This window comes from Rhea americana, unplaced genomic scaffold, assembly GCF_003343005.1.
Source record: "Rhea americana isolate MKP2758 unplaced genomic scaffold, rheAme1 scaffold_1, whole genome shotgun sequence".
In the NCBI taxonomy this organism is placed as follows: Eukaryota; Metazoa; Chordata; class Aves; order Rheiformes; family Rheidae; genus Rhea; species Rhea americana.
Window position 1 is genome coordinate 18,445,477 of NW_028185038.1, and position 60,948 is coordinate 18,506,424.

At 38.7% G+C, this 60,948-nt stretch overlaps 1 protein-coding gene across 1 annotated transcript; it reads left to right on the forward strand.

Annotated features, from left to right (window-relative positions):
• The first annotated feature begins 2,921 nt into the window (after positions 1 to 2,921).
• Positions 2,922 to 56,379, forward strand: LRGUK (leucine rich repeats and guanylate kinase domain containing). The gene is made up of 20 exons (XM_085299766.1): positions 2,922 to 3,225; positions 4,393 to 4,500; positions 5,168 to 5,249; positions 6,304 to 6,404; positions 7,170 to 7,251; positions 10,273 to 10,397; positions 13,836 to 13,979; positions 16,863 to 16,943; positions 18,077 to 18,163; positions 20,097 to 20,203; positions 24,422 to 24,541; positions 27,816 to 27,912; positions 29,057 to 29,170; positions 33,590 to 33,791; positions 34,879 to 34,986; positions 38,449 to 38,606; positions 41,285 to 41,373; positions 48,492 to 48,626; positions 54,971 to 55,143; positions 55,565 to 56,379. The coding sequence occupies exons 1-20, from the start codon at positions 2,977 to 2,979 to the stop codon at positions 55,714 to 55,716; spliced, it is 2,514 nt and encodes an 837-aa protein (XP_085155892.1). The 5' UTR covers positions 2,922 to 2,976; the 3' UTR covers positions 55,717 to 56,379.
• The last annotated feature ends 4,569 nt before the right edge of the window (positions 56,380 to 60,948 follow it).

A 60,948-nucleotide genomic window follows, 5' to 3' on the forward strand; every position in this document is an offset into this window, starting at 1 on the left:
AGGAATGATAGTATTTGAAATACTCCTTTCCTGGTTTAAAATACAGCAGATGCAGTCAAGTTTCTGTGTCATCAGCCTCCTTAGACTCCATTGGCCAATTCCATCCATATGTGGCAAAAGGAGATTTCAAAGACATTAAGTACCTCAAAATCTGAGAAAAATCTCAAAGCTGGACAGAGGAGTCACTGCCTGTTCGTATCTTCACCAAGGGAAGGTCTATAGAATGACCTCAGCTCTTACTGGACATCAGACAGGCTACAAGGCACAGAAAGCCTAAAGTATTCAGAAAAGTAGTAATCAGCTTTCACATGTGCAAAATCAAGAAATGCACAAGACAAAGTCACAGGAAAGACTGTATTTAGGATTTTTTTTTTCCAGGTTCATGATTTTCAGATTAGTCTCATGAGTTCAGAAAGCAGGATCTACGATTTTTGAGAATCTAGTACTGGTAAGATAATAAGGAGTAATCTATGAGTGTGGTGGGCTGGAGGCACCATCAAAGAAAATATCTGGCAAGGGCACCATGTTTGTATTCTGCATAGCCTGCCCTTTTCATTTAAAAGGGAAAGTGCCAATGCCAGACTGAAAAGCTCCTACATGTGAGGGAAGCAGTCATGTCTTGTGGCTCCAGGCAGTCTGGAGCGGGAGGCAGAGTATGAAATCTCCCATGCCAGTTGAAAGAGACAGTGGGACTGTCCTGTTTCATTGCTGAATGCAGTGGTGTTTTACCCACATGAAGCTACTTCTGAGCTGTTTGAGCAGTATCAGGCACTGCACACCAGCCAATATTTCAGGCTGGTAATGAATGTTGGCGATGCTTGCATGGGCTCAGATTTAACTGCCTGCATTTTGGCCCTTGAGGCTGATGGTGCTTCTCTGCTTATGGAACGGGGATGGTAGCAGGCTGCAGGGCAGCCTGGCTGGTCAGGTGGGGTTCAGCCCTCCTGTGCCATTTGCAGCCCAATCTGTGACTCTTGACACCCTAGGGCTGCAGTGGGGACAGGCAGTAGTCATATCTTGGTGTACTGTGCTGTCACACTGCCAGGAGGGCACATGCTGTCTAGAAGGCACATCCTGCGGTCACAGGGACTCCCAGTGCAGGAGGGAAGTGGGTGCTGATCATCCTATAGTCAGGGAGGGCAGGGTTCATGTCAAAAAGTGACTTTTCCCCTCACCATATGGGGGCTGATGACCCTGTAGGTTCCCTGTCTGTGGAAAGGAAGATCTGCAAATACGCAGTACAAAATATTGTGTTTGGGAGTAAGGGAATATTCTAGGCTTCATGTAAGCTAGAAAGATAAGGCAGCCCAACAGAGAGCAAGTAATAGCTGTCTTCAAGAAGTTCCTGCTTAGCTTTGTAGCTCTGGTGATTCAAAAGTTGTTCTACCAGGTCAGAACAAATCCAAAAGCCTCCCCAAACCATACAGACTTCCAGATAGGATCCATCCATTCTCCCCTTTCAGGGATTTCCATCCTTTTCAAAGATCTCAAGGCCTTGCCTTTGCTGCTGTTCCCTGACTGTAGTTCCTAGAAATGCACCATTTGGAGGACAGTCTTCCTAGGGCAGCCCCTGCACCCACAGGGCTCAGAGAAGAGGCACAGCGTGCTTAGTGGAAAAGGAGTAAATCTCATTAAGGCTTTTAACATTTACAGTCCGGGAGATAATGAAGGAAGGTAATTTGGGGTAGCTTTATTGCAGTTATTATAATGTTTCCCTGGAGCACAGAGATAAAAGTCAGTGAATGGTGTGTCCATAAAGAGTTTTTATATCTTCCTTTTTTTAAAAAAAAAAAAAAAGAAAGAAAAAAAAAAAAGAAAAAGTCCGTAGGTTGGGTTTGGAAGCTGGGGTCAGGCTCTGTATTAGTAGACATCCTAACAGATCTTCTCTTCTCCCCTCCTTTTCCTTATAGCTGTACTTTCTCGTTTAACTCTGTTTTGTGATACAAGCACACTTGGTAGACCATGGACTGGGAACTGGGGAGATATAAAATGAGGGAAAATAAATAGCTTCTTGGTTTTTGTTTTTTTTTTCTTTTTTTTACACTGCACATAATGAATTTGGGGAACTTACTGCCACAGGGCATGACCAGACCCAAGAGGTTACTGTGCCCAACTCAACTAATCACAAGAGCACACTTGCACAGAACTCTAATATCTTTAGTGTTTTTGCTTAATATTTCCGTTAAGAGGGGCTTTAGCATCTGTAAGACGTTTTGTGGTCCCAAATGTTTGGTGTCTGCCATATTTTATTTCTATTAGGGATTTTTTTTATGTCTTCTTTTGAAATATGGTGTGGCAACTTTTCTATTTTCTCCAACGGAAATGTTTAAAAAATTGGTCATTTTAAAAGTGCATTTTTTTCCATTAGGAAACATGCTACTTCTACTTTTCGAACAGCCCCAAACCATCACCCTTGCAGGTGGCTGAGCCTCCCAGTATGAATGACCAAAAAGTCACTAGTCCTCTCTTCAGCTTCCCAGAGAAAAACACCGATAACCAGAACCGGCCAGTGACCAAAACAGCCCACTGGGAGCCATGGGCCTCGGGGACAAGAGTTCAGCCATGCCACGAGCTTCCTGCATGGCCCTTGTTTTGGTGCCTTTGAGCAAAGCCTGCAACTTTGCACAAAGCCCGTTTTGCCTTAGGTGTTTGTGGATGGATCACTGTGCCCTGCAGGTTATTCGTTTGCTGGTACTGACTTTGTGTCCTGACCCGGACCAGAGAAATGGTGTCGTCGTCCTCCTCAGAGAAGGACTACAACTCCCAGCATGCTCTGCGCTCCCCCTGCCAAGAGGCTGCCTACGGGGAACTACAACTCCCAGCCTGCACTGCTCCGCAAGCCGCTTTCCTATTGGCTGGCTGTGCCGGATGGCGCGAACCTTTTTCCCCACCTTCTGGTTCTCTCCCGTCTCCGCGGCAACGGGAGCGCAAACAAAATGGCGGCGGCCTGGCCTGAGGGGTGACAGGATCTGGGCGATGCCCCCGCCGCGTCCTCGCTCCTTGTCACAGCCCATGGCTGGGAGTGAGGAGAAGGGGGAAGAGGGCGGACCCGTGGAGCTGCCTCCCCCTCCTCATGCGCCCCTGCAGCACCATTCCCGGGAGGTCACCCCTGGGGGGCCTGGGGACAAGGCCGGCCTCCAGCAGCTGCAGCTCAAGCTGCGTCGCCAAGAGGACAAGGAGGAGGACGAGGAGGATGAGGAAGACGAGGAAGAGGAGCCTGTGGAGGTTCAGTTCAGTGCCCCTCATTTATTTGGGGAGGGGAATATTCATAGGGGAAAGGAGCTTTCCCCCTTCAGGGCTCAGTATGGTCATGGAGGGCAGAAGGAAGAGGTGATGGGGGTGCAAGCCAGTGATTTGTCATTTCCATCCAAAGGAGGAACAAAGCTTAGGCCGGTTTAGTCTCTGTTTCTCTTCACCTCCCTTTTCAGCCTTTTTTTTAGAGTCCCTTCCAACTCTTTGGTAGCCAGGATGGTTCCAGATTGCCTCTCTCTCTCTCCTTGGTATGCCAAGCATGGGGATATGCTGGCATCTGAATTGCCAAATTAAACCTCTTTGCCATGCCCTACCCTGAGACCCAGTAAGTCCCTGAGTACAAGTGAATATGTTCTGCCTGCTCTGCTGGGCTCTAAAGTGCCCAGTGCCACAGCAATATTGCTTAATATTTTTATCTAGTGGAAATGTATCTGTAGTCCTTCATTAGCTGTAATATGTAGGTGCTATGATTTGGATGATTACATTTGAAAAATTATTTATCTTGGTCCCTAGATTAGAGATCGTTGTGTGACTTCTTCCAGCTCATAGGAATTTCACAAGCCATTGGTTTATTTTCTCATTAAACCTACGCACTGGTTCATTAGTACCATCTGTCAACTACCCTCTTTGGCAAAGATTTTTCTCTAAAGAGCAGCGCTAGCTGCTCATGCTAAAAAAAATTTAAAGGGCTACTAGTAACATGGATATGTGGGGGACAGCGCTGGAGATACGTTAGTGCTGATTTGCTGAGATGTTAACATCCCTAATCAGGGGAGGGTTGTGGCTCAGCATCTCTTAAAACAAGTGATTTTTAAACATATCTGTAAACCACAAGGTTAAAAAAAAAAAGCAAGCAAAGAAAACTGTTGAAAAAATTGACCTCAGCCTTTTAGGAACCTTTCTAAATGTTTAGAACTAGTACAAGACATGTTCCTATTTATCTGTTCTGAGGACTGTATTCGTCATTTTTCCTGTAGTGCAGTGCCTTAGCAGGGTGATGGAGCACTGAAAGGAGCATTTGATTGATGTCTTTTATTAAACTCTGTTCTGAGTTGCCTCCCGAGCATCCCCAGATTCTGCAGAGTGTGGAATTTGATTTCCTTAATCCAGCCTTCTCCCCTCCTTTTTGGTATTTTATAGGGTCAGTTTGATGGAGTGTTGGATGAAGACACTGTGGCTGAGGGCCTCCACAATCTGGGGCGCTCGGCCCCTGGTATTGACTACGTTTATCTTAATCTGACGCTTCCAGTAAGTATAAGCAAAGAACATCATTGTAAAATGCTCCTCTGCTCATTTCCTCTTTTTGACTGCAAATAGCTGATCAGGCAAAAATTTTTCAGGAGGCAGATTCTGTCTCTACCTGTCAATGCCATTGCTTGTATATGGGACCTTTGACAAGACACAGCATGACTTCTACTGACAGCTGCTATATCAGTACTTTTTTTTTCCACTTCTTATTGGCAACAGCAATAAGATTTTTCCTTACACAGTCATCAGCTGTGAAAAGGAGTCTTCCTCAGTGAGTTGGAGCAAAAAGAGAGGAACATGCTAAATCTCTGAGAATGCAGCATTCAGCATCTATTGAGCAGAAAGTTAAAATGGTCTAGTCTATTAAAGATGAATTCCTGCAGGCCCCTTTTGTATGCAGTCTTGTTTTATGGCATTTTCCCTAGCTGTGGCTCGCTCTCATGGCTGCATTTTAAAGTTTGCTTTTGACATTTTCTTCATTTGTGACTGGTCTGCAGGTCTGACATCTCTCTCTGTTTGTCATCCTGTTCTGGAGCATTAAGTGCCAGCATCCAGCTAGAGAGAGCTTCAGGCACCTCTTCAAAGTCTCCTGCTACTGTGCTCTCCTGGGAGAGCAGGGTGAGGTTATACAGCTAGTTATTGAAGTCCCTCTGTTTTATTTTTCCAGGGTCATAACTTAAGTGACATTAACATTCTCTCCAGATACATTTACCTACAGAAGTTGGAACTTTCATATAATAAAATTAATGGTATGTAGTAAATACACTAGTAAATTCTTGGGTTGTGAAATCATTTAAGATGAGAAATGCGGTGTACCATGTAGCTTTAATATCAGAAAGCCTGGTCTACATCTTAATGGCCCAAGTACTCCAGCTCTACAGACTGAGGCAATGGCTAGATCTTCTTGAGAATGATGTGTGGACTGTTCATACATCTGCACCAGCATATGCTATTCAGTGGGAATGTGAAGATTATTGTCCAGTTTATTATCCAAAAAGTAAAATGCAAACAAGCATGTTAGTACAAGGTTAATTGAGATTTTAACACATGCATATGTCAGAATGTTTAAAGTTATGCCTAGTACAGTTTCGCTAGTCTTATGCTTTCATTTGGCAAGGCTTCCCAAACATGACAAAATATAAGAAATCGTGTCCTGAATTTAGAATGGTCATAAATGGAGACTGAGGTAAAACCCATTTTTTTCCATTCCTTCTCTCTTTCTTTCATACCCCCCAATTCATTTTTTAATCTAACATCATAAAGAATGAGTGGCAACCTGTTGCATTATTTCTTTCAAGTTTTTCATTTCACTTGAAGTGCTGGAGTCATATGATAGCAAAACTATTGTTAAGGCAGTACTTCCCTCTGCTCATTTTGCTAACAGCTTGTGATGACTATGTCTGAACAGAGCAGGGACTTTACCATAGCAACTAATCATTTCATCTTCTGTAGTATCCTAAATCTTTTTCTCCAATAATTAATAAATTAGGATAGAGGTATTCTCTCTATCATTTTAGAGGTAGATAAAATATCAAATTACATTTTGGCTTATGGACCAATCAGTTTATATAATAAGGATTTAAAGTATAATTCAGATGATCACTCCTAGAGTTTTAGAAACCCTCTTTTATTCTACTAGAATGTGTTAATATATCTGACTTCAGCATTTTAAACATTGCTTGCTGACTGTGTGATCCAAATTGATTCTTGATTGCTAGTGGACATTATCATATTTTCACACAATAATATTTGCATTTACCTATGTATTTTTATGCTATGTTTCGCATTTTGCTTTGTTATTAGATCTTTCTTGTATCAGTCACATGCCTTACTTACTGGAACTCAATGCCTCCAACAATGAATTGACTACATATTTTGTTTTTAAGCCACCTAAAAATCTCAAGGTAAGTTGCAGAAAATGCTTTTTGTTAGATTTAAATTCAAGATGATTTTCTAAATAAAGTTTAGATTTTGTATTTGGACATATGCAAAAGCCAAATTTTATACTTCCCTTATTCTTTTTTCTTACTTTATTTGATATTTTAATAGTTCTTCGGAATGTTTGGATAGCTTACATTGCACATTTATGTCTTTTTATTTTCTTTCTCATTCTGAACCCCAGCATGCTCTGGGAAGGTATATTGTACAGCTGGCTGTTCTAGCTAGAGGTAAGTTTAGCCAAGATTTTTATCCCTGCTGCCAAATTAATCAAACCTTTCCTAGAATCTGTTCCCACCTTTCAAACTGACTGATGCCAATTACTGTTGGAAAGTGTGTATTTAAAATGTAGCTGTATGCTATTCTTCCCTTTGCTATTATTTCATGTAACCCACTTTGGGTTATAAAAAGTAGGAGGTTGTTTTGAAATACTGCCTGAATATATTTCTCTGTCTTTTTCATCAATTTTTTTAATGTATGTATGTATAATCGATAGGAATTGCCAGGAAAGTGTTGTTGGAAGAAGGTACAGCTTTGGAAGTCCCCAAAATTTGAATTACGTGTTTCATAAAAAAGAGCCTTTCTGTTTGTCTCGCCCAGTATTAGTATTAATGATCTTCTTACTTCTTCCACACCCTTGATCAGAAGTTTAATGTTGCAGCTATTTAGTTTCAGAAAGCAACTGTAAGTGAAAAAGACAGAAAGTAACTTTGTCTTTTTTTTCTTTTCAGGAAGTAGATTTTTCATGCAATCAGATTCCTAAAATGCAAGATTTATCAGCATATCAGTCACTTACTAAACTCTTACTGGACTGTATCCTTTCTGGAAACCTGAATGGGAGAAAAGTTGCTTGTTTACTTTTTGAAGAACTGTTTGTTTCACATAGGTACCTATTTTCTTTGTATTTTTCCTTTATGTCGAGTTTTTATGTAAAAAGAGCATCAAACCATTATAACTCTGCTGGTGAAACTGATGTTAATTTACTAAAGCATGCATGATGTTAAAGGTATTTGTGTATATATGTAAGGTGTTAGCCTGCCAGAGAAACACACCACCATCACCACCACCACTTTGCAACCTGTAAAACTAAAAAAGTGACATGTCACACTGTCTTCACATGCCAGAGGTAATAAACAAATGTAGACCTCTTCATAACCCATACCATTGGGTTGTGAAGTGTGTTTTGAGTTTAACTCTTGGCAGCCAGGTGTAGTATTTTTATAAGTTATATACCTTTTAAGATAAATTCAACAATAATCAGAAGAAAAATGCCAGCTTTTTTATATAAAAAAGTTTAGTAGGAAATCAACTTGGAACAGTAAGCTTCTTTAAATGGAAAAGTTGCATGTTGTTTAATCTTAGACATAGCTGGTTGCTGAGGTCCTACAGAAGATCTGTGGAGAGCAAAGACATTAAATGACAGTGAAGAGAATCTTTAACGGAGAGAAGACTTCCTGGAGTGTGCCATTGTGTGCACACACACACAGAGGGAAGTTGGTGCTGTCACTATGGTACCGTGTTTTGTGGGTTAGAAACATTGTTCTGGTAGAAATCAGATTAGGAGTGGAATTGCAAATTTTTTCTGTTACTCTTAGTCTCCCTGAAGTTTCCTTTGTGCTTTTTTGAAAGGTCTTCTGTAATTTCATGTCAACGTGCTGCCTTACTTACAGTCACTTCCTGAAGGCTTAGTTGCCTTTTCTCTTTGCCTCAGAAATTACACCTTGACTTTATGCTCTGCAAAAGGAGAGGACAGCAGGCAGTTGCAGTTTTTTCTGTCTCTTGTCGTCGGAGTAGCCCATTAACAAAGGATATTAATACAATGTCTTTTTTTATGTAGGAACAGATAGTGCTTTTGCAGGGCATCTAGGTTACATTATTCACACATTCTCCAAAGTGTACAGGTGATACTATTCTTGTCAGAAAATTGTGATACGGCTCTAGCCCTTTGCAAGTCTAATTTTCCATTGCAAAGCAAAAACCGTATGACAAAATGAAAAGGAAGAGAGATCAGGGGTTTGGATTGTGGATGATTATCAGTATTTTTCATTTGGTTTGAACGCAGCAGCATGCTGTCTTCAATTTCTTCGTTTGCACTGATTCCAGCAGGATGGGGAGAACAACTGTTTCATGCATACAGTGGCAATGGGGCCCTCTGAAATTGAGGAAATTGAGTGCAGAATTTGGAAGTGCAGAATTTAGAACAGCAAAGTGGCACTGTTCCTAACCTGTGTGAAGCACTCCTCACAGGAGACATGGCAGTCAAAACAAGCTGTTCTTTGTAATTGTAAATGAAAGAACTATTTTAAATATCATGCAATGGTGGAAATATTTGGCATGTATTTTCTCAGTGACAGTAACTAAGTATTTCTTGCCATATTTAAGTGAATTATGATGCAGATGGAAGTGTCACTGTAAGTTTTTCTGACAGGTGCAGACACAAATATACCTGACAGAACTATAAATTAATTTACAGGGAGGAAACTGCCCAAAGGAGATAGGGAGACAGCTTGAGCAATAATATCTGACAAAGCATTATAGTGGCCCATTAAGACACTAAAATTGATTGTATTACTTCTTAGTGCTGAGCATATGATTTGCTGCATCATATTGATGCTTACAGCTAAAACATCTTGGACTCAGAACAGGCTGGTGCTTGTGTTTACTGGCAGCAATTGATTTTTTTTTTCTCTCATTCATTTTGACCCAAATTCTTTGTTCACCAAAGTTTTTCCTCTCAGTGGGAAGAGGAACAGGCCTATTTTTGAATGCAGATCAATGAGTATCTGTCAAATACAAGTGCCTGTGGATGGTTTTGGCTTCTTTTCTGAATGTCTGAGACAGCCTAGTGTGAGGTCCTTTGAAGAGACGTATCTGTGCTAACCAGTTTTTTTATCTTCCTCTCCTTACCCATTTAGGCCTGTGAGTGTAAAGCTTAGTAATAGCGTGCAATTAAGTCCTCATGGAGGAATGCAGTCTGGCAAAAACAGTTATTAAAGATGATTATATTTGCCCTGGCTAAGTATTTGGTTTGGGTTTGCAATAACATTCAGACTGAGGAAAAAATAACCTGATAATTTGTCCACTGCCTAGTAAGACTAGAAATTTTAGTGTAAACTCAGTTGTCCCAGTTTGCAGGTGGAGTTCATTCTGTCAAGTCAATTAAAATGAAAGAATCTTTTCTTCTGTAATTGTCTAAATGCATTTCTCTGTGTCCTGCATGTTGTACATAAAGGTGTTCTGTCTGGGATTTTTCTTCCAAATGTGCCCTACTGAGACAACTTAGACATTATTTTCTTCATTAGCCTGTATTCTACACCTTACCTACCATGATTAGTGCCCAGCTAAATTTGAAGACATGGCCCATATGTTATAGCCTGCACACGCGCATCTGATGAGAAGACCGAAGAATAACAGTGCAGCTTTGCAAGATACTGGCAGAAGTAGTTTCTTCTCCAAATTCGTGTTCCTTCATTTTCACTGCTTTCTCAGTTTGCCATCTGCCCAGTTATCCCAGCATCACTATTGTGCTGAACCACATCACAAAATTAATCTGGGTTAAAAAGTCCTCCAAAAAGAAGAGGAGAATATTTCTAGCTGAATCAATTGAGTGACTAATTGTCCTGCAGCCCCCCAAAAAATTTTGGCAGTACAAAAAAAGAGGCAATATGCTTCAGAAGTGGGGTGGGTATGAGCAGCTGGAATTTTAAGCTCCTTAGCATAAACATTTTATGTCCAGTTCTCTGTACTGCAGCTCCATTGGCTAATTTAGCTACTAATTATTGCTAAGATTTTTATACTTGGTTATTTTCCTTAACTGCAAAAACCTCTGTATAGTTAATAACATAGAGGAGATAAGAGGACTAGAGAAGTGTCATAGTCTGATTCATCTTAGTTTGTCACACAACAGACTCACTGCAATCAGTGGCCTTGAAAACTTACCTATCAAAATTCTGAATTTGGTAAGAAAGAATTAATTGCTATTGTTTTCCTGTCTATCTTTTATCAGTATGTTAGTGCCTTAATAAATGCATAGATAATTGCATGACAAGTTTTCAAAATGTATTTAATAGTGAACACAAAGAAATTTTTATTAATGCAAAATCATAGAATGAAACCAGTTAGAGGGGTGCTCTAGAGGTCGTCTGGTCTAGGGCCAAGTAGAGAAAGTTGCATGGGGCCTTGCACAGTTGAATTTGAATTTCTCCGAAGGTATTTTGTATTTGCTGTAGATAGACTTTTGCTGTGCAAGAAGTTACATTATCTATGCTGTGCAGTTCCTATTGTACAGTACAGAGAGTAAAGATTAATAAAAATTCTTCAGAAAGTTGTATTCGTGGTTGCGGTGAGCAAGGATACAAGAAGGAGAAGTGAAGACTGAGTAGCCTGCATTCATTTTAGAGTTTAGGCAAATTTCATGTATTATTAAAGGATCTGTAATGAGATTGGAAGCTTCACATTGCTAGCTTTCATAGAATCATAGAGTTGGTAAGGTTGGAAGGGACCTCTGGAGATCATCTAGTCCAACCGTCAAATGAGTGACCCGTACAGGGAATGAACCCGCAACCTTGGCATTTCTACATTTCTAGATTTTTGGTGATATTTATCTCCTCTAGTTTCAGATGTCTACAGTGTAGACAACTGCATCTGAGCTAGATGTTCTCTGCTACCTCAGAAGTCAGTGGAGAGAAATGGACACTTACAGCACTGCATTATTCTGATCTAGCTGTAGATATCTGTATTAACACAAGATGCATCAGGCCTTTGAAGTCTCTGCTGACTATGAAGACAGCATAATAGGCAGATAACTAGGCCAAATATGGACCTCTACCTTGTTGATGCTTGTGCTTGGTTGGATGTGTCATGCTCTTTGACAAGGCTTGGGAAGTCATTTACCTAAGTGTTCCACAGTTCTATGCTTGTAAAATGTCCTTAATAATACCTACTTTTTTTTTTTAATCATTTTGACATACCCAATGGGAAGTGCTATGAGTATAGCAGTTGCTGCTTTTAGGAACACAGGGAAAAATATTTTTAATGCAACTGAATTGCTATAAAAATACAATGATTTATTTCTTAATAGGATTTACTTTATAATAATCATTTCTAAAGTATTTAATTGGCTTTTAAAAGCATAGAATATGAAAACACAGCATAGAAATGCACTCATATTTGCTACGAGTTAAGAACATATATGAATATTTTAGGTAGAGCAAATCCCTTACTCAGGAATGGAAGTGTTCTCTTCAAATCCTTTAAAATTTTTGAAGATTTTTTTCTGTGCTGTAGTAATAGATATAGAAAAGAATATGTAAGGTCTATACCCATCAAAGCCTGGTTGTCCCATGGAGGTCTTGCTGCTTGCCTTCAGTATTCAGGAAAAAGTAATTATGTCAAGTGGACAATAGTATGTTTTGAGTAATATATTCAAATAATGTTCATTAATGTATATTAATATATTGGTATTTCAGTTATATGGTGCCGTCAGTGAACTTAGGTTATGCCTTTACTGGCAATAAAGCTGAATTCTGTCTCATTTTTAGTAGATAAGATTAACCCAGATTGGCAAAATCATTTATAAAAATTCTGAAATAACTATAAGTGTGTGAAGATGTAAGTTGACAGGTCTATATACTTTATTTGAGAACTAGAGTAAGTAGCTTGACCATTCTGTGCCTTGATTTCCTCATCTGTTAAAAGGCCTAATAATTCTGTTAGAATTCGTTATCTGTTTTGTAAAATGCTTTGGAGTTGTGTTAACAGCTAAGACTTAATAATATAAACATGAGCCTCAGTTTTGATTCTTACATGCTGATACGATTATTTATACAACCATTTATTCTTTTTAATTAGCTAAGTAGATAGTCATGTGGAAATAATGTAAACAGATTTTAGTGTAGTGTCTTTTTTCGCTAATTAGAATAAGATACAGTTTCTCTTTTTTATGGGAGCAATTGTACCCCTGCTCTTCACATTGATTCAACTTTCTTTTCCATTCTCTTGAGATTTTTTAGATTGAAAGAATGTAAGATCTGAAGAAAGGCTTCAGAAACTGTAAATACTGCCTAGCTATATATATATATATATATATGTATAAAAGCTTCTATTCTGCTCATGTTTGCAAAAAAATAGCAAGCACATCTCTAATGAACTGGACTCTTAGGAATTTTATGCTTTACAAAAGAGGATCTCCATACAAATCCCTTTTGTTCACAGAATTTTGTGTGCACCTATTGCATACTGTTTTGCAACTAGAGCTCTAAGCCGTACCTTACTAAACGGAACAAAAAACAGGAAGAGAAGAGAGAAACTCCATGCTATTAATAACCCTAATTAAACATTTAAAAGTCAGGAAAAATGTCAAGGACAGACAACTGGATTAAATTCGAGTCAGCTGCTTTATTTATTTCAATAGTTCCTAAATATTTATTAATAGAATATGAGGCTTCTAAGCTTTCAGCACAAGGTGATGCTGATGGAAAAATATAACTTGCAAGGTTATATGGAGGGAACCATGTTGAGAGGCCATCTGGGTATGTGTTGTCACTGGGACAAAGATTAGTACAAAATCTAGCATGTTATACCTATTTGGAGTTCATAGCAGGAATGAGTATATGATTTGTGAGGCTCTGAGAAAATAAGCCATCTGCCGTCCAGTTAGAAATGCAGGTCTTCTATCTTGTACCTTGTTTGGAAAAAATGTAAAACAATGATAGTTCACAGATTTCCAAAACCTGGGATATTTTCTTGTCTAAATGAACTTAAAGGAGGGTTTTTTGGAACATTTCTGTGCATACTATAGCTGGCAGTTTATAAAATCCACCTTCTTTGAGTATGCATTGAGATGAACTGATACTGTCTAGAGATACTTTTATAGACTGCTTACAGACCCAAGAAGACTGTAGTGTATTGTTCTACCTTCAAATTTCCGTAATTGATTCCGTAATCATGTGTAAATATAACTTTATCATTACAATGTGAATTTATTTGCATATGTGTATGTGTGTATATATACACACTCTATATTTTTATGTGCATATGTATCTTCTAAATTTTGAATTTGACAGAGGTAAGAATAGTCTCTAGCCAGTATCAGCTTTGAAAGAAAACTAGAGCTCTTTTTATTATTGTTGTCTCTCACTACCACTTTGTGTAGTCACTTGAGGAATGTTGAAGACAAGTTAATCAGAAGGCAGTTCATTTGTTTTTCCTTGAAGAGTATGGAAAGCTTTAGTCTGTCATCTCACGATGAAAGTGGGGCTCAAGCCTATTTGTAATAGGATTCTAAATTATAAAGTGAACTCAAAATTTAGAGAAAAGAGTGATGTTCTTCCACAGAAATTTTGTTTCCCATCTGTAAAACTTCATTGGATTTTTTTATGCTGTGATTTTTTTCCTAGAGTTCTAACCACATTCAGAAGATAACTGGTTTGGAAAGCTTGAAAACTCTACAGAATCTGGACCTATCTAGCAATAAAATAACCAGTTTAGAAGGCTTAGAGGGACATGATCTACTAGAGGTGATCAACCTAGAGCATAATCAGGTAACATACTTTAATATTGAATCTCAATGTTTTTCTAAGAATGCATCCTTTTTTCCCAAAATTCAGCCATCTGAAGGCTTAATCAATAAATCTTATAGCACTCAAGAAATGAGTATTAGAAAAGATGACGTTTTTCCTTTAGTGTTTCACTCCAGGATTGTTTCCCATATTGATTAATACTGTACTCCTCAGGTCTCACTTAGTACCTTAGATGGGTTTATCTTTGTGCAGGTATCACTTCTGGGGCATTTAGTGCTTACGTAGGTAAAGAATTAACAGTGTTCCCTCAAGTGGAAATGATGGGGATGAGTATGCAGATTTTTCATCTTGATTATTATTGAGGGTCTTTACTTACATCACAGCTTTTTTACTGCCAGCCCAGGAGAGCTTGCTAATATCTTTCAGCCCAATTTCGTGACCACAGATTCTTCTGAGCTCTCTGTCGGAAACTTCTTGTGGTACAGAACTGAATGTACTCTATTATAAAGTGACTTTTGTTATGCAGCAGTATGTTTACTGGAACTACAATGACACAATCCAACTCATCTGTATTTGAATTTTGAAATCCAAGCCATATATACCTAATCCTTTAGATACCGAGCTTCCAGAGTCTTTAACTGCAGAAAAGATTCTCAATTCATGAATCATTTTGACATCAAAGGCAGATCTGCATATGAGAAATCTAAGAAAATAAGAGATAATAATATAAGCCAAGAATTGAACATTTTCTGTCATTTTCCACCTTTCAAGATACATTTACAAGAGTTAATACAATACACTGAATACTTTTTCTCACGCTGTGTTGAGGTTGACATTTAAAGGTACATCAGTGTATAAAATTGCACTAGACAGGAAACTAGCTAATAGTATGGTTGTCATTAGCATTAATAATGCCACTTCCATTGCCTCATGTAGTTTCCACTGTTCTTTTCAGCACGCGAAAGCTATTAATTTTGCCTCATCAAAATTTGTCTCTTTTAATGATGTTATTGAAACCATTTGATGAGCCACCACTTTTTGACTATTTTTGTCTGCAGAATAACTTAGAGTGTGCTACTAGCACTTGTTAAACCTTGAATTTTCATCTCCTTGGAAAAGCTGCGTTAAGCTGGTCAGTGCCCTGTTACTATTAAAGTTAGGTTGGTCTATCCACAGCAGTGGTGGGAGTAAAATGTCAGCTGGTTGGTGTATTTGAAGGGCTACATGGGTGTGGTGTTCTGCAGGTCTGAGGAGTTGGTTGGGAACAGACACTGGACAGAACAGTCACTTTTTCCTTGTCTCCATGGAAGGAGAGGGGATGCGCAAGATGGAATTGTTCCTCAGTCTGGAACCACCCCATATGCTGCCAGGTGGACCAGTATACTACTTATTTTTCTTTTTAGCAATGCTACTAAAGCATCATGTGGGACATGGTGCCTGTTATCTGGACTTCAGCATGTGCATCACGACCCATTAAAAATATCCAAAATATAATTCCAGCATTAAAACAACATGAGTAAGGCAAACGTGAAGTCTGTGACAAATTAAAATGTCCGAATTCAAAAGGTGTGTGGTTTTTTACTCTTGTGTAAAGAGGGAAGCTAAGTGTTAGTTCAGGACTTGATATAGAAGTTCATTGAGCTTTAGTGGAGTATTTTGCGTAGGAAAGAAATTTTTCTAACTATCACAGAATGATCTGAATTCTGTCAGCTCACTGCTACCCACAACAATCTTAAATGCCCATTTCTTTTTCAAGAACGTGCATGATAGGCTCATCTGCAAAATATGTCTCTCATTTATAAGTTCAATGATTTCCAAATATTGACTATTGGCATTCTATGAGTTGTTTAGCAAACCCATCCATATGACATTTAAGCTAATCAAAATTGTTCAGTGGTGAGGTTTTTTATTACCTTAAAATGAATATTGGATAGAGTATGGTTGATGTTTGTATATTTAGATGCCTTAATCTGCCTAAAAGTTAAGGATTGAAGTCTTCTAGGCTCAGTCTATATCAATGGAAGGAAAACAGGTATTCCTACAAGGCAATATATATATGTATGTATGTATATATATGTGTGTGTGTGTGTGTGTGTATATGTATGTATATGTACTAGCATACATCAGATGACCTCTGGAACTGCCTCTCTCAACTGATTAGAAAGGCAGGAGAAGTGATTGACTTGGGCTAACTTAAGACAGCTGTAATAAAGCAAGGTGAATTCCATTTCACACATTTTGCTTTAACTGATAGTCTTACAACTAGTCACACAGAGTTTATCATGAGGGCGTCCAGAGTGACTTTGCTTTGATCACGCAGATTTGATTTAATCCCACATAACTTTTAATGCTTATCTGGTGTAGCTGGGAGCATAGCCAGCCAGGGTTTCTTCTCTGGCTGGATCAGGCCTTAGGTGGGGTGCATCACCCTCTGAATATAAAGGCAGCCAAGAGCAACTATGCTGATGCTCTTCAGTTTAATGCCACAAGTTAGGTAGGATGAACTTGAGCTCCAATGAAAAGAATCTCTTTTCTTAGGAGTACTTTTTCTTTTTGCTAGTCAACTGAAGCATAAATGTAACTGCAGAATTGCCTCACTTAGGCACATCTGCCACATAAAAGCTGTGTGTGTTAGGGCTTGACATTTGAAAGAACTGGAGAAAGGCAGATGATTTAAAATTACTTTCTGTACTACATTGCTTCTCCAGCTAGCATCCAAGTTGCCTGCCTTTTGTGACGAAAAGTACCTTATTGAGTGCAGTTAACATGTATATGCATTTTGTGAGTATAATGGTTTTTTTTTATGTCCAGATTTTAAGACCAGAGATTTAAAAGTTTTTTTTTCCCATGGTTATCATGGATTCAGTTGCTACTGATTTATGCTCTGTTTCTGTCACTAATTAGATTGCTGAGCTGAGTGAGCTTGAATGTATTGAAGATCTGCCTCTCCTCAGAGTTCTAAATCTGTTAAAAAATCCTGTACAGGTAAGAAAGAAGGAAAGAGGAAGCCAAAAATAAGAACCTAAGACTGCAGTTTGGTGTCAGACCAGCATTCCATTTAGCTTGATTTTCTGTCTCTTGAGTGTAGCAGGTTGTCTCAGGGAATGAGAACAAGAAACAAAACAATAATGGGTGATGGTTCCCATATCATGGTTACCCAACTTTGTCTGGAAAATTCCTGAACCAAAGCTGCATCTGAATCTTCGTGTTTAATATCCATATGATAGACCCATGAATTTGTTTAATTCTGTTTGTGAATCCATTTATTCTTTGTATTCACGCTATGCCATTATTTAATAATATAGTGCTTGGAATAAGATCTCTTGCTTTGAAGGTCTGTACTTGATTGTTCATTGGAAAAAATCAAAAGTACCTTGGTAGTAGCTGAATTTAGTGCTTCTGTCTGTACCTGACCCTCCAAAATATGAAAGCTGTTTTCTGTTTAGGTGACCTTCTCAGAAGCAGAGTTTGATCCCCTTTAAAGATTACCTATACCTCTTTCTTTCTTTCAATTATAGTTTTAATAACTGTTAAAAAAAAATAAGCAAAAATTATTTTAAGGCAACTGTAGGCATTTCATTAGTTTAACAGGACATTTTCTTAGAAGTAATAAGCTTCATGAATTGTCAGTGTCAGCTTTTTATTTGATTTTTAATTATTCTTTTTTATTGTCTCAGACATAAAAGCTTATATAACGATGAATTCACAATGCAAATTCTCTTTCAAATTTCCTACAGTATCTCTAAGGTTAGAAGTAATAATCACAGTTTATTACTTAACTCAGTATAGATAATTACTTAAAGTTCTCCAACAGTCTTACTTGGTGTTCAAGTAGATATGATGATGTTTTTTTAAATTCCTTTCTAAACCTTTTGAACAATGTCATTGCAAACTTCTGAAGAAGTATTAGTTTTTGTTGCAGAAGCAACTAGATTCTGGTGGCAGGGAAGTGGTCAATTTTTACAGTGTATTGATACTCTTCAGGATAAAAAGCTTTTTTATGTTACAGTGTTAAAGTCAATTTAATTTCAGCCAACTGAAATTTCAGCCAACTGTAATTAAATATTAGATTGATGAAGTTAAATACTTTCAGTGAAAGTGGAAACTTTGTCCTTCAGAAGCAAACAGATTATTGGCTCTTGGTGATTTTTACGTTGCTCCAACTAACAGAACTGGACTGCAAGAAGATTTCAGTGGAAGAAAAGGTATGTAAACATTGTATCTTTCTGGAATTTTGCTAAATAATGAATGCAAATACAAGAAACTTTGCTAAAGCTGTGCATGCGAATAAAGGTTTGTTGTCATGTGAGTGTGACAAATCTTCCATGTTTTAGACAGGATGACAAATTTGATGAGGAGTTCAGTGAAGAAGCATTTCTTAGCAGCCTTAGCAGGCCTTAGTTACTAGTTCATGTCCAATAGCAGTATTCATGAAATACTATGAAATGGTAACTGCTGCACTACTACTAAAATACTGGTGGTGGGTTTTTTTAATGTGTACTGCAGAGTAGACCATGCATATTATAGCAATACTTGTTTCCAATTCCATTCTATACAGCTTTCACTGTAAAATCTTTTCCCAAGAAACAACTACTGGGACTGGTTGCAGTAACTTTCTATTGTAATAAAAACCTTCTCCTCTTGTGCTGCTCTTGCCATAATTTGTTGCTGTATATAGTATTTGGGCCCAAGCCATGAGAGAACTTTTAGGATTAACAGTTGCCAGTTGGGGTTGGATTTCTAGGGAAATATCCTTATAAAATTATTTAAATGAAATTCATCACGCCTAACATTACCTGCAAGAATATTAGGATTCTTCTTTAAGGCCAAGCTCTAGCTATTGTGAACATAGACAGGGGTTGATGCCAGAGTGTAATTTACTCCATTTGTCTGAGATGTTGATTTTATTCTGTCTTAATGTGGTAGTCTGTTTTCCTTCCAATAAAAATTTTAATACATTCAAGAAACCTCTCTTTCTCTATGAACCATAAGAGAGCCTAGCTGACCAATCTAGACTACCATTTTACTTTTGGGTGGTTACAGTTATTTCAGAAAATCCTCTCCTTGGATTATTTTAGAACAACTACTCCAGCCTCATAAATTCTTTTCTCATACTGTATTTGGAGGCAGCAGCTCTTCTCCCTCCCTAATATACAAAATGGATATACTTTGATGTTCTAGTTTAGATGAAGAATATAGATTTGAAGTGAATCTTGCCATGCCATGCTTGATTCCTGTTACAGAATATTCTTGCAGCTTCTTCTGGACTAAACTAAACTAGATGCTATGCTCCAGGATACACCTAATGCGCATCTAGTCACTAATTCAGACCATGGGACTGGACTACAGCTAGAGAGAAATAACATAAACAAAACATAAATAGTGTGGACATTGTGTCCTGAGTACTAAACATTTTGCTTTAAAGATCTACTCCTGTTGCACCATACTACCTACCAATGTGGACATGACTGTCATCAGAGCTTTCAGCATTATTTTCCACTGGTGTTGGCTAGTTGATATTTGATGATTTACATGAAGTGACTCAGTAGTTCTTAGGCTATTTCTGAATGAGTAGTAGTACTACTAGTAAAAAATACAGCCCATTACAGGTCAGTACTCTCCATAGAAATTTCAACAGAATAGGTGGAGAGTGTCTCTACAGTTTGAGTGCCCTTCTTCCCAGGAAAAACAGAAATGCATTTTCAGGACCAATTTGCAGTTTGATTACTTTTTTTATGCCCATTTTTTTCCTCTTCCAAGGAATAAATGAATGCCATCAGTCCCTAAGGATTTTAGTTTGGCATCTTCCACCAGCACTGAGAGGAGACAAATTAATGAATAATTAAAACCTAAGGAAAATTACTTTGTATCTTATGTGGCATCCTGTTTTCCTTCCAGTGAAAGGTTGAATATATTAAAGATGGCGAGCTACTTCTGGCTGCCTTCCATCCAGCTCTCAAGCTACTTAAATCTCCTGAAAAGATTTATGTAGAGAAGTGCTTATAGGCAAGCCAGATACAAAAACTGACCCACACAAATATGAATCTGTCATTATTCAAAGTGATCTGAGTAGCATAGTGAAGCTGGGAACAATTACATCACTGTTCTCCTTTTTTTGCCTCTGCACTCTGGAAACAGGTTGCTGCTGTGAATAAATATGATCCGCCTCCAGAAGTTGTTGCTGCTAAAGATCATATGACGCATATTATGTATAGCATGCTGCAGCCCCAGAGGATCTTTGACAGGTACGCTTACCTTCACTTCATGTCTGCTCCTGAGGGTGGCACTCAAGTAAAGCAGAATATGTTGTCGTATTTAGAGGGACATTTTTATGTCCCTCTCCCACCCTTAAGTTAATCTAATGAAGAGTAGGCATTCTGTAGTATGCTGTTAGCAGCCTGAAAATTAGGCAAATCTTGTTTGGTTGAATTGATTATGAAATGAAGTTAGTTGTTCACCTCTAAACTCTGAGACAGATTGCCCACAGCTCCATTTCTTTTAAACAATCTGTTGAAACAGATGGCCATTTGCACCATAAATGAAAGATGCAAAATTTCTGTCAATACCCAAAGGCACTTTAAAAATCTCTAGAGAGAGAAGAGAGCTGCAAAATATTTCTTCTGCCTAGTCTATTTACTCCTTCTCTTCGTACTGCTGGCATCCCATTGTGAGCAAAATGGCTTTATTTTGTGGCTTTGGGGCACATTTTGTATTCACAAAGCCAAATTTTCAAGTTTATACTCAACAAAGTCCAGCTACTTCTGCCTTTGGGAGGAGATGATGTTGACTGTCGTTTAAAGCACAGAAGGGAGAGGCAAATCAGTGTTCTTTTTCTAGCATTGCCTTTGTCATGCCAGGTAACTTCTCACTATCTCATTTCTCATCTATAAAGTGGAAATAACCATACCTCACTGCTCTGCAGATGTGTTATCATCTTGATGAATGTTTGGAAAGTACTTGACATACTCTGGTGGGAGATGCTATGAAATAGGCGTGGTTTATTATTATTGCCATCTACAGTGGGTATTGAGATCAACTTTTATGTCCCAGATCTTGTTTTAGAACCATTTTGGACATCCTAATTCATAACTTAGTAAGCTGATTTAAGGTCTATGATTTAATAACTCAGAAATTTACATTTTTAGAATATAGTTATTATGTGTCTTTTGTTATTTCTGGACTTGACCACAAAAAACAGGAACCATCTCAACAGTGCAGATAGTTTTTTCAATTAAAAAAATGAAAAGAGTGAAAGGAAAATCTAACCAGTTATTTACTGCTTGCAGTTGTTTTACCTAAAGGTATGGATTTATTCCAAAACAGCCGTAATCTCAATTTAAATATTTGTTTATTGAATTACGTATGGGTATCGTTATTGCTGGAAAGAAACAACTCTGCCTTCTGTCAGAGGTATTGTATACACAAACAGGTAAACATGTGGACCAGCATTTGAGGTACTGGCCAAAAGTGTTAATAATGCTTTGAATGTTTGCCCATGCTCAGCTGGAAAAGCACACAACACAGTCATTAATGAAATCTTCCTAATGATAATGTGTTACAGCATTCTACACTATAAAATGCTTATTGGAACCAGATTGCTATAGTTCATTTGCATTTATCTTTTTAGATGAGATTATAATTAATTCTATTTTAATAGTATCTCTATTAAAAACAAAACCTGAAAGCAAAGCAAAAAGTTATACTGTTGCATCCTCTGCAGTCAGAAAATGTCAGCGTTAAGTTTCTCGTGCCATTCCCTCTCTCTATGCCTTGTGATTCTATCTTTAATTACATGGTAACACACCACTAAACAATATTATGTATATTTTTCCCCGCTATAAATGCGTGCGACACTTAAAAAGGTAACTTGATCGTAGTTATAACTGCTACATGAGGAACAGAAATTTAATAACAGAGGGCTCTTTGGTCTATTGGGCGAATACACAATGAGATTTGCTATCTAGCAACAGAAGATAAATTCGTTCAGAGAAAAAATAGGGCATGATTATTTTTAACAATGAAGGTAATTAACCAGTGGAACAATCTACCAAGGGTACCAAGAATTCTCCACTATTGGAGCATTTTTTAATTACAATACGTTCTGGCTGAACCCCAGGTATCCAACTTGATATGCAAACTAACTCAGGGAAATCCTGTGGGCGGTGTGATAAAGAGGGTCCGACCAGATGATCACAGTAGTCCCTTCTAGCCTTGAAATCTATTAATCTTGCACAGCAGTGTATTACTGTATTGCCAAAGGCAAAGAAAGTAGAAAGTTGCACAAATGAACCAAGGGCGCTGTATTTTACAAGATACTGCTTACAAGTTGTACAAAAAGCAAAACTTTTAGTTTATCTTTTGAGAAACAGTAGGTGGTGATGTAATGAAAGGTGGAATTATCAGGAATGTTCTCCATGTTCTACCAATGAAATAATAAATCGCAGGAATTTGAGGACATGTTCTTCTGTTTTAGTAATGGGAAATTATTTAAAGGAATTAGAATTCCAAGTATAATTGTATCAAGCAATGATATGTTTTATCATTCCTGGATATGATATTTCTCGGTAAAAGAAACGATTATAGAGAGAATTCTGCAATTTGCAAGCATATCACAGGTTCTGTGCAGTTAGAAGCAATATATTAAAACTATATTGAAGATAAGAGTTCTGTCTTCTCAGGCTGGCCTTAACATCATTATTCACAAAGGGCATAGCCTTGAGTAGTAATGAGAACTTTTCTTCTATGTCTTGATAATTTTGAATCGCCAGTTTTTAAACATATTTCATGGAATTTCTGTCTTTAAAATAGTTAATTTATAATCATGCACTTGTAGTATCCACCACTGTCCCTGGTTGTGGGTCATGTTATATTAAACTGATCTTTTTCAAACTAGAAATGACAGAAAATGGAAAGACAATACAAAGAGTTCAAATAATGAGGAGGGAAGGGAGGATGTTTCTTAAATTGAACAGCAGGTAACAACCTAACAGATTGAGGTAAAGACTGTAAAAAATTATTTTTACTTTCTCCGATATTTTTAATACAATGTGCTAATATTCTCTAATGTTTTGTAAATGTCACCAACCAGTCCAGTAAGTAAAAAGCCTTACGTCTCCCAAAGGTTCTGTTACTGTCTGTTTTAAAATAATCTAATGGATGGAACACTGGGCCAAGATCTGGGTTCATTTCACAGTTTAGTAACAGCTTGTACATATAGCCTTGAGCCACTCACTCAATTTATTAGGTATTTCTGTTTCTTATTTCTTGAGTGCAGACAGTACTTCTCTACTCTTAGGAGAATTAGGAGGCTAAATTACGTTATTATCTTAGTGCTTCTAAAACATCAAGTCCCATTATATATAGATAATCAAGTAGAAAGTAGAGCTGTTCTGCTGACCTGAACCTAAAGTAGGAGTGAAGCCATTACTTTAAACTATTTTTCCTTCATGCTTGAGTAGGATAGTTATACTTACTTCATAGGGAGTTAGTGACTTATTTGTTTTACTTCTCTTATAAACCTTGCTTCCTGGGATTTATATTCACATGTTTTAAATCACATTAAATTGAAGATTAATGCACACATGATCTTTTTTTTTCCACTTTAAAATGTATATAGAGATAAAGCTATTTACTGGTTTTTTAAAAAGTGTTTTTGAAACTTTTTCAGCTATTTCTGACACATTATCAAATGACATAATCTTAAACTCTAGCTGCAATGTAAAAATGAGAGTCCAAAGTTACATTCTATTTTTAAATGCCTAAATAAATTGCTTGACTTGAAAAGTGCAGAAATGCCATTTACTCTAGTATTTACAGGTATAGTGGAAATTTTGGGATCTAACCATTTGCTCAGCAGGGAAAAAATGGAGCCTAAGTGAAGCCTTTGTATTTGTGCAGCACTTTGCATTCTTTCACTGCGGTGTTCTTTATGTTCAGTGGAGTTTAAGATATTAGTGTCTTCCACTGTGTTGAATTGAAGAGCACTTTACAAATTGCTGCCTTGTTCTGGCAAAGCCGAGGAAGTCGGAAAGACTGCACGCAGGAGTGCATAAAGGTTTGTGGGATTGGGTCCAGGTTTGTGCTACACTCATTATTCTGATGATGAAAATATTATCATCTCTGCAATAGAACTGGAAAACTCCTAAACAAATCCCAGCAGCACCATAGCTGCAGAGGGGGCTTTAGAAAAGAGTGCAAGTTGGAGAAGATTATACTATGCGAAATACTATTCCTTTGGCAGAAGAGACCCTGGGGTTTTTAACAAAGTGTTTTATGCTATTTTAGTGTTTAGAGCATATCAAAATGAGCACTCTCTTCTCCTGACTTGTGTGTGTGCTGTGAACAATGTGAATAGTGTGATAGATGAGATTAGTTCAAATGATGATATGCAGAGACTTTATACAAAGTTACTGAAGACTTTGTTTGTAGCTAATGTAATGGCTCTTTGTTTTCCTTTCTTGTAGCACTTTACCTAGTCTGGATGCTCCTTACCCCATGCTGGTATTAGTTGGCCCTCTTGCTTGCGGTAAGAGAGAGCTTACACATAAGATCTGCAGACAGTACAACAATTTCTTCAGATACGGGTAAGTTTACACTGTAAGTTTAGAAGAACACTAAGCGATCATGGCTAAAATTGCTACTGTTCTTTTATTTTTCTTTTTAGAAGTTAAAAGTTAAAGATGACCAACAAATGTTCATTGCTATGCACTTTATTTGATGACTTCAGGCAATCTAGCTCTGGGAACAGATATCTTCTTTTAAAGAAAAGCTATTTAAATTGTCATATTCTTTTCAAAGATGAACTTCAAACACACATCATTTAGTGCTGCTTTTATTGATCTGTTCTATGCTCACACATTCCCCTCATCCTAAAAGTCTGTTTATATATATATATACCTTTTTCTTAATTTTTGTAATGTGCCTGCATATAAACACATTAGCACGCATGTGCAGTCTGCATCCAGAAGCTAGCAAAAGAAGCAAGAGCAATTGCTGGACCAGTTGATTATCCTGTGAGTGGTATTATCAAAGCAAATGGCACCTTTCAGACTTCAGCATCGTCTGAGAGGACTAATTCTCCCTCCCTGAAAGGCCTAAATTAGGATCCTTTTTGCCTTAGGCTCTCTGTGTATTGGTGTAGTGGAGAGGGAATAACACTTTCCAAGAGAGATTCAGCATTTGTGAATCGCTTCCCTGAGGCACCTACCTGCTTTCATGGCGTAGTAGATTGGAAGTCTGCCCTTCTAAGTTAGACCACTGCTACCTGTTGCCTAAAATCAGGTGATACAAGCTGTTTTACTTGTCCACCTATTCTATTCTTCCCAGTATCTAATAGATAGTGTAGTACACAGTATACAACCCTGATCTGTTATCCTCTATTCCTGTTACATTGTTTCTCTGGTTTTTTTTCACTATACAATTATTTGTTAATTTTCTTAGTGTTGTTTTGGCCATAGTTTCACTTGTATAGCACTTGCTATAAGTGCTATTCTGTAAGGCCTGAATCCCTGGATTCATGTCTCTACAGGTGTTGAAGTGGTAAGTGGCAAGAAAGGGACTGGGGGTGTGAATATGTGAGAATAATTGCTTGGTGTTCTAGCGCAACAGGGCCTTCATCTGCCTGTTGGTGTGAGTTTGGTAGTAGCCATCTTTTCTAACTTAATCTCCATCCACAGTGAAGAAGCCTGCTTGTATTTCTGTGTGCTCTGTACTTGGATTATAGCTACCTGCTAGATTAAATCATCCAACTAGCAAGTCAAAAGGGCATTTTAACAAAAGATCTATGAAGGTTATGTGACTGGAAAAATGATTTATGTCTTTCTTTAAAGGAAGTATTATGTTTTGAAAGACTAGGCTGGAATTACAAACTAACTGAAAACCAGTTTGATTTTTCCAAGCGCTGTATGGTTTTTTTTAAGAGCATTGTTTTTATACTGTGTTTTTTATTTCCTAAAAGTTTTATGCTTAAGGAGGGGGAAAAAAAGGAGAGAAACAGAATCTTAACAGAGCAGAAAATTGCAACCATAAAGCAAAGTTGTACTTTAATTATTCAGTGGAGATTTAAGCAATTTTATGGCTTACACTTTTAAATTTCAAACATTCCACTCATTAAAAATGTATTTCATGCAAGATACCATAGCAGTTTGAATGTAAACATGGCCTTGCAATTAAAAAGGGTTGTAATGTTTAAAAGTGTTTCAAAAATAAAATGAAATTGGACCCTCAAACCATCTGGTTAGTGCTCAGGAATGACCTTTAAAGCTAGATACATTTATAATATCTTAAAGAAAATTAGGCCTTTGAAGTGAAATTTTATAGAGTCCATGTGTATAGCATTTGCCACAGTTCACTGACTTTTTTTTTTAAAAAAAAAAAAAAGAAGAAGAAGAAGAATATGGCACTGTCTAATATCATGATAGTTAAGATCTGTCAACCTTTGTATTATAAACTAAACTTCTTAAGTCATTAGTAACTCAGCTACCTTAAATAAAAGAACAGAAAAAATGTATACATTTCATCACTGGAAGGTTTTCTTTGGAAAGTCTCAGAGAACAAGAAAAACAAGGAAATCAGCTATACTGTTAGAAGTCAATCAGAATGCCTAAGGAACAGGAGAAAGCATTAAATAAGTCTTTTCAGCGCAGCATCATGATCAAGCAAAAAAATAAATCATTGCTTTTGGCTTAGAAGATACTCTGTAGTTACAATTTTAGGTAACAGTTGCAGTGTAGAGAGACTAACTGTAGACAAGAATCTGTCAACTGTAGACAGGTCCATCAATTTCAGATTTATCATTATTTATGTTGAATGACTGATACTCTAGACAAGTACTAGGCTAGCAATGAAACCATGCAAGTTGACTCTTAGGCCCATGCTCCAGACAGTACTGATTTGGTATGAAGAGGCTTCTTTTTGTTCTGTAATCTGCTAATTTGCAGCTTTAGTCACTAAACCACATCTCCCTGTCTGGTGGTTCTTTGTCTTTTTAAGCAGTATAAAAAACTTGTAATGCACGAACATGGGTGAGCCTACTAGGTGATATTTTTTGCCATATTTTCCAGGACAATCTAGCAGAAGTCAAAGAGGTAAAAGGTCAGTGTGAATCAGTGGCAAAGTCTGCGTGACATTTTTTGTTGTTGTTGTTGTGTTGCCTTACCATTTAAAAATTAAAAACAAAATCAAACCAGAAGCAATTGGCAAAATATCATTTCATAAGATAGAACGTAAGCATCTGAATGCTGTAATGCCAAGTATTGCTACATGTCTTGACTTAGTGGTAGGGGAATATTTTGTTTGTGTTTTTTAGTATTTCATTTTAGTATTTAGTATTTTTATCCTATTGACCTTATGTCACAGCAAGCGATTACTTTTCCTGCGTTATATCCTGCTAATCTCTCCAATTTCAGGGTAGTTTCTACCCTTACTACTGGGGCTCCATTTAATGATTGTTTTTTACATCTCTTAAATTCACAGTTCAGCCTAACTCCCAGATTCCTTTTCCATATTTAGGATTCTTCTTTGTATCATCCATAAGCTGACAAATCTGGAAGAAAAATGGTTTCATCATTTCTCTATTACTGGGTGCTGTGACAGCTTCAGTTCAGGCTATCCTGGGTTGGGGAGGGATTTATAGCCAAAATGTAATGTTACATTTAAACTTTTTTTCTGTATTTATGAGTTAATCTTTCAAATATGCAGCATTAGTGGTATGATTTGCACCTCTTTATAGTTCTCATATTTCTTTTCTCCTTAAAAATAAAATGATTTATAGTATTCTCCCCTTCCCCCCCTCCTGTTCCATAGCTTCTTCTGTGATTGAAAACAGGTTATTTCTTTATTATACCATATATCTTCCAGTCCCTGTCACACCACCAGGGCAGCTTACTTTGGTGAAGAAAACAGACTTGATTACTATTTCATTTCTCAAGAAGCATTTGACAAAATGTTGAACATGGTAAGTACTGGACTAGTATTGTAGTAGGCCTATTTCCTACAGTCAGAGTGAACTCAACTTCTCTGTCCAGGTCTGATTTCTTTCTTTTTTAAAGTTTGTGTTTGCATGCTCATTCACTCACAATTATATGGCCTAAAAGCATACACAGTAACCACAAATTCATTGAATATGTATGCTATCTTTTCTTGAGTGTGTGTGTGGGTGTGTGTTTATATGTATATGCACACTAAGTGAGCACAGTGGTCAGTAAGAATCTTTAAACAATATTATAATGCAAAAATCAACTTCTTTTCATACGCAAATACCTAATGTGGGTGCAGGGAGAAAAAATCCTTGAAATAGCTGCTGTCCCTTTTTTCTCTCCCTTCCAGTCTTCTAGCAGCCTTGCAGAGAATACAGTTTTTCAGAGTTTAGCAAATTTACCCTAAAGGCAGTCTACTTCTCTCTGAAGACAGTATGCCTTCAGCTACTGTTTCTGATGCCTTTTGCTGTCTGCAATAAAATTCTGCCTTGAAAAGCCCCAATAGAGTTCATTTATTTGTCCCTATGTAAACAGGGGAGCCAACAGAGTCTCAAGCAACTGGTCTTTGTCTTAATGATAATTCTCAATAATCAGATAGTTTAAATTTAAAACAATATTATCTGCTAACTTCTCTCTAGACATAATATTGAGCACCAAAGTTTGAATGTCAAGTTTTAATTAAGAAATTTCTTGGGCAATTATACATTCTCCTTGCAGATGTGTTGCTGTCCTCGCTTATTTTAGGCATCTTCTATTTTACAAGGCATAACCATATGGTTTGATATAATGTCAAAAAAAGGATGCCTGTTGCTTTAGATCTTGGTTTCTTTACAGTGTGAATGAATAACCAATAAAAGTTGTAACCTGTCAGCATCTTGTTTTAAAGGCACTGATGTTTTATTATCCATGAACAATGTATGAACTGCGCCCTGCAGGCCTGGTTACGTGCACTTCTCTGAAAATTTTGTGTTCCCATTGGCCTCATTATCATTGATGATTTAGGCATGGAGGAACTTTGTAGGAACAGAAAGCAAGGAAGTCCAGAGTGATTATGCTCCTTTAGGAAAGCTCTTCTCATTAAAGTGTTTCCTTTGTCATGATTCTCACTGTTTTGAATTTCAGGGGAAATTTGTAGCAACCTTTAAATACAGTGGCTATTACTACGGACTTGGAAGAGACACTATTGAATCAATTGCCAGAGAGGGTCTTGCAACTTGTGTTCACTTAGAAATAGAGGTAAGGATTACTTATTGCTTAACTATTTTTTGAATGAGTCATTCTTTGAGAACTGTCTGAGGGAGGGGAGGAATTCATGTAGTCTGACTAAGGGTTTGTTTCAGCTGCCTACATAGAGGCATTTAGTAACATGAGAGGTATCCTGCAGTGTACTTCCTGGCCTACCGCTGCTGATCCAGAAGGGTGTGGGACTTCCTTAGGTTTGCGTCATATCTGCCAGATGTGGATGCCTTGGATGCCCTAGCAGGGATCAAATGGTATTGCAATGTAGATGTTTACATTTGAACTAGTTGTGTGCCCTGCATTACACTCACTGGAGATATAGTTGTTTGGTCAGATGGTCTGTACCTTAAACTTCCCTATCTCTATCAAAGTAGCTCTCATTTGTCTATAAAGGAAGAGTTTGATACTGCTCGCATATAGATAAAAGATGCCTCCATTTAGTCAGATAGATTCCACCATTGGCTTCTTAAGATTTCTTACTTTTTCTTGATCTTTAGTAGCCTCATGTCCTTACCACATCACCAGTATTTTCCATTACGGCACTTTTTCATCCATGTGCTTTCCATCCATCCTCAGTCTTATGTGGGCTGTTCTAGAACTGAACACCTACTGGGCATCCCTAAAAAGATGCCAGGCTTCTTATTTACTGATGAAGCAATGGAGGATGCATAGAGCCCTGAGGCAGTGATTTGGGCAGAACTGTTAAAAGTTGAAAACTCTACAAGGGATTACTTTGCCCTGTCTGAGATTTGTCAGGTGCACATGCACAGATGGCAAAATCTCAGAAGTCTTGCTTAGGAAACTAGGTCACCAACAAAGTGTCAAAACTCATTCACTGGAATCCCAAAAGAATGAGATTTAACCTTTTAGCTAATTTTCTAATTAAATAATTCTCATTATCTTAGAGGGATCAAGATTTACTAGCTAAGGGTTGAGGTGACAAAAAGGAAAGGCATGCTTCCTTCCAAACTTTTTCAAAATTAGCTTCATAGTCATGAGTTTCCAAAATGAGAGAGACTCTACAGAATGCCCCGAATATGATGCTAATTGTTACTTGGTTTCATTGCGTTCATTTGGTTTAGCATTACCTGTGTGGGATTACTATAAGTTCACAGATTCTGCTGCACTCCCTAGATGAGAGGGGGAAGGGAGGGTAATTAACAGGGATGAAAAAGGAGTGTGGAAGGCTTTAGTGCTACCTTAGAACCATAAGATGTGCATCCGTAGTTAAGTAGAATGACTAAGGAAACAGAAGCAAAAATTGATAATCAATTTAATTAATTTTAGATTGATTATTTTTGTGGAAATTATCAAAAAACTAGTTATCGGTTCAAAGCTGTAATGTTCCTACGGAGCTTTAGTCCCATTTGCTGCAGATAAACGTGTGCCCATTTATTGACTTGCATATATATATACAAATAACTGAATAGCAGTATGTCAGTGCTAAAACAAATTAGTAGCTTCTTGCCCAAATGGTCAGCACTTTAGTGGTGGAATCCTACTCTTGATCGTCTGTCTGTTCCTTGACCGATACTCAAATAGCAATTCAATAACCTAATCTCTGTGCGGTTCCATTTCCTCTTTTTCCTCTGTCTTGTCAGAGCTGTGAATCATCCTCAGTCTCCATTGATTGCAATAGGTATCAAGTATGTTTGTTGTCTTGCCAGACAGATCTTAAATGTGCAAGGGAATACAAATAGGAGAAGATGAAATATGATGGAGTAAGGTGCCTTTTAAAGCTCTGAATTCTTCACAAAGTAGATATATTATTAAATAATTTAGGAGAAAGAACTTACTGGAACTTCATGTTTATTCATAAGGAGATTAACTCAGCCACATGGGTAGTGACCATAACTTTAACTGAGTGTTACTGAAGCTACTGTCATGGACAGGCATCTAAGAAACTCCTTTGATGCAGAAGTTTCAAGATCACATAGTAATTATGCACAGTCTTGTATGGCTATGCATTCTGCTAGCAGATGAGAAACAATAATGGTGAATTATGTATCTGAGTAGAAGTTATCCAAGTCCATTATCTTCTTCTAAGCTCATAACAAATGTGATTTAGCGCTATTAAAAGAAATTTTAATTATGATCCATGGGCTAAGACAAACGATTTAGAGCTGTGCATTCCTTTTAATCTAGAGTATATCTTTCACTGGTAAAGGTGACCGATACAAATTTTCACAGTCAGATCCTGCTGAGTCTACGCTTGTTAGTGCAGCTGCTACGAGTCTGACACACAGTATGTATCGAAGTAAGCATGTATGACCCTGGCAGTGCTTTCCCTTTGCTTGTGTAGCTGTCAATACCTACACAGTAGTTGAAGGAGCTGCGTGTTCAAACCAGAGGTGTAGTGGCAGAGTGGCTAACATGTCTCATTATGCTTCCAGAAATGCACATTACAGCTTTCCTCCTGCCAAAGTCCACTCTCTAATGTGCTTGTCACTGGTTATCCAGTTGTTTACCCTGCAGGATCAAAGGATGCAGCATGTAATGCTAGTCTCATCTTTTCTATAGCCACTACCTGTAGAAGCTGAGATGCTTAGGCTATGTTTACTAGATGGGAGTTTTCACCTCAAGTAGTCCTTCCATCTTGACCTCATGTGAAAATAGAGAAAACTCACATTTTGATCCCCTTACCTCCAAACATCATTTTGATTTCAAGTGCATCAGCTCCTGCATTCTCCTGTTCTTCATTTTAAGGTCACTTTCTTTATTCTGATGTTATTTAATATGAGACAGCCATTCACCCTATTGTATCTGCATAAAAAAAGGCATTGTGCATATTCTAAGCCCTCTGTATTTTTTCCTTTTTTCTCTGCCCCACTCATCCTAAAATACTTAGGTGCTACCTTCCTGTTCCAACCTAGTTCAGGGACATACACATCATTTGTTACATTATTCTTGATCAGAAAAAGAAATCATTCATGGTGCAACTTGAGATGAAGAAGTCGTTATTAGAGCGGAATATACTGGGGCTTCCTTCTGCTAGTTACCTGATCTCTGAATGATTACAGGCCTAGCTGAAAGTAGATGGTCATGTAGCCAGATACCAAACTTTCAATACCGCAAATTCTCTCTGTTGATTTTCACCAAATTGAATAGGGTTTTTCCCTAGAATTACACTCTTAGATTTTAGAATGGCTCAAATTAGTGTTCCATAACCAGCACTCTGCAAACAAGAAAAAAAGCCAGGAAGTTGTGCAGTCAGTTAATGCTTTTTGCATGATTTTGCTTGTGTCTGACTATATTTAGAATTATTCTGGAGAACCCCAGTTTTATGGATGTGACTCAGTTCTGATGAAGTAATGAATGCTGCTCAGTTTTGACGCATTAGTTACTCTGTGTTCCTAGCCACTCAGGCCCTGTAGTGAAGAAGGCATATCATGCCTTGCAGCAAATTTGAAGTAAGCTGGTCACTGCAGTGTAATAAAGTGCATGCTATCATTTAACTTTGGATAAACTGTTCATCACCACAATGGTCGTTGGCCTAGTGTTTTTATCAAAATGATCATTAAACATCTAAAGTGATCATTTTTCTTTTATCACTCTTCTGTCCTCTGTGTAGACTTTGGTCCTAAAAAGCTGAAGTCTGCCATGTCTTTTGAAATTCTTCCTGTATTATATTTGATGCTATTCTGTTACATATGTAGCAGATTCATCAAAGTATGAGTTGGTGTAAAGGAGAGCTATCAGAATTCAAAATTGGTGCCATTACCTACATCACTTAATCTGCTGCACTGCAAGGCCCATTCAGGATAGCTTTCTGCTGATAAAAATGATTCGAGTTAAGTTGGCTGACTGCAATGTAGCAGATGAAGAATGCTCACATCATGTCTCTGCTGGGGAGCTGTGGTTATACCAGTATGCTCCAGGAAAACAAAATATGTCTGTATTTCAATGAAGCTGCTCACTTCCATTCAGTTGAGAAGAAAAGTCTTAGTTTGTTCATATTGAAAAGTTACGGGCTGAAATACTGATGTAGACAAGCTATATTGGGTGTCAGTCAGTGAAGGGCTCTACTAGTACAGGGGTGTGACTCATTCATATGCACAGGTTATGATGCAGTAGAAGAGATGGCAAAGAAGGAAAAGCAGTTAACTGGTGCTCTGTGAAGTATCATGTTTTAAATAACTATGGAATTTCGCTAAGGGGATTTCTTAGAAAGTGTATTTAGGATTAAGTTATTAATCCTAAGTTATTCTATATTTATACAACGCCTTCCACATGTGAACTTCAGGGTCCTTCACCTTGAACCTGGCTCCCTTGTAAACTTGATGCCAGATCTTGAGAAGTGTAGCCTTGGATTCAGGTGTCCAATATTAATTTGCAGTAATTGAAAGACTGCTACATGTCCAATAGGCACTTGCTTTCAGGAATAAAAGATTGACTGTTTTCTGTTTAATTTTAAAGGGTGTACGTAGTTTGAAAAATACCTACTTTGAGCCCAGATATATCCTGTTAGTACCAATGAACAAAGAAAAATATGAGGGACATCTGCGGAGAAAGGGATTATTCAGCAGGCCAGAGATTGAGGAGGCAGTCTCCCGAGTGGACATGTACATCAAAATTAATCAGGATTTTCCAGGATACTTTGATGCAGTAATTAACACAGGTGAGTTAATCTCTTTCATAATACAGATCTGAATTCTGTCACAGCAAGAGATGAACTGAAAGTTCAATGCAAACAAAGCCACTGGTAAACATTAAACGAAGGATGAGAAATGGCTTGATACTCAACAGTTTGAACCATACCCTAATTGATTTGCCCTGTTAATTCTTGCCCTGGAAACCTTTTGGTTGCTCTGGCGATCTGTCAGGACTGAATTGCTCTGCTGCACCTTAGCTGTGTCTGAAGTCCGCCTAGAAAGTGAACCAAATGTTGAACTCATCAGCACACTTGTTAAGTATTTTCTCTTATGAGAATGTTAAGCTGATGTTCCATGATCTGTCCTAATTGTTGATTTCTGAGCAAAGTTCAGAGATTTTTGTGATCCAGCAGATCTAATTGTCTCTAGGCGGGATGGGCTTTTTTTCAGTTGTTGAACTCCTAGCTGATGCACAGCTTGGGAACCTTTCTAATGGAGAGGCTTCTGCAAAGATGCTCTTTGTAGGACCCTACTGCTCAGTAATTTGCTCAGTGTTCCAGCCTAAAATAAGGAATGAGTGAGTGGTCAAGATTTCATCAAAATAAATGTTTGCTTCTTGGTGTTGTTGGGCTTTTTTATTATTATTATTATTATTTTAGAAATTGAGGATGGAAGATGGTGGAGAGAGCAATCATTTTCCAGTTCATTCTTTGTCTGCCCTTTTGTGGAAGTGGTTTTGTGGTTCACCACCTATGGTGGTGAAATATATTTCATAGTGGCATGAATACAGTATTTTTTGTTATTATCAAGGGCATATGGAGCTTATAATTTTAATATACAATATTAAACAAATAAAATACAATAAACCAGATTGTAGAAGGACAATGTTTAGGATGAGTGCAGAAACTTAGAACTGAGCTGAATTTCAGATTATTTTCTTGAATCCACTATTTATGAAGACAAGGATTGTACTCCCTAAGAGATTAGCTGGATGAGTTAAGAATGTATTTCTGTCTCAAGCCTATGTGATTCTGTAACTCTGTACTGGTGAAAGCTTGCTCTTTTGTTATACATCCTTTCTTTACACTGTGAAATGCATATCCCTCCCTGCAGATGAATTGGATGAGGCATTCACAGAGCTGAGTTTCCTCATAAAGGAATACCTGGGGCTGGAGCCACCTGCAGTTTTTGATAGTGTTCAGGACTTGAATAGCCAAACAGGTACTGTGTCTGAGCACATGCTACTGCCTTTATCAATACGGTGGCTACTTGTCTCCGAAAACTCTGTGCGCTTCCCTGAAATGGGTCTGCTTCCCCGTAATGGATCTCCTGGGCTGTTTCTTTCCTGGGATCTGAATCTTTAATGCAGCTCTTTCCAGGGGCTATATGCATTGCTGTGTGCCCCAAGGTGATAACATGCAGAAAAGTATGCTGCATGACTCTCCTGAGGACACTCTTGCCCTAAGATCTCCCCCTCATTAGGGATGAATCACAGTCTGGATGAGAGTCCCTGGCTGAAAGGCTTGTGCCTCTCTGGCTGCTGAGCAACAAGAACAGGGCACATCATTGAAAGCTTACTTTTCTGTCTCCCTCAGGATAGCCAAAGGCCTGAAGAGGTATATGAGAACCAGCATAGTAAGATGGGTGAAGACAGCTTGTAAATTGATTCCAAATGCCTCTTGGCCCCCTATGATTGTTAACTGCTTGGCTGCAGCTGTACCAGGACACCTACTGGCTTAAGTTCACCCCCCACACGTCCTGCCTGCAGGATAGCATGTCATTCTTTGTGGTACAGCAAGCTGAGCTGCTTTCTAAATGTAAACTGCCTGTCCTTTGGAGGAGTTCTGGGAAGGTGTTGGAAGGCTTTTAACGCTTCAGACTAAGGCTCAAGCCTATGATCACTTTAGGCTAATCCAAGTCCGTGCTCCTGCCTGTACATTCCTAGCCTCCCTTTTGCTCAGGTTCCTCTGGTTGTACATCTATGTGGAATCTGGATCAGGGAAGAATTCCAACTGAAGTAACCCTGGAAAAAAATAAAAAGAAAAGAAAAAAAGAAAAAGTATATTTTCAGACATATCCATTCCTTGATCAGACTTAACATAGCTATATAATTGGCTCAAGGAAAAAGGAGAGAGAAGAGGTGCGCGGTTGCTTATGGAGGAAGAAAGTAAACTACCATTGTCAGAGGCAGCACAGATTAGATTAGTTTAAAGTACTTGTAAGAATTCAGCTGTAACTGTTTTATTTATTCCAAACAGGCCAGGTTACCAGCTGGGATGAAAGCAGAATGTAGTCTCTAGGATACTGGGGAAAAGAAATAAGAAACGGATAGAACAGTAGTAAGATGTTGCACAACACGGACTAACAAAAACTGATTTATATGAAATCTCTACTTTAACTCCAAGACGCTCCATGGTTTATGGCTGTCTTGGTTAGATCCATTGCAACAAGAGGGTAATTAGTTTTCTAAGCAGTAAAGAGCCAATATTCATGACCTTCTGCATGGCTCAGAAGGCTGCAAATAAAGTAGCTGAAGGGAGGGCAGAAATGTCTCAAAGTGTTAATGAAGGATAGTGTAAAATTCATCACTTCATCATTTCAAGTAATTTTGTATCCTGAAAGAATTAATAAATGCTGATTTCCCAATGGAGAAGAAAAAGCTTCTACACATACTGTGGCATCTCACTGCTACAGCAATGGGGACCTTTCTGAGATTCTTATTTAATCTTAATCTATGTAGGTTTTATTTTCATTTCTAGAGCTTGCACATTTATTTGAACTAGAGATAAATGGATTTTGGAAAAGAAGACTTCTTTGCCTTATTTACTATAATCTTGTTACTTATTTATCTTAAAACCACTGGATACGTTTTATCCTGAGAGGCAAAGACAACCACCAAAGCCTAACTAGATTATCAGGAAAGAAGAAAGAGAGGGAGGGTTAAAGACAAAAGATTTTTATATAATCACAGTATTTTTGAAAATACATATGTACGTGTGTGGAATTTCTTTAAGAGACTCTCTTCATATTCCTCAGCAATTCTGAGTTCTTTCAGTGAGTGGTTTGTCACTAGTTATAGAAACTTCCTTAATAGTATTGGTTTGAGTAATTCTGTTGTCCATAAAATAACTTTTAAATTTACAACGCACCATTAATTTCATTTAGAGCTTCATTTATAGGCCTTTAAATAAATTTAACTATCCTATTTCTAGAGATCATCTCCTCTTATGGACTGTGTGACATAATTTATTTTTAAAAACTTACCTCAAGGTTGTCTTTAATATGGACATTTTTAGTAAGATAGTAGCAAGGGAAAGATTGGTTGTTTGAGATCGTGATTGTTAATTCTTTTTTTAATGAACTATGCAAGATCCTTTGCTCATGTATAGAGTAAAAATACTGAGAGAAAATAGATAAGCTGTCCTCTTTAAAAACTTTTTATAGCAGAAATATAATACATTTCAGAGTTGATAATGCTTTGTAGTTGGGTTAGCAGCTTTCCTCCAAAGATTTGGATACTTTGCAACTATTTCATCTCACAGCAGGCCTGTGATGTGTGTGTTGCTATTTGTATTCTACAAATGAGGAAAGGGATACTTATGTACTGGAAATCCCACAAAAGTTTTGGCTGTGCATGGTTCTGCACCTCTGAAGGTTAGGCTTTACTATTTACTCAGTGTCAAAGTGAGTAATTTGCAGTGCCTGAAACAGAGCTCAGCAATCTTCTTTTCTCTGTTTTATCTGATCTTCTAGCAGCTACAAACCAGCAGGATAGAATGATTAGGTTGAGAGTCATTTGATGACTGTTGAAAATTTTTATAAATGTATATAGTTATAAAAATAACCACATCTAAAATATGAATGTGCACACAGGCTGGATGTCTGTTTGCTTCTCATCCACTCCGTTTGCATGTATTATGTGACTTCTACATTTTAAGCTCTTTATGAGAAGTGCTTTGATGTGGAACTCAGTAAAGTGAAACCTTTCTTATGACTGAATTTCTCCTGAAACTGTCATGTACCAATATTTATAAGAATTTTTCTGCAACTTGAGCTAATATTTAGATGTAATTTTATAGACAGGCTAAATCCCAATCCCCTTGTATAGAGATTTTAGAGATTTCTCTAAATTGAAAAAAATGTTTTTGGAAAGAGTGAGTTAGTAGTATCTTTAGCTTTCTGGCTTAGGTTTGTAATGTTTGAAATTCAGATACATAACAGAAGAAAAGGCACCCCACTCTAACTCCCTATCAGATTCCAGGAGCTCTGAGGAGGTCAAAACTTCTGAATAGGTGGGCTCTATTTAGCTTGGAGGTCTTTATAGTGTGTCATGTCAGGGCCTCCAGAACACCTCCATTTGCACACAAAGTTAAGCAGCTCTTCCTAGTCCACTGATGTAGGCTCTAAGGGGCAGAATTCAGATCTTTCATAGCTTTCATTTACCTAAGTATTTGGGGAGATAAGTGTCTTTTATCTGTAAAGTGCTTTGAAGATTTAAAAAGTGTTTTGTAACTGAATAGTTTATATTGATTATAATTTATAGTTATCTTTTGCAAATCCAGAATGGTGCCACAATCCAGCTGATCACTGTTGAAAATGTCTAGTTTCTTTTAGAATTTCTGTTTGTTGCAAACAAAGTACTGTTCAGAATATTTTTGTTGATAAGTGTCTTTCCCATAATAGGTTCAAGAATGCGATTCTTACAAAATCAAAGGTTGTCACCCAGTGGAGTAATTGCTAGAAGTACTCAGTCTTCATCCTTTAATGAATTCGTGGACTCTTCCGCCAAAACCTATTCAGCAAGCATCTCAGATAGATTTGCTCCACAACTAGTTCCTGTGGTAAGGAGAATTAGCCTCAGGATGGAAATGATAAGTTATGTGCAAAACACGTGTCTCATCAGACCCTTCTTTCCCTCAGAGCAATCTGATTGCTGTTTGCTGGACTTCTTTAATTTTGTCTTTATTTTTTTGAGATGAAGGCAGATTAATGAGAATGATGCAGGTAAACTCAGCTGAAAGGACAAGTGATCTTTTCTGCCCAACTTTACACCAGGATAAATCTGTTGATTGTAATGGATTTCATCCAATTGTGTACTGGTGTAAGGGAGCTGAAGATCATCTCTCTTCTATTTCAAAAAGATATGGAAACTGTCCTATTCAGTGAGATGCAGTTAACAGGACAATGAGGACCACTAATGAGCTTTATCTTGTGGCAGTGGAAAAGCTGTTTTGTTGAGTATCTCAGAGTGTATGCTGCCCAGAACTGCCAGAGATGAAATGTAAGCACATTTCTCACTTGCTTTTACTTTTTCAAACTATGGATTTAACACTGTGCTTGCATTTCAGATAACCTCTTGCAACTTCAGCTTTATCTCTTTGTTTTTTCTTCTCTCTAATAGTCTGTTCTCTAAAAGCATTCATTCCTGCAGGCCGTGGGGGAGTTGGGGCTATGAAGCAGATGTGTCTAATGCTCCTCTTCAATGATGACGACAGGAGAACTAAAAAAAGAAAAATGGCAGCTTTAAGCTATGTTCCATTCCAGGGTTATGATTGCAAACTGATGAACGATGACTTGTCAGGCATGACTTGCTAAACACTTTTGCCACTCTATGTTTAAAACTACCTCTGATGTTTAGAGTTCGTGTTCTACATAGCAAAGTAAGAGAACCCCCCTATCTTATCCTGGACTTTAAGAAAGGCCCTCCTTGGTGTTTGTGGGGGAAGATATGATTGTGAAATGGATTTCATGGATAGGGAACCTCCCAACTTTCCATTTTCTCCCACTATGAAGTACTTTTTTTTTCTCAAGCCATGAAGAATTTGAAGTGTCACAAATGTTGTTCCTTTTCATGTTTCTTTCATCCAAAGGTTGGTTAGTTTAAGGAAAGAGAGAAGCCGAAATTTTTCTTACAATGATGGTTCTCTGCCTTCACTCCTTTCTCAGCAATTCATTTTTCTAACTTTTTATTCTATCTTCTTATTTTTATTTTTGAAAGTTTATGTTTTGTCACGTCAGGGAGAAGTGGCTTATGATGGAGGAGGCTATAATTTACCTTGGGTTTAGGTTACTCAGCGGTTATAAGGCTCTTTTATTAGTCTCCTTGTTCAGTGCTGTTAATACCTTTTTGTTATTTACTACACTAAGTTCTCAGTATTTTTTTACATGCGTATAAAGTTCTGCAGCATCAGCTGAAGTGCGATGTAGTAAAACCTTCAAGGTGAAACACAGGTACCTCTTCAACCATGTTTAATATGAAGATTATAAATATGCCTGTGGCCTTGAAGTAAAATTTTGTCTAAATTGTTAAAGTTGGGACTACAAATGATTTCTTGTGCTTTTGGCACCCAAATAATGTGGTGTCACCGCAGTAACCACATTCCACTCCCATCACGTAGAAAAAGAAAATAAGAATATGATGTGAGCTATCCAGGAGCAAGATAATAGGCAGGATCTGCTGCTCAGAAAAAGAAAGTAGATAAGATTCCCTGTCACCTTACACCTTGTGAGCATGCCAACACTGCACCAATTTTATGTGGTTGTAACTAACTATGCAAGGTATGAACACAAAGGAATCTATACATGTAATCCACACAGGAAAAAAAGGGACAGAACTTTATCTTTGCCAAAAGAAAACAAAACAAAACGCAAGCTCAGTGAGCATATGAGCAGATCCTTATTTAGCATGACTATGACTACTGTAGTCATAATGTGAGCAGTCAGCAGATTAACTATATTCTCCTTCATTGCTCATACCATAACAACACACCTCTGTTACAGTCATGTAATCAGTCTAGCAAACTAATTGCTAACAAAACAGTATTTAGTAATTTTGCTCTGTGATTTAGCATGTTATTTTTTTAAGCATGCTGTAGTTCTGGCTTTGTCTGACCTGAGAAATTACATTGTGCTACAGAACATGTTAATTAGCACGTCCTTAAAACTCAGGACCACATTTTCCAGTCTGCTGAGATCCTACTGTGTATTGTACAAAGTCATTTTAACTAAGTGAAATTTGCAAAAGATAATTCCGTCTCCGAGGGGGGAATATTGATTAATGTAGAGTTGGTAAGGCAGGTTTCCTGCGTTGTAGGAATAAGGAGGCAAAGGCAGTGTATTGAAGATGCAGCAGAGGCAAATTCTACTATATTCACTTGATTGCTGGTGAAAAGAAACTAAAGGCAACCCTGTAACTAGAATTATTCCTGTTCTAATGTGGTTCCCCATAGCCATTCCTTCCTGCTACATTCTGGCACGTTTTGACTGTTAGGAAGAAATGGGGCTTCACTGGAGATGAAGGCTGCCATTTTTTAGCAAGCTTTTAGATGAAAATTCAGTTTGTCTAGATTGGTGAATCATATTTAGCACCTTGTTAGTTATAATGTAACTCTGCTATCTTCCTAGAATATATAAACACGTATACTGTAGTCTTAGGAAGAAAGAAGAACATCACAGCCAGCTAAGTTACCCTGCACACTTTTAAGTTACTGTATAAAAGTTGGTCTTATTTCTTTATCAGGAGGAAGCTTCTCTGCAGAGGCGTCATTCTGCAGCACGTCAGGCTCTGTCAGGGAAGGCACCTAGCGCATACGTCCAGCTGTTTCAAAGGTAATGTTGAGTGTTTTTTTACTACAAAGTGAAAAATATCTGTTTTAGATTTCTTCTCCAATGCTCTTAAAGATGAGGGGCTGCAGATCTTACAGGCAGCTCTCCTTTCTATCATGTTTAAATCTAGCCCTACAAATATATTGCACACAGTCTGTCTTTTGACTTGGGAGTGCAGCAGTTTCAAAGCAAAAAATGTATGAAGCAGTGCCATCCACAAGTTGCTTGTCTAAAACTGTGAAATTATTATGCATTTTTTCTCTCAGGGAGCAGGAAAGGATCAGTTTTCTAGCAGCTCCCAGTCTCACACATATTTTTGAGAGATACTAGCAATTAGTGTTGGAAAATCATGCTCTTGCTCAGCACAAGGTTCAGTACATCTTACTGTGGGTATCTCTGCTTATAGCAGAATTTCTGAAAGCTGGCTCTACCTCCTGTTTTTTGAGAAATCCCATCTTGATGGTTTCTCTTTCTTCTTCTTCCTCACACTCCTAGCCCTGCCAAATGATGTTAAAAGTCTATAAATCTCAATGTAATATCTGTAATTGATATTTTATGTAGCCCTACCTTCCCCTGGTAAATACTAGTGTTATTTTTTCTAATTTTAATCCTCATTTGCTTGTTTTTCCTACCTACCCTGAAAGGACTGTCAGTGTTGACATTTAAAATATCATATGGGCCTATAAATCAGCAGTCATCAGAATGAATAGAATAGTTCACATCTTGCAGCTCTTATTTAAAGCCTGCACAAATACAGACAGCTGTTTTACAGGCCAGATGTTTTGAAGTAAATCTTTGCAATGACAAAGGTTGGAGACTGACTCTTTAAAAAGAAAGCTCTTGGTGAGCTTCCTCACCTGCCATAGGAGAATTTACCAAAAAATACAGTATCCCTAGTTGTCGGCCTTGTCCATCTCCAGGGCCTTTGCCTCCTAAGCAGGAATGGCTGAACCACAGTTAAAGTAGTTCCTGGACTGTGACACTTTATTGCCCAGCGTATTGTGTTAATCTGAAATTGGAGCTAATATATGTTAATTCTTCAGGCTGCAGGATTTCAGGATCTACTTAATAATGAGGTTCAACCATTTCTTTTGCAGATTAAGATCTTCATGAAAGGATAGGAAGGCTCTCTGGGGGCAATAACCCTTCAGTTGTCTTACTTCAATTCACCTTTGTTCGTAAGGCTATGCCCTATCTGTGAAGAACAACTGAAAGATTGGGCCTCCACACTCAACCCTGAACTAATTAATGTGTCCCTGTACTTTAAAATCCTCTGAACTGAACTGTCTCAAGAGTAGTCAACAGCAGAAGCTTCCAGGCAGACTTGCATAGTATGATACATTTTCCAGTCCTTTTAGAGAAGAGTTCTTTAAGTAAGTTTTTTAAGTTTTGAAGAAGCTGTACTTTTCTCCCTCCACTCATTCATTTTAAACTCTGTTATACTGAGAAGAAAACTATAAATCAGTGTTTTTCTCTTGTTAGATGTTTTGGGTTTATTTTGTGTGGTAGAGTAAATAGTTCCTCTGAGCCTGCCTTTAGTCTGTTGCTCCCTTTATTCCACAGTACTCATTCCATGGAAGCTGATTTTGGAGTTAAGTATCAGACTGTTTTGGCAGAGCTGTCAGGCAGGTGAGAGAAACTCCTGTCACCCCCAATCAGCATTTGCAATTACCAGGCCTCAAGGGATAGATGCGCTCAGTGGAATTTTCTCTTGCCTCTCACAGGCAAGAGTAGACAACACACCGTTCCATGGAATAAGTGAAGTCAAGAGATGCCATAAATATGAATGTTATGAAACAGTTGAAATTCTGAGAGAGAATCTGAATCCTGAAATGTAGCAACTAGGTAGCGGAGAACCTGGTAGGTCATTTAGTTCAGTCCAGGGGCTTGTGCATGGTTGTTCCATAGAACATATTTGTTTGTACAGAATCTGATTGAGTTTTAAATGCCAGTTAGAAAGGGACATTCACCTTGGAAAAGCTCTGCTATGGTGCGATAGATCTCTTTTGCAATACATAGTCATGGACCTGGGTCATGCTCAGGTTAGAGTAGCTCAAGGGGTTATTGCACGTCACCCTAGCTGCCGTAGTCCTTGTGGTGACTGTTAGTCCACAGCAAATGCATTGTAATGTGGTTTGGCTTCAGCTTTCATTAAGGGCTGAAAAAAGAATGTATACACAGATTGTGTGGCTCAGCAGACACATGGTAATTCATTATATCATTGTTCTTATTGTTAGCAGCAGCATCCAAATATTTTTTGCAGAGTTCAAGAATATAGACTGTTATCTTGCTTTATATCTTCCCTTTGTTCTTACGTAAACTATGTGTAGTAGTGTCTTTTCATCTTTCTTTCTAAGTCTTTGTAAATTCAGTCGTGTTATCGTAAATTCTCTCCAATTTGTTAATTAACTGTCAAAGTTGACCAGTGTTTCAAGTGCCACTACAACAAATGCAGGCAAAGAAGACACCGAGGCACAATACTTTGTCGTCTCTGCATACGTTGCTCAAATGTTGCTCTGACCCTTTCATGCAGTCATACCGCTTTAAAAATCAAGGGTAGACTGTCTTTTCAGTATCATGTCTACATCTGTCTTGGCTTTGTTGCATTCTAGATTTCTGTGCCCTGTGGAATATCTATACTTTAAGTAAGTTTTCTCCGGGTGTTTTTTATTTGGAGGGATTTTTTTCTGTTTTTACTTGGCTCTACAAATTGACAGAAATCATACCTATTTAAAATCTAGTTCTTAAAAAGGTCTTGTGTTCTAGTCTTGTTTTAATCATATCAGCATTGTTCTGATGAATTCTTATTTAGAACATAATACACCTTTTTCTTTATTCTCGTTGTCAGTGGCACTGTGTAAATGAACTTCATCCGCTTAGTCACTCTGCTGACAATCTGCTTGTGTACAAATATGATTCCTTTCACTGATAACACATCTGGCCTTGTAGAGGCTTGTAGCTGCTGAATCTTGGCGCTGCTATCTTTCTACCATAGCACTGCTCTCTGGGAATTATTACTTCTTGACTGAAAGTGTTGACCTGTGACTGGGAGAAAGAAGCACGTGTTTTGTTTTGTCTGTTCTGTTACTTGGGAGATGACATCTTGGAGCAAGGTGGGCAGATGAAGAGGGGGGGAGATTCAGAAAAGCAGATTAATTTCAACTTCCATTTAGAAACGCAGAAAAGAGGTCTGCAGCTTGCCGCACTGGATGAAGTCAATATAGAATGACATTTTGTTCCTTCGAAGGGCTTGTAGATAGCTTGAAGCAAAATAAAGCAAGTAGGTGATTCTAATTTAAAAAGAACAAATTTGTTTACTAAATGTACAGGTAATTGATTATATGTATTTTTAAAACATAGAAATGGCAATACTGATCACCTAGAGTTTTTTCAATTTGTAACTTGCTTCGGCTAAAGATTTCTTAAACTATTGCACTAGATTTTCATCCAATATAAACCAAGAGAGTACCTATAGTAAGATGTTTTATTTGTGAATTAATATCCTATTTTGTGTGCTGGAAAGGGACTATCAGTGCAAAGTAGACTTTTCTGCATCTAGGCATGTTTTGTCACGCAATGAGGAAGGGCTCAATCACATGAGGATTTCTTCAGTGGGAGTGCTGGCTTAAACACCCCTGCCCCTTCCCTTTCTTCCACTGCCTGCCCTGGGCTGCCACCAGCTCAAATGTCGTATGGCTTAGTGATGTATTAGATAAAGGGACTGATCAGGTTTTGGCCAACAAAAAGGTTATATTTTTTTAGCCAGATCAGTTCCCTAATGGTTTCATTCACTGGCTGAAGAGCAGTCCTGCTGAGAGTGCCACCAGCAGTGTAAATGGGTGCCTGTGGACCAGAAATGGTCAAGGACAGGAGGAACTCACCTTGCTTTTGAGCAGCACTGCTGCAGAGGATGAAAACCCTACTTCAGTTAGGAGTTAATCTAAATTCTATGAAATGTATGGAGCTGATGCCAAAAATGATACATACAAAAAAGTATACCTAAGGTAATAAAGGTTTTGAATTTCCTGTGTATCTGTAAATATTAAAAGATTCTTTAATGCTTAATCTAAGTCATTACGTGTTTTAACACAAACTGAAATAAATTGCTGAATTTTCCTAAGTATGTGCTAGAAGGTTTTAAGAGTTGTGTCAAACAAGTATCTAACTTGTTTTATTTATTACAACCCCCAGGGTTATCTACATAAATTCAGATTCTTAAATCCAAATTACTGAGATCCTCTTTATTTTTTGCCTGTGGCTGCATGCAGATGTAATTAAAGTCATTTTGGTATTTCGTTGCCTAATACAATATAGGGGCAATATTTGGTGGTTTAAAATAATTTTCCTCGTTGTCTGTGTGTTTGAGGGCAATAAATAAGGGGCTAGGTTGAAGCCTCAGTGAGAACAGGCCTTTAGCTAATGATTAACTTGTTGGTTTAATCTAAATGTTGTTGAAAGAAACTAGATTGAGTGAAAGCAGGCTTCACTTAGAAGAGAATTTACAACATGCTGTCTTGCCTTTCTGAGTTAGGGAAATTCATACACTTTACAAATTCACCAGTGCTTCCTGCCAGAGCTAGGAAGAAGAAAGAAGATGCGTGGTCAACCTGTGGTTGATGTACTCTCTTCTGCTTGCATTTGCTTACTGCTTTGCTTTGGTTGCTGTTGCATGCATGTGGTTGTATATATGCCTTGCAGACCTTCTTGTCTGACCAGCCTCACATTTCAATGTAATTTTGCTTTTCATTTTTATTTTTATGCCCCTTTTAATGACCAAACTAAGACATTGTCCTGAAATGCATGGATATCCCTTTTCACAGGGTGTCATTTGACTTATCCAGCCAATATCTTCTTTTTTTTATTTGACCTGAGGCATCTTAAGTGTAAATGGAATTATAAACACTCTGAAACTAAACACCTATGATGAAACTGCCAGCAAAATCAAAATGATAGTGCAAAACACAAATGGCGATATAAAGAAGATGCTGGCAGATGGAAGGAAAGAAAGCATGCTTGTCAAGCCTTTTAAAATACATATATATTTTTATTAATTGACTGGCTGGATGTTTTTAAGTTTGTTTATACTTTTCTCCAGGAAGTAGAGCCTGTGGTGACCAAATCATTAGAGGGGTGACCTTCAGTCATCTGCGATTTCTGCTTAGACTCTTTTAGCCTCCGTTACCAGGCTATTTCTGTGTATTTCTGTGTTGTATATTGAGCAGAGATCTTTGTTAGGGGATTTTGTTTTGTTAGGGTTTTTTTATTATTGTTATTATCTTCATGATGGTGATTTACAAGAAAGGTTTTCTGAGAGCCCTCAGCACCTCTGAGGGCCATTAGTGGAATAAGACCCTTTCTCCTATATAATTGGTTCCGATTTTGGTCCGAGCTGATAATGAACAAACACCATTACCGCCCAGCAGTTACTTGACAATGAAACTATAACAGCTTGAGAACTTACACAGGGGAAGCTTTATTTATAGGTACTAATAAGAGAATGAAACTAAAGGAAGGAAAATTTGAAGATAAGTAATAGAAAAACCTTGCTTGAAGTGCTGTTTTTTGGACAAGGGAATGATTTCCGAGGAGAAGTGGGGAAAGCGTCATCGCTGGAGCACCAGAAGGCTCCAACGAGGGGGAACAGCCCTGCTTTGACAAGATGGGGAGGTGTGAGGAGACAGTCTGAGAGATCATCTGTGATTTTAGCCTCTCTGTTTCCTATGGGGAAAGTAGTAGTTTATACATTGCCTTAATGCCTAAGAGTGTTACTGCGAGTTTGATAAAGAACTTAATTGTTGTTTCCAAACTGTAGCAATTGAGCCTTAACAAAAGTTATTACCTCTCCTTACAAACATAGCTTCTCCCGCAGAGCAGGCATTCATCAGTTGCTACTGCAGTTAAAAATGCTTTTGACAAGTTTCCTAGAAAGCCTAAAAAATGAGCACGTGCGCAGAAGTTGAATAGTTTCATTGCCCTTAGAAATAAGCAGATGCCTTCAGTGTTCCTGTGAGGTGTGACATGGTGACATGGCTGTGGTACAAGGGGTAGACACATGCAATCTTTCAAGAGTTATAACCTGAAGTTCATTATTTCAATAAGGACCTCTCATGTCTGGCACTCACCAGGGCTGCTTGTGTTGGGTTTTATCTCCGATTCCAGGCTATAAATAAAGTGATGTCAACATTGCAGTTACCAGGAACTTTTTTTTTTTTAAATGTGTTACGAATGGTGGTGACAGAAGGTGTGAAGATGAAACTTCTCACCTTGTGAGTTAGTCACAAGGGTTGGAATTAATCTCACCTGATTTGAGGTGTCTTTAATATAAGTGTCCCCATCTGAACAAGTTGCCCTAGGCTCCTGTCTCACAGGAGACAGAGTGATTCATCCAACCTGCTTTAGACCTCTACTTAAGCTTGAGTTTACTCATGCCGTAACTGAGACTGTTCATCTCCATTGGTTATAAAAAGAGCCTAGATTACTACCCCTGGCTGCTTGTTGCTACTTCTCTCCCAATGGAGGTAACTCTCTCCTCCGTCCAAACTGGTCTTGTAAACTCACTTTAGGCAAAATGAGCCATATCAGCTTAGCCAGTTTAAAAGTAGATCCTTGCTAGCCAAGTTTATTTTGACTGAAAAAAAGAAGGGCTTAGCAGCATGAACCACGTAGCCAACAAATCAGAGGGGTCAGTAGCCTCCAACTGTAGGTAGTAAAGAGCAGGAGAGAGTAGATTGGAAGCAGTTACCTCTTTCAATAAAACAGCTGCAGCAGAAAAGACAAAGAAAGGAAAACAAGAAAGAAAAAAGAAAAAAAAACAGAAAATAGACTAAGAAAAAAATATTGTATCTGGATGTGTAAATTTAGGCCCTTCTCTTTGTTCAAGACACCCAAATTAACTGTCCAGCTGCTCAAATGCTTGCCAACTTCTCTCTAAGCATCTGGGAGATGAAGATGCTTCTGGATTTGACTTCTCTGTGCCTTGCTTTCCTCTGTAGAGTTGGCATGAGACAGCTCTGAAAAGCACTCTGTTATGTCCTGAAGGACATGAGCTAAGCACTAACTGTGCTGCTATGGGGTATAAATGCACGTAACACATACTTTATTTTCTTTTTGTGTCATTTCAGGGACTTGGCAGTCACTCCTGCCCCAGGCAGCTCCCATCAACAATTACTGGAGCCAACAGCGCATGCTTCTTTGCCCTCAGGTGGAGGGAATGTCACCCAAGAACAGAGCTTCCCCCCTGCTCACCCTGAGAGCCGGTGAGTTCAGTTTCTGAGGGAACAGATTATTGCTGGGTGGAATGAATGTTAATGCTGCAAAGTGCAAGATCTAAAACCATTTCCCAAGCTAATGCAGTTGTCTCATCTGTTACATCAACAACCTTATTAAACATGTGTCACTGCCTCATAAAACAAAGTCGTGTCATTCATGGGAATGGTTTCATTTAGACACCATAATTCACACCCAGAGAAAGAATTTCAAGAGCTTTCTTTCACAGGGATGTCTGAAGGAAGAAAATGATGAAAGAAACTTGTCAAAGTATAGAAAAACAGATCTTGAGTGATATCCATTTCAGACAGATTTACCAGAAGTTTCTAATACTGCTATCAGAATGATTTTTCGTTCTCTCTTTAGAGAATCACCGTAGTTACTGTTAAATAGCATTTGGGAGGCTTGAGGTAGTTTCATGATCTTCAAATTTCAATCTTGTTCACAGTGACAACAGATCCCAGCAGGATCCTGAGCGCTGTAGTAACCTTTTACCTTCCCTTCCTATCTTGGCCGTTGTTGATGCTGTACTTCTCATCTTGGCCAGCATCTCTGCTCAGCAGTGCTGAATGTCCTCATTTATACGTATCCCAGCTAAACAGGCTCTGAAGTGTCAAAGGAAGACCACTGTGCTCTCATTTAAAGCTGTTAGAGAGGTGAGACTAGAAGATTTGAGGAGGCAACCTCTTCAAAGTCTTTAGACCTTCAGCAATGAAGATGCCACATTCCATGACCTTGCTCTGTAGGTCCATGTAGCCACCTGTAAGATGGCTGTGACTTACTCTAATGGTCCTGTTCTGTACCAGCAGCTGTGCTCTGGCTGCCAGCAAGCCTGCCTGCTATTGTGGGCAAGTGACATTGTAGCCTTTCTGTGGAGAATCCTGGATAAGCTTTTTTCCTCTGTTCTGGCCATCTGTTGTAATTGCATATCCAGATGGGATGCACAGAAGCAGCAAGATGCCACACAGCATGACCCAGTGAAGCATAAAATGTCAGATTCCCCCATGCACGCTGGGAAATGTTTGTGCTTGTGGCCTTGCTACGAGCCAGCTAAGTCTCCTCAGTCTCCTGTACTGTGTGTAAAGCTCACCTGAAGCCTGCAGGTTAGAATGAGCTGATGTCTGTGCTGTATGGTTGTTGTTAAGTGTGGATTTGATCATGGCTTCAGTCCCATGTTTGATATCTTATTTTCATTCTGTACAGATCAAGGGGCATTGCCATTAAACATTTGCATTAAACATATCATACCATGTAGTTTTCATGTGTATATTTTCATACCTTTCAAAAATCAGTGTTAAATATCTCCCAAAAACACATTAGGCAGTTTGTCACATAGATTGGACCGACAGGAAGTGCTAAACATCCTGATAGCTTTTAAAAAGATTTCAACCCATTTGCTTGATTGACTATATGATTAACTATCTGGTAAGCAAAGTTCTTAGATAAACTTGCTGTTGAAAAAAAAAGTCACTGTTCCTTTTATATCCTAGAGAGTCTTCCAGTTCCCTCTATGTGATGTACTACCTGCCACTGTAATTACAAGTAGTTAATTAGCATGCTGTAAAAAGGTTGGAACCACAGGCCTCTGCAGATTCATTTGTCCTGGGTATTTGTGCCATGGTGGAGTGTGCTGAAGGAGAACAGAGTGAGCATATGAGAGAAACTGAGTGTATAATAGGTTGCAGAGGGATTATGCATCATCTGTCCTTACCAGTAAGAGGCAAGACCTATAACTCAAACGAGTGTGAAGCTATGATGAGTTATAAAGGTCTCACCCTTCGCATATGGGAATAAATATGTCTTTACACTCCACCACATTTTGGTGTTTTGACTTTAGCAATGTTTTCATTTAGCACTGTTAATAACACAGTGGAAAAACAACTGTGAGGAGAGAAAAAGCAAACTGCTAATCTGATTCATTTTTTTTGTGCATGCATCAGGCCTACAGCAAAATTACAGTTATGTTGTCAAATACTTTTGAAAGGAGAATAAGGAAAGCTCAGAAGAAATTTGTTTTTAGGCCTGATGGAAATACTGTTATGTGGATGTATTTGTGGAAAAGAAAAACAACCCACACCTCTGAAGCTTTGCAGTAAAGCTGTAGCGATATTGTTTGTCTGAATATTGAGGTGATTTAATCTTTTTTTCCCTTTCTCCCCAATTTTATGCTTTCAATATTTGGAACGGAAGAAAGAGTAAACTAAAAAAAACGATCAAGGGGTAAGAGCATGAAATAAATTGTTGACCTCCAGGCACAGCCAACGAAGCAAACATTGCTTTTCTAGGATGAGTGACCGCAAATTAGTCTGCTGTCATACAAGGGAACTTTGTATCTAGATCCAAAATCATTTGCATAATTTTTCACATCTAGCAGTTTCTGTTTAAAGTTGAGCTGTGGTGGAAATCGCACCGTTATCCTTCAGGTCACTGACACTTTAACATGTTGGATCCAAGTCTTGCAGTTGTCCTCTTACTGCTGATCTACAAGTAAAATAGGTAATCCTTGGTAGCATTTACTCCAAAGGTGATAATTAAAGATTTGTTTAGATGTCTGCTCACTGACATGTAATTTTCAGCAGGTAAGTTTCTAAATACATCCATAGCTTCTTTTCATTACTAAGACTATAGTTACAGTCTTCTCCTTGGAAGCAGTCTGAGGCCCTAGTTTTTCATGATTTCACAAAAGAAAATGTGCCAGTTTCCAGTGACGTTTGAAGTTCTCTGCTGGTGGCAGAGAACTCTCCTCCACATAAAAGTATGCTTCCTTTTTTTTTCTTTTTTTTCTTTTTCTTTTTTTTTTTTTTTTTTTTTTTTTTTTTTTTTTTTTTTTTTTTTTTGAGGCTTCATTTGTTTTCACTCATAGGCTTAAACAATTAATCATTGCCTTTGGCAAGTAGCAGTCCTTTAGGAAGGTATATCTAGCAACTGTACTTTAAAGACGACTACTACTAACCAGAGACAACAATAAGTTCTTTAGGTCACTACCTGATGTACTTCATGGCTCATTTTTACCAGTAGAGGTGTTTGTAAGGCAATTGTATAACCTAGATATTGAAATGATTCAGTTGCAGCATAACAAGAAGAGAAGACAAGAGGGGCAAAATTTAAAGCAGAGTTGGGAACTAGAGATTTAGAGAGTGGAAACGACTTCTGAAACTGTTTCTATATCTTCAGTATTTGTAAGCTTAGTGGTGGAGTCAGAACCTCATCTAGCATTGACTAGTGCATTTAACAAAGAGCTGTCTCAACTATTTAATGGCACTTACTGATTCCTGCCAGATGTCATCACATGAAAATTATCCATCACCAGAATTACTGCGCTACCATGTGGAATGGCATATGTTAGTGTTCCGCAGTCCAGTACAACCATAATCTAAACAAAACCTCTAGCAGGCCAGTGTTTTAATCCTCAGCTCATTACTAATATATTCTATAGTCAGTGTGCAGAGATCCCATTTATCTCTTTATTCCATGGAGTACTTTACTTTTGTCTTTTGTAAGCTGCTTTTGTTTTTCTTTTCCATTTAGCTGATAGAGACATTTGAGTGGATGGAAAATAGGACACAGCTATGCCTACTCCACTTGTAATAGCTATCTTTTCTGTGCTTGGGTCTTCATGGAAGAACTAGAGATAGGTTATCAGAGCCCATTTACGAATCGCTTGGCAGTAGCAGGTAATAATGAAGGAGATTTTTCAAAAGTACAAAGAAGTGTTAGGTTCTCAGCTCCTCTGCCTCACCTTTCCCAAATACCTTGGATATCTAGATAGCATAGACTTCATAAACTCTAGTTTCCTGTTATTTTTGGTATCTTTTTCTTAATTCCAAGTCATTTTACAAGAAACCCCCATTAAATAAAATGTTTCTTGTGCTATTTGTACTAAAAGGCCCCAGTATAAAACTAAACACTGAGGTGAGTATTGCAATACAGCAATCTCAAGGCTTATTCAAGTTCACAGCTTAGCACAGACCAAAATAACAGTGAGGCATTTAGTGGAACATCTGTTCTTCCTCCTACCTTTGTTACAGCTACTGTCACAACTACTGTACTATAACCCCTTAGTTTAAACTATTGACTCTCCTAGGAAAAAATTGCTGGTCTAGTGCCACAAGTAAATGTGAATTAGACTTGCAAGACTGTACTTGACACTGTAACTTAGGCTACTTCTCCTCATGGAAGAAGGTACTCCATCAAAAACACTTTTCCTCCTAGAATAATTATAAATATTCTTTGGCTTTTACTGAAGTAAAAATGTTTGAATTGTTCCCATAGCAGCTACATGGTATTGACAGAGGTATCTACTGTAATATTGAATTTTTGACATTCTTATCTTTAGCCTGTCCAGGTGGTTTTCAGAGGAACATGGGTACCAACTTTCCGTGTACACCTAAGAGTCACCTTCTGCCAAGCAGTGTGTTAATTACTTCCCGCTATCTACCTTGTCTTCTGCCCTTTAACAAAGGGACTGCTAGAGGAGAAGCCAACAAAGATTTCTACTGGATGCTGGATTTTGAGACAGTGCATTCATGTAGCTGTCCGTAGAGATCCACAGAATTAATTCTAACCATATAATACTTACTGTTCACCTTTATTAGTAGGCAAACACATAAATGTATGTTCTAAAGCAAAAGCAGTGGTAGTCAGCCTTTTAGAAATTGGCACAGATACTTTTGCAGAGTCCAAGCTGCTCTATATAGTAAACCTGAATTTGCTGCTATAAGTAATTGCTTTTCCCTACTGCAGTTATGTCTGATGGGTTACAGGCAGCTAAAATGAGATTACAGCTAGAGTTAAGCACTTGGCTACAGCAAGATCAGTGTTTGGTGTTGAGCACCCTTGGATGCAGTGGACCTCAGAGAAAGGCACAAGCACTCAGTACATTACAGTGTATAACCCTCCCTCCTTTGCCATCACCTTATTGAAGGCAATGCCAAAATTCTCACTGACTTCCACAGTACATCTAGTGAAACAATAATTACCTGTTTCTTATGGGAGTACCACACTGTTTTATCTCATTATTCATGATACCATCTTCTTATAGCTCGGATTTATTAAAATACTACTGAAAGACTTTCTATCTATTCCCTGGAATGTTGTAATCATAGTATTCTCATAAGCTAAAATGCTCCTTGCAGGAATTTGGGGATGAAGTTCTTTGGCCTGCATCATAGATAAGGTCAGAATGGATAATACTTGAAATTCTTCCCAGACTCACAAGTTTATTAATCAGAGTTTCTCTTGCCTAGACTGGAACAGCCTTTTCTGTTTGAAGACAGACAAGAAATGCCTTAAGCACTTCTCCAGAAATATATTTATGGTTTTACATTAAATAGGTATTTATTGATGTCTCTGGCTTTTACTTAAGTAAATTCAGCATAAGATACAGGTGGAAGCAGAAAGCCTTTATCATGTCAGAACAAGCTGCAAGCATGAATCTTATCGTTGTCGTGTTCACATGTACCTGCCTGATCTGAAGGCCCCTGACTGCTTAGGCTTGGACTTTGGATACTGATTTTCTTCAGGAGACCCAAAGGGTGGGAGGTGCTCTGGACACTGCTCAGTGGTAAATGGCTACTCATGGTCTGTATTGTCACTGGAGTGCTACGGAAACATTTACTTTCTCCAGATGAATGTAGAATCCACTGCGCTAGGGATTGTGCAAATATGCAGGATAGTAAGGAAGTCTTTTGACTATTCATGACACCTGTCGTGTCTAGGTTAATAATCACTATTACTGCAACACTTCTTCAAGAGATCAGTGAGCAGCTCACTAAGCCCAGATTTCCAGTTCTTATGTTGTCCCTGGAGAACAGGACTTGCAGCGACTCCTGGTGAGGCCTGCAGTGGTAATAGGGAGCATGAATGCAGACCTGGGGGACCTATAGAGGCTGTGGCAGAGTAGAAGTTAGTTCTGCAGGTAAACTGTTAATTCGACTTTACAGAAATCTTTTCAATCAGTTGCTGAGAGAGAATATTGTAATGCTGAACTACAGAGTTTGGAAACAAGAAGCTCTGAGCTCTAATCCCAGATTTGAAGTCAATTCACTATGTGACATGAACCTCTTCGTTCTGTCTGTGATTAATTATTAGATCAATACATAAAATGAAACTGAAGAGGGGTAGTAATTGTGTTTGCTAACACCAAAAATTTTGAGAGAATTGTAATACATGAAAGTTTTTGTAACTGATAAATACTGCAATTTACTTGTGACTTTTGATTGATTTATGTGACTGCGGTAACATCAGTAATATTGTCAGATCAGGAATACTATCAGATTTGCTGCACACTCTTTTTTATTGCTATTTTAAAGCATAAATTGTTTCTTCCTCTCAGTGACAGAGAATCTGGTCCTGCTAGTGGACTATTTCTAATCTCCTCATCTGGTGCAGCTGCTACTGAAGGTTTGCCTGTTCGGACCCCTCTTCCCCATGCTCTGCTCACGGAAGAAGACAGAGTTGAGCATCAAGATCCAAGAGGAGCTGAAAACGATGTGGACAGATTGAAAGGTTTGAATGATATTCCAAAACAATGGTTTTGTTCAGGCTGTGTATCACGCTTACTGTAATGATAGTAGCTTTATTCAGATGTCAGGGCAGCTTCTTCATGCTTCTGAAAACAACTTGCTTTAATAATCAGCAATTTTATAGTGTGGTAGAATCATTAAGCAGCATGCATAATATAGCAGATTTCTCTTAGTGAGCTTGTGGAGAAAACAAAATGGTGACTATATGCTTGGGCATAAAGTTACTCTTCCATTCATATTAGGTAAGTTAACCACTGAACTACCTGAAGATATTTCATCTTTTTTTTTTCCACAAAACACTAGGTTTTCAGCTGGAAACATGAGTTGTGGTAGATTTTAACTTCATTGAAATAAATCCTTGCTAGTGAGTGAGTGAGTGTTCACTTATTTATTAATTTCTGCAGAGACTGAACTCCCTAGTGACAATCTTCAGAGAAAATCCAGCAAGTCCAAGTCTGGTTCTTCTCGTGCGCCTCAACTCACCAACCGGCCAGGCTCCAACTCCAAACCTGTCCTACCTCCAATCCCATCTGGGCGGAAGAGGACCAACCCTTGATGGCTGCTACTAGCCGGCCTTTGTCTTGATCGTGCTGAATCTTTCTGTCTAGCAGGAATACTGATTTTGATATAATTTCTCCTCAACAAAGAAAAGTCTGTCAAAGATTATTTCTAAATCCATTTCTGATTAACTCTGAATAGCTCTTCCCTCTCCAAAAAAAAAAAGTTATTTATTTATAACTTTATTAAAAAGTAATTTTTGCGTTTCCCAAAGCTAGAAATTATTTCCCCAGGCACTCTCAGCTGGGAAATGGCATAGAATTTTTCCTGACAGCCATATGACCATATCTTTCATTAATTTCTTTTTTTCGTCTCCCTCCCATTTCACAGATTTAATTGAGGTGTGGAAGTATGATGGCCTCTGATAATATTGTCTGTATTGCAAGACTAGTGAATTATTCTGAAGAGGGATTCTGTGAAATGTTCACAGTTAAATTGAAAGTAAAAACTGCTTCCAAAACCTTTTTAATAAGTGTAGTTTTTGAAGATATGAGACATAATTCTTTGATTTGCTCATGTATTTAAACAAACAACCTAATCAGAACCAATCAGAAAAAATACTAGTTACTGAGAACTAGCTGAAGCTGTAAGTACTCTGTGAAGATTTGTTTTTCTGTATGTGGAGCAGAACTCTGACAAGTAAATAAAACTCTTGAGTTGATGTTTGTCCTGATTAATTACTGTCTATTTACAGAACAGATAGGAAGGCCCTTGGCCCGAGAAGCTTCCACTGAGGAAGTCTATTTGCTTTTATATCATAGCATGGGTCCTCAGAGATCTTTGCATGCACAGAAGAAGACATGACTTGTTGCCACAGTGTGGAGTAATGCCTGTAGAGTAGCTCTGGTTTACCTCATCGTGCAAGTTCAGAACTTGGCCAAGGGTTTTCTTTGTTTAAAAATGATGAACTGAACAAAGCAACGCAGCTCACGGTAAGTAATGGGTAGATTCAAACAGCCTGCCCTTAAATTCCAGGGAAGCCTGTAAAACAGCTCAGCTTTTTATGAAGTAGTTTCCTCTCCATATAGCAACTAACTGTATCCTCAAGTTGAGGAAGAACAGCTCTTCTGAGGCATCAGTTTTTAATCACTGATTTTGGCAGAACAAGGAGCAAGGATGGATGCCCTGTGGCCTGGGTTCAAAAGGAGTTCAAGCAGTTTGAACCGTAGTGGGTTTACCAAGGCAGTTTGGCAAGGTAGGTGCCCTACTACTACCTAACCTACAGAGTTGCTTCAGCAAATCCCATGGGGTTCTTTGTGGCTGTTTTCTCTCTCTAAATACCTTTGCAGATGTTGGCCGGGCTGTTACAGCTGGTTGCACGGCTGACTGATGTGGATGCTGATCTGTGCATCAGCTCTGCCGTTTCACAGGTCATCATAGTTCTGCCAGTGCCCTGGTTAGTGAACGTGTGTAAGGTACCTTGTAGTTCATGCACAGGAACGCTGCTGGGGCGAGGATGTTCACACCTCCTTGATTTAGCCCAGTAACTGAACGGCTTAAATTAAGAGGCTAGTGTGGTCGATGCAGCTAGAGCAGTTTTCTCCTGGACGCTAGCTCAAGAAACCCTTGTTAGGCCTCCACTCTGTATTGCAGTCTGGGTATGTTCTGTCCCTCCTTGTTGACAGAGGAAAAAATCCAGGAAAATGAGCTTCCTCATTTAGGTCGTTAAGTATTTCCCCACGTTGCAGCAAGTAATAGTAACCTGGACTGTTTTCCAGAATGCCTGAGTTGGTAGGGTGCATACAGTGTCTGGAAATCAAGGATACTGGGTGTTAGATGGTATCTCAGCCACATCAGTGTCTTTTCCCTTTCACTTCCATTCCTGCCTAGTTTGCCAAGCCAAGGTTATTTCCATATTCAGCCCCACTCCTTCACTATTCCCTTGGAGTATTTACTGCTTTCTGTGTAAAACAGAACAAAACATTACAAATTATCCTTGAATGGCACTGCTCAGGATGCACAATCCTTCCTCTGCTTGAAGGCTGTAATCCTGCAGAAGCCTTGTGCAGTTTAGGCAAGTGAACACAGCGACTCAAACTACTCGCACTTACAGGAAAGGTCTTAAATATTAAGCCCTCCAGTGTAGGAATTGCCTCTATATTTTGATTATATAATACTGAACATGCAGTATAAACATGTTGCTCTTATTTCCCAGATGGAAAAAGAATAAATAATTTGTTCTTCTGTCAGTGTTACCAGGAAAAATCATCACTTAACTGGGGTATTGGTTAGCTTGCTTATATTTGCACCAGCTAATAGTGGTTAAAGGGAATCTCTGTTTTTGCAATAAATTTCTTAGGCCTTGAGCTTTCAAATACTTACAAATGCAGCTAGTCCCGTGGCATCCAGTGGGATTACACATGCGGTCTAGGGGATAAGGACCTTGCATGGAAGTAGGAAGCGTGACTTTAAAAATATCGAGGAGGTTAGAAAAGCGATGAAGTCAGTTCAGCAAAATAACTCACTTGCCTTCCCTCCATAAGCCTTTACCACCCCACGCTCTCCCACTTGCTTTCTTTCCACCCCCAGGTAAACCATAGATCCAGTTTATGAGGTTCCTTGAAGAAACTGCATCATGTTGACCTACGCTTTGTCTAGTGCGCTCTGAGGTGTGGAACATCTGGCCAAGTCTGAAAGCAGAAGTGTCTTTGGGTTGCCAACATGTAATATTTACATTTCATTTAGCAGATTGCGAAGCTTCGCAGTTCGTCATTTTTAGTTCAGAGCATTTATTTTTGGCTGAAAGTACAGAACTTGTAACTTGGTGCCTATATATTTATAAACTGGCAGATAAAAGCGGGGCTGTTTTGGGGAGCCGTGTTTTTATTGGCAGGAAGCATGTTTGGATTACAGCAGAGTAACACCTAAGTTAGTCATAGCCAAACAAGTCTCCAAGGCTTGAATTTTACAGAGGGGAGCATAACAAGCTGTTTAATTTCCCTTTTTAAAATTAAACATTCAGCATTCAGTAAAATCAGTGGCTGTGGTTTCTGCCATGCGTGTTGCCTTGTGAATGCAAATGGCTTTCCCAGCCTCGGATGAAGCTGCATGCTAATCACACGTGCTATGTAGTAGCCCCGCGTTACAGACTGGTAAATCAAGGCAGGGAGAAATTCCAATTATTGACTTATCTCCTGGGCTTTATTGCAGGAACTGGGTCAGGAGCCAGGAGTCCTGTCTGGCTGGTTAAAGGAGGGAATAGTGGGTCTTTGAGGTGAAGCAGAGACAACTGCATTTGTGCAAAGTGAACGTGTTACGGGAAGGCAAGAGCAGCTATTTTATCCTGATTTCTCCACCAGGACAGCAACGATATATTAGGAGTAACAACACGGATGCTGCAGGACAAGGAGCTGCAGCCTGAAGGAGGGAATGGCAGGTTTGTTAGACATAAAAAGTGCTTTAATACAGACCTGAGCCTGGAGGAGAAGTACATACCGAGGTCACAAGCGAAACGTTTGATTCCTAACTCCGACATCTTGCAGAGAGCTGCGTAACAGGTCCATAAATAGCCACGCTTACAAATCCACTGAGCACACGGAGCGCTGAAGGCCGGGTAGCTACTGAGACTATCGCAGAGTGCACAAGCAGCCGGGGCAACCAGCCGTGGGCTTTGGGGAAGAGCAGAGAGCTGGAGGTAGACAGCGGCTCAGATACGGTCTGATGTTCTCACCTTCACCTCTTAAAAACGAAATTCCCAAACTAAATACCTGAACCACGAAAGGAACCGTGATGCCCACCAGAGGGGCTTGAGCTTAAAAAGTTGCAGCTTTGTCTGCTATTCCTGCTCAAGTTCGAGGTTGTGAAGTACTGAAAGGCTCTTGGTGGACATGTGGGATGGGAAGGGGGTGAGAAAACGGAAGCCGTGTTGGGAGGTCACCTTGGAAACATTTGGGAATCAGCATGAGCCCTTCTTCTGGCTAGAAACTGCCAGTGAAGGCTCAACTTGTGGGTGACGGCAGTGCGAAACCAATACTGAAACCTTTTATTTTATTTTATTAGTGTGTTCTGGAAACAGATGGGGAATAGTTGCTGGTATTGACCAAAGGCCTGTTTATTCCTCCGCAGGGCGCAGATCCATTTCTAAAAATACCTTTCCAAACGTCGCATCCCGACAGTGCTGGCTGCCTGGCTAACTTCGCCTGCTCCCTCGGGAGCTTGTCTAATTGAATATGCTGCATAATGCGCTGTTAATTTGGCAGCTGTCAAAGCAAATTATATATATTTTTTTAACAGTACTGGGGTGGGAGCGAGGAGAGCTGCAGTTTACTGTAATTACACCAATTGTCTGCATTTCTCCCCGGCTTGAGGGACAGCTGGTGAAGGACTTCAAGAAGACTGAGCTGGTCTTTCTCTGGTCTCTGGACACCGCTACAGTGTCGCTTGGTCAGCTCCGGCCCTGCAAACCGATCGCCCACCGAGGGCAGCGGGCGCTTTGCAATGCCGTATTCCACCCGCATGGCTCAGCCTGCAGGGAGCAGAGCCTTCACCCGGCCCTGGACTGGAAAAGCAGAGCCCTGTGCAGCGCTAAGATGGCCATGTGGCTCAAAGAGCTGCAGCTGGGTCCCCAAAACACGTCTGCTTTACACTTCTTATTATTTCTATTGCCGACCACGTTTGCATTAGGCCCAACCGGAGTCACGCATCCGCTCCTGTGGGGCCAGAGGCTCAACCAAGCGGCTCCTGGTCCCGAATGAGGCCCCACAGCGTCGGCGCTGAGCCCCCGCGGGGCTCCGTGCGTTGTGCACACCCAGCCGGTTAGGCTCTGCAGTAAATCTTTTTCTTTGGACATAGCCTTTCGATAACCCCCACAAAATATTTCAAGCTTCTGAGATATTTTTTTTTGCCGTCTCCTCTTAAGGCAGAGGGAGAGGAGCCCTCATCACCGAGGCTGAAACTCACTTTCCGGGGCAGTGGGTGGGGAGGCTCCTACATTTTTACCATTCGTGCTTTTACTTGCTGATCCTTCAGAGCAAGTAGAAGCATGAAGCCGTAAATCAACGTCCATCACAGAGTCACGAAGGCTCGGTAGTGAAAAATCCCCTGTGCTGAGAGTAGTTTGAAGGAAGAGAGTGATTTGAGCACACCGAGGAAAGGGACCTACAGCTCAGGTCCTCAGCATGCTCTTCTCCAACCAACCTGCCCCATGCGCGGGGGCATAGCACATCCTGGGAAAGCCTCTCCTCCAGCAGCAGAGGGGCTGGTTTCATCTTTTGGTTGCTCCAGTATGTTC

What these genes read in the sequence shown, in the direction of transcription:
- LRGUK (XM_085299766.1), top strand. Translation starts at nt 2,977, where the DNA reads ATGCCCCCGCCGCGTCCTCGCTCCTTGTCACAGCCCATGGCTGGGAGT. An exon ending in TTCATATAATAAAATTAATG is followed by an intron (nt 5,250 to 6,303) that starts GTATGTAGTAAA and finishes CTTTGTTATTAG; the next exon opens with ATCTTTCTTGTATCAGTCAC. An exon ending in TCAACCTAGAGCATAATCAG is followed by an intron (nt 13,980 to 16,862) that starts GTAACATACTTT and finishes GTCACTAATTAG; the next exon opens with ATTGCTGAGCTGAGTGAGCT.